We start from the raw sequence: 70,931 nt of genomic DNA, 5'->3' as shown, positions 1-70,931 counted from the left end.
GATAGGCTTGGATTGGGGGAGGGAAATAGCCCAACTTAAGAATTAGAAAAAAAATATTCTGATATTTCTGGTCAAGCCCAATTCAAGTCTGTTATTTCATCCATCCTTACTGATCTCTATCCAGAGACATTGGATCTATAGTTGTGGGGGTGGGGGACTGAGGACAGCCTGTTGCCTGTGAGAGAAAGAAAACAGTATGTGTATTGTTCTGCTTGACCTCTAGCCTTCCCTGCTGCCCTTGCCACCTTTGCTTTCCTCCCAGGTGCTCATTCACGCCTCCCCTAACCTCATGAGCAGCCTGAGGCAACAGTGATCTACAATGTTCACAACTGGCTCCCCATTTAACCTTTACAAAGTATTTGATAAATGTATGTTAAAAGAAGGATAAAGGACTCCTGCTACATTTACTTACTTCTATTTATGTATGTGAGCCTGAGTGAGTTTATGTGCAGGAACTGCTGGAAGACAGAAAAATGAGGCCAAATCTCCTGAGACTGCAATTACAGAAGATTGTGAACCACTGTGTGGGTGCTAAGAATTGAACCTGGAGGGCTGGAGATGGCTCAGTGGTTAAGAGTACTCACTGCTCTTCCAAAGGTCCTGAGTTCAATTCCCAGCAGCCACACCTGTCTGATGTTGTCTTCTAGTGTGCAGATATACATGCAAAGTACCCAAATACATAAATAAATAGATCTTAAAAGATTTAAAAATAAAGGAATTGAATCTGGGTCCCCTGGAAGAGCAGCCAGTGCTCTTAGCCATAAAGCCATCTCACCATATTTTCTTGAGTTCTGATTGTTTGAGGTCTAGATGTAGTATTACATACTTTTTTTTTTCTTCTTTTTTTTGGAGCTGGGGACCGAACCCAGGGCCTTGTGCTTGCTAGGCAAGTGCTCTACCACTGAGCTAAATCCCCAACCCCCAGTATTACATATTTTTAATCCAAGCACTTAGGAGGCAGAGGTAAGCCGAGTTGTAAGTATAAGGCCAGCAGCCTGGTCTATATAACAAGTGCAGTCTACATAAGTGCCAAGCCAACCAGAGCTACATCCAGAGCTACATCCAGAGCTACATCCAGAGCTACATAGAGAGACTCAGTCTCAAATAAGCAAATCATGAAGTTCGGGAGTTAGAAAGATGGCTTCTCAAGTAAAGACACTTAATACTGAAATTGACAGCTTGAGTTTGATAGCCAGGACCTGCATGGTGGAAGAAAAAAGGAGTACTGAAAATTGTCTTCTGATCTACACATATGTTCCATGGCATCTGGACACACACGCACATGCACACATACATGGACATGTGCACATGCACGCACACAAAGATGAATGAAGAAAGGATGTTCAGTGCAATGCTACTCTGCAATGTTGAAAACTAGAAAGTATACCAGAGCAATGAATGAATAGTAAGTGTAAAGTTTTGAAAGGTTAGTCAAGCATTGACATGCTAACTTAGGGGCAGTAAGAGAAAACAAACAATAAATAAATAATAAACAAACAATAAATAAACAAACAGATACATTTTCTTAAGTATGTTTTTCTGATTCTAACAAAGTTTTTGCAGTAGAAATATATTCTACAATTTGAAAAGAAATGTTTGGGGTTTTAAATGTGCCCAACAAACTAAGAAAAAGTGAAAGGATAGAAATCATAAGAACAGAGAATTAGGGTTGGAGCAATGGCTCAGTGGTTAAGAGCACTGACTGCTCTTCCAGAGGTCCTGAGTTCAATTCCCAGCAACCACATGATGGTTCACAACCATCTGTAATGGGATCTGATGTCTTCTTCTGGTGTGTCTGAAGACAGCTACAGTGTACTCATATAACATAAAATAAATAAATCTTTTTAAAAAAAACAGAGAATTGTATCCTGGGTGCCAGAAGTCATAGTTACCATAGCATCTGACCATCTTTTCAGCCTCCTAGGCTCTCTAATCTTATCTTACAGATCAATAAATAAAGGAAGTGAAAGTTCAGACTCAAAGAGGTGAAGCTGTTTGCACCAGGTCACACAGCCAGTGATCCTGGGAGTGTGAACAGCATCTGCCTGGTCTATCTGTGTCTACATTCCAGACTCATTACTTCACATCATATGTATACACATACACTCAAACTGGAACTGGAACTGTATGTGGTGTGTGTGTGTGTGTGTGTGTGTGTGTGTGTGTGTGTGTGTGTGTTGCTAGGGATCAAATCTAAGAGCTTCTTTTTAGTACTAAAAGTAAGGATTCCAGCCTAGCCCACAAGCCCTATATATAGCGAGGAGTGAGGTGGAAGCATTGTTCAGCCTGTTGGTGAGGCACTGGACATCTGTTGTTTCAATATTCGTCCACAGAGATCCCCAGAAGATGGGCAAGGCTGGGGCAACCCCTCTCTTCTAGAGCAAAAACGGCTGTACTTTGGAGAAGGGAAGTGAGACCTGGCCAAGGTTATGTGACAAATGAGACATGGCTTTGCAAGCTGCCCACACTCTCTTCCTTCAGCCCTTTCTCATACTCCCACATCCCTTGTCCCCTGCACCACTGATGTCTCTGAGACCAAAGAGTAACCTCTCAAGCAAATAAATTAACACAGCTTTAAAAAGAGCATATAACTGAACCTGGAGGTGTCCTGATGGGAGATAGTCTACCCCAAGTTGACCTGAGTCCAGCACCAGGGGGAAATTACTGGGAATGGCTGCAGGAAAGAATTGGATCTTCTGCTTGGTATAATATATTGTACATACTCTAATCCTTTTAAGCACAGAGACTGCTCTTTCCACTTTCATTTTGTATCCCCCCCGCCCCCCCCCCCGCCAACTCTTCCCATCTCTGGTCTCCTCTCTAGAATCTACACAATGTTCTCCTTTGCCTTCCTTGACTCCTTTTGTATGCTTTTAAAATGAGAAACGAATGTGAAATCCACTTTCCCCCTTGCTGTGATTTCAAAGGGCGTGAGTGAGGAGTCCAGCAGCCTGGATCTTCAGCTCTGCTTGTCATTCACTGTGTACTTTTGGCCCATCATTCAACCTCTCTAAGCCTTGCTCTCTTCATCTGTAAAATGGGGTGCAAATCTCTCTCCCAGGGGTGTTATGCAGGTGATAGTGGATGCACATCGAGGTGGAGAATTGCAATTTTCTTCTTATTTTTTAAACTTTTATGTGTATGAGTGGTTTGCCTGCATGTGTGTCCGGGCACCATTTGCATGTCTGGTGCCTAAGGAAGCCAGAAGAGGGTGTCGAATTACTTGAATTTGAGTCACAGACTGATGGGGTGTAATGAATCCAACCTGGGCTCTTTGCAGGAGCCACACATGCTCTTAACTGCTGACTTATTTCTCTAGCCTCCCCCCGCCCCCAACTTTATTCTTTTTAAAGACTATTTCATTTTACTTCATCTCATATTTTGTGTGTGAGTATTTTTGCTTCTAAGCTTGTGTATGTATATACACTTTCATGCCTGGTGCCTGTGAGAGTCAAAAGAGGGTGTCAGATCCCCTGGACTGTGAGTTAGAGACAATTGTGGGCTTCCGTGTCAGGGCTGGGAACCAAACCCAGGCCCTCCACAAGCACGAGTGCTCCTAACCACCGAGCCACCCAGCCACCCAATTTTATTCTTTAAGTATTATAAATAAATATAGAAGAGGCCTCAATTGCTATGAAGAAGAAGGGACAACAGGTTCTGTACCATCCAAAGATCCTGAAGGGATTGTAGTTCTTTCAGGGAAAGAGTATTCTGTTCACTGCAGTCGACAGACTCTACACTTCCCCTGAAGGCCACTGCCTTGCCAAGCTGTAGGTGATGTTTCTAGCTTGGGGATCTAGAGCTTCAGTAATGTTAGAATTGCCAGATGTGAGGGTACATGCCTTTAATCCCAACACTTGGGAGGCAGAGACAGGCAGATCTCTGAGTTGAAGTCTAGCCTGGTCCACAGAGCCAGTTCCAGGACAACCAGGGCTACAGAAAGACACTCTGTCTCAAACCAACAACAAACAAGTATTGTCAGAATCTCTATGGTTGCTGATCAACCCCAGTATCCAGAGTATGAGTCTTCTACCCCTACCCTGAGGTAAGATCTGTATTGAGAGCCCCTTTCTGCCCTTGGGTCAAAGAGGGCAACTTTGAGGTCTAGCAAATCACTGAGGTCAGCTCAGCTGACGAGCTATCCATTAATGAAACATCTTTATCTAGGGAAGTGGAAGAGGAAATTGAGAGAGTCAGGCATACAGAGGAGCCAGGTAGGTGAGATGAAAGGTCAGCCAAGAGCAGAAACGAAAACAGCAGCCCCTGGCCAATGTCTGACCAGCAGAGAGATTTTACACATGGTTCATCAGTTCTCTTGGGCATAGGGCCCTGGGTGCAACTATTTGTCTGTCCTTCCATCCACCCATCTGTTAATCTTCCCCAGACTGTCTGCTGAGGCCTATCCAGAAACAGTCTTATCCTTGGCACAAGGCCACATGTTAAGATGAGTCAGATTGGGCCTACTGGAGTCAGTGGGTGGAAGACAGAAGATATACCAAGACGAAGGATACAGCAAGCACCAGGGCTGGTGGATGGGGAAAGGTTGGGCCAAGGCAGGTCTTAAGGTATCTTGACTACAAAGGGAAGGGCCAGCAGGGGCATTGACGTCCAAGAAGAGGCAAAGAGAACACACAAATAGTACGTTTTAGGAAGATAAGCAGAAAGTCCCTGAAGGAGGGAGGGAGGCTCCAGAGCATGAGAGGAGGCTGGGAGGCAAGACTGGATCTGCGATTCCACTAGAATGTCTTCAGTGGGTCTAGCCTCCTGCCAGCACACTGGTTGATGCTGTTACTTTCTACTTTTATTTCAGGGTTCTAATTGCCCTTGGGCCAAGGGTTTAAAGATTGCCAATCCTATGCCTGTTTCCCACATCTACTCCAAGATGCCCAGATCCTCATATCCACAGGATCCCCTTGTCCTCGTAGCTTCTGAAATGAGACAATCTGGGTATGAACGCCTGACGCTCCAGCTAGCCGACCTTGGGCAAGTCATCCGACCTTTTCCTGCCTCAGTCCCCTATTGTGTTCTATAGCAGCAGTATAGGCGCTATGGCTGGAAGAGGTGGCTATATCACAGGAAGGACCCAAAACTTGACCCAGCGCCACCACAGCATCTGGAAAAACAGGCTAAGTAAGCTTCAGTTCTGGACGTTTGCTGGTCAGTGGAGCAGGGAATCTGGGGACCCAACATCCAGGTCTTCAATGATGGATAAGCCTGGGGTGGAGGAAGCAGTGTGAAATCCTGTAGTCCTCAATGTGGATGGTATCTCCTGTCCCAGAGTTCCTATATGTGCTGGCAAAAAGGGAAGGAGGGTGGTGGGGACTCAGGACCGATAAGAGATGAGTAGGCTTATCTCTTCATGACCTCCTATCGCGACCTGGGACTTCACTGGCCAGTGGGCGTGTGGGGGCAGGGCAGGACCAGCCTCTTTTGCACTGTTGGGGGGTGGGGGGCGGGTCCCTGGGGAACCGCTCCTCCCGCCCGCCGCCACTTTAAGAGGCTGCTCCACAGCAGCAAGCGAGGCCGGAGCGGCAGACGGAGCGAGCGGACAGAACGGAGTCGGCAGGTGCAGGGCCGCGGAGACAGCAGCGGCATGACCGGCCACCACTGTTGGGGCTACGGCCAGGACGACGGTAGGCGCAGACCCCTGGTTCTCACCCAGCTGGATTCACTGCGACCCGCGCGTCCGACCAGGTTTTTCAGAACCCGCAAGCCCCACGCTCCAGAACCCACTCGGACCTCTCTCTCTCTCGTGCAGTCCTCAGAACCCAACCCCTGCCCTGCTTCCTCTGATCCGGGCGCAAAGTCCGTGCTGGCCCCAGGCCTGCCCGCGAACCACTGGGTAGCTGAGCGCGTCCGGCCGCCGCCTCCGCGCAGCGCGGGACTGCAGCGCTGGGTCCCACCCGGCCCCGCACTCTCGCTCCCCCGGCGTGCGCAGCGCTTGCAGGTGGCTTAGGGCGACGGAGGCGGGAGGGGGGTGGCCGAGTCGCAGCGCCGTGCGCGGGTGTCATTGCGGGGAGCGCGCACAACGGGTATGCAAGGACTCCTCGGAGCTGGGCTCCGTGTCCCCACGAAAGAGTTTCCCCATTGGAGTGTCCGAGCTGCGGTACAGACTGGTATGCGGGGAAAGAGGGAGAAGGGCACTTCGGGACACAACGGGAACGTCTGGGTTTCTACACCTAGTAGAGTGTTTCAGTGTGTCCTAAGTGAGTGGGGCCATGGGTACCGGGTCTGGCCAAGAGGACCGTTCCCCAATTCTACCTTAGTTTCCTAGGCATGGTGAGCCAGACAGCTTGAGTGTGGGTCTGGGGCAGGTCATCTCCGTTTGGGTGGGTTTCTTGCCAAGAAGAGATAGGGTGCGGGGCAAGGAAGAGCTTCTCTATTTCCCAGAGAAGAAGGATGACCACCCAGGATCCCGATTGTCAGGAGGGGAACCCAGGCAGGAAAGTGAAGAGGGGAGCAAGTGCTGGAGGGGGTACTATTCCTCCAGCCCCACTTTTTCCAGGGATTGTCACTTTGTGAGAGCAATTGAACATCCTGGGCTATTTACTGTCTGTGGTAGGAAATTGCAACTGACCAGAGGGAATCCCATGGTTGCTGCATTTTTCTGCCCTCTTTGGGACCCTCAAAGACTAAGAATCATGTTTTTTGGAAGGACAACCTTAGATTTGGACATACTAGACTGGACAGTGACATTCAGGGTAAAAGGGGGTGACAGAGACCAGCAGAGATGGCAAGAGAGGCAGAGAAATGCCAGGTTAATAAAAGACCATCTTCTGCCTGCAATGCATTGGATCCACTTTTAAGTGCCGCCCTGCCGCCCTACCGCCCCCGTAGTCCCAGTGCCCGTTCCTCACCTTCCTACTAGCCCTGTCCTCTAGCTCTGTGCTTTGAGCATCCTTGAACAGCTTGTTCTCTTCAGGCACCTACCCCTCACGCAGTCAGACCTGAGCGGTCCAGCTCAGGAAAGGGAAGGACAGAGGACAGAGGTGCCCAAATGCTGCAGCGCTCACAGGGCTTCAAAAATAACCCACTAGGGCTGGGCCACCATTCTGAGTCATCCATTGGGGACACAGCTCTGTCGGCACCTGCTGCTGTTTTCTCGGGAAAACTTAAGAAGCCAAAAAGGGGGAGAAGCACCAGCCGGCAGTAGCTCTAAAAATAGGCTGCCTCTCAGGATGTTCCCCAGGGAGATGCTGAGCCTCCCCACTGCAGATGGAGTCTCTGGGAGGCAGGTGGTGGGTGCCTGTGGGTGTGCATGCAGGTGTGTGTGTGTGTGTGTGTGTGTGTGTGTGTGTGTGTGTGTACATACATGCATTCTTGGGTATATGTGTGCATGGGTATGCGGTCCTCTGTGGTCCCTTCATTGGGATTCCAGTAGAAGGTGTTTATGTATGAGGGTGTATATGTGTATGTGTCAGATGTATTCAGCAGGGTTGAGGTGTATGCAGGGAGAGCTTGGACTTTCATGATCTGCTCAGTCCCGGTCACTGCATATTCATGCATATATGTATGTACACAAGAAGATCTATATGGACTTGTCAGCACATGTTTGAAGAAGACAGGTAGAGGCAGTACATACAGATGCTATATGTTTATACCCATGCATGTGACATGCTGTGTGCTTATACTGGTATACATACATACATACATACATACATACATGAGCACACATGGCTGGCATGGCTGACCCCCCATTTCTCATTTATGACATAAACCCCATGCTACTTTCTACCCTATAAAGTTGTGGTTGTGAGGAGAAAACACATCCCCTACCGAAAGCCAGGTTGATGAGAGTTTTTATTATTCCAAATGTCAAGTATGTGCTAAGTTCCTTGGGGTACAGGAAGAGGCCAAATTGCTGATAGGGTTAAGTAAAATAGAGAGGCTTCAGATGCCCAAGGGCATCCCTGAGTGTTTGCTGGGGGTTGGGTGGAGTTACTCTCTGGAACCACCTCTGAGCTTATGGCTGTGTTATATGCCCTGTCCTATAGTACTTCTCTGGGCTCATATCCATGTTGGGGAAGGGAATGGATTTGAAAGCTGTTTCCCTGACAAGGTAATGGCAGGTGAATGAAGAAACGAAAGAGGTGGGATTAGGATTCAGGGTTGTGCTCCCCAGAGCTTGTCTTATCCCCCAAAAGCTTGGCTGGCCTGAGTCCTTGACCCTTCTCTACCTATAGGCCCTTCAAATTGGCACAAGCTGTATCCTATCGCCCAGGGAGACCGCCAGTCACCCATCAATATCATATCCAGCCAGGCAGTGTACTCACCCAGCCTACAGCCACTGGAGCTTTTCTATGAAGCCTGCATGTCCCTCAGCATCACCAACAATGGCCACTCTGTTCAGGTGGACTTCAATGACAGTGATGACAGAACCGGTAAGTGGCCCCTGCCAAGACCTGGCACCAATCAATCCCCTTTGGGCTCACACCACCTCGGGTGGGCAGTCTTAGGAGCGGCAGCTTGCTGTGGTAGGGAAGTTAAGCTCTCCACTCTCACTGGCTGTGGTAAAGCCTGGAGCTCAGCGTCAGCCTCTCACTGCATAAAATGGAGCAATAAAATCTACAGACATAGAGGAAGCAGTGGAAAAAATTTGAAATGATGTTTATAGTCCTGAGTAAAACAGATGTTCAAGAAATGCTAACTCCCTCCCTTCTGCTCCTCTCAGAGCTTCAGATCAGTTTTGTTTTCACTCTTAACCACTCACTGACCTGCCTGTGGCCTGGACCCCAGCCCTCTTCACTGTGATCAGGACAGGCCCCCAAAGGAAGAGGAGGACTGAGGTGTTCTCTGTGTCCAAGTACATGCTAGAATTCAGGCAGCCACACCTAGGTGGTGGTGGTGCATGCCTTTAAGCCCAGCGCTCAGGAGGCAGAGGCAGGCAGATCTTTGAGTTGGAGGCCACCCTGGTCTAGTACTGAGCAAGTTTCCACAAGGGCTACATAGAGAAACCCTATCTCAAATAAAAACACACAAAAAGAATTCTGCTAGCCTCTCATTTAGTCTTCCCAAGAACCCATTACAGTGGCTGAAGCTCAGTTGTAGAACATTACCCAGCATGCACAAGGCCCTGCATCAACCCATCTGGGGCTAGGGATACAGCTTAGTTGGGACAGTGCTTGCTTAAAATGCAAAATTCCCTGGTTTGGAGCCCCAGCATCTCATAAAACCTAGGTTCATTAGTACATACTTGTAATCCCAGAATTCCAGAGGTGGAAGTGAAAGGATACAAGTTCAAGGACAGCCTTGGCTACATAGTGAGTTTTAGGCCAGCCTGGGTTAATGATCCCATCAACAATACCTCTCTGCCACCCCATCAGATGGGTTAGCAAATCCTCAGTAAGGGAAGAAAGCCTAGCAGACCCCTAGGAGCAAAGGACAAAGCACCCCTTCATACTGACTCTAGAAAAAGTTTCACACAGAGCCCCAGACATAGTTTATGGAGAAGCAGTCTATTGGCCGGAACATACCTGCTACAGCTTCATAGGTCCCTCCAACTTATCCCTGACCTTCAAGGTCCTCCCCATAATGGTCTAGAGTGAGGCCTGCAGGAAATTGTGGCAGTACCTTCAGAGGCCTCTTTGCTTTAGGACTAGAGTCCAGGTTTCCAGAATAAATCCTAGACCAAGGCCTTAGGAAAAACTGTATAGTGAAGGAACATTCTTATCACAGAGTCTGAGAGAGAGAGTGAGTGGGATGAGAAGAGAAACTGTTAGAGGTTTTTTTTTTTATATAAGGAAATGTAATTTATTTTATTTTATTATTTTTATTTATTTTTGCTCTTCCCTGACCCCTACTCAATGAAAGCATTCAGGAGAACTTAGCTGTCAAACAGAAAATCAGGAGAAAAGAAAGCCCAGCCTTTCACAAGGAGAATGACTTTAGTTACTTAGCTCTGAGTCCCCTTGTTAGATATTTAAAAAAAAAAAGAAGAAAAGAAAGGAGACTGGGCTGTAGTTTTTCCAGAAGAGGCAAGCCTAACTGAGCTTTGGAAAAAAGAGACTACATATTACCTAATTTTGTATTCTAAGAAGAGTCTCGGGAAGGCAATAAGGGACCCTGGATGACCCTGGGTGGCAGTTATGTTGGAGCAGTTTTCATGGCTGTCCCTTAGAACAGCCTTTCAGAGGTTCAACTCAGCCTCTTTGTCTTAGGACCGGAGTCCAGATTTCCAAGGCAAATGCCCAGGCAGAGGCCTTAGGGAATAGTCTTCAGTGAGTATTTAGATTAACTGGTCTGAGGACTCACACTAGAGGCCTGGCTGGAGCTCTGCTTCCCCAGGGAGCCAGTGGAAAGAGGAAGACAGGTGGATCTCTGCCATCACCCACTGTAGGTTACTGTGGAGGTCAAGTGGGCTGAGACCCACAGAGCTTCAAATCATAGAGAGTTCGCAGTGAGCAGCAGAACGTCTACAATCGTATAAAGTGGCTGTTCTCAGTCTGTGGAAACTGATCCTTTGGAACTGTGGATGGAATGACCCTCTCAAAAGGGTCACTTAAGACCATCAGAAAACACAGATATTTACATTACTATTTATAACAGTAGCAAAATTACAGCTATGAAGTAGCAACAAAAAGAATTTTATGGTAGGGGGCAGTCATCCCAACAAGAGGAACTGTATTAATGGGTCAGAGCATTAGGGAGGTTGCAAACCACTGATACAAAGTAAGAAGTGGGACACCCCTCTGGCACCATCCTGTAAGGTTAGGAGAAGTATGCTCAGACAGTTTGAACCCTGCAGCTGGATCTGCAAGTCTCTGGACCACAGAAGGCTAATGTTCCATGCAGAGCCACCAAGCTCAGGCCCTGATCTCTTTTGTACTATGGCCTTGGATAGCCTACTTCTGACATAAAGTAGCAGAGATGGACCTCTGGACTTTGTCCTGGTCACCAATTGTGAAGTGGCCTAGTGGAACTGAGCTTAGAGATGTCACTTGATCCTAGGAGCTCACATTCAGGCCTAGCAGGGCAGAGCCTTTCCACGCACTGATCTCTTTCAGATGGAAATTCTATCAGTCCCAAGAGGCCTTATGTGTAGCCCTAGATCACCAGCTCTGAAGGTGAGAAAGTTACAAAATCACCATGGCTGGGGTCCTCCAAAGAGGCTATTTATACAGGAGGCTCCAGAACTGACTGGGGATGTAGGGACTCTCATGAACGAGCCTCCTGTTCCAAGGCATGTTCTAGCGAGGCTCCGGTTGGAGGGAAGCAATGAAGCCTGGTTGGTGGGGCACAGAAGCTATGGGTTTGTACAGTGGGTATGTGATCTTGCCTCAGTTTCCTCCTTTCCAGCCAGGCAAGGTGACACACCCCTTTAATTCCCAGCACTGGGAGACAGAAGCAGGCAGATCTCTGTGAGTTCAAGGCCAGCCACAGGCCAGTCTGAGATACATAGTGAGACCTTGTCTCAAATAAATAAATAAATAAATAATAACAAAAGCAAGATAAAATTGGTCCCAAAATAAATTCTGTGCCTCCTGAGCTACTGAGATAACTAAAAAAGTATTTGTTTCCGTTCAGCCGAGGGTCAGGCCCCCAGAAATGGGGTGCCTATTGTTGTAGGAACAAAGGGTCTGAGAAACTGGAGGCCAGCTTCCACAGGAAATCTGACTGGAGTTGGTTGGGAGGGTCCAATACAAAGCCCTACTCTATCAGAACAGGCTCCTTAACTATTCAGTAGGCTATCACACCTTCTGCCTTGACCCAGGCTGGGAGTCACACTGTAGGGACTGGAGGGACAAACCCATGTCCTATCCAGCAAGCTTTCCTCATGGAAGATATAGTCCTTAGCCAGGCTTGGTAGTGCATGCCTATGATCTTAGCTACTCTGGAGGCTGACGCAGGAGAACAGTACGTTTGAAGCGAGTCTAGCAACATAGCAAGACTCTACCTCAAAATAAAAAAGTCCAAAAAGCATTGGCGATTATCTCAGTGGTAGAGTGCTTGCCTACAATATTTGAGGCCCTAAATTCAATCCCCAGGACAGATAAATTATGGAGCAAGCCCTTGGTTGGGATATAGTTCATCAATAGAGTGCTTGTCTAACATGCATAAAGCCCTGGGTTTGATCCCCACCATCACAAACACACAGACACACAGACACACACACAGCCCTAGGTTTGATTCCCAACATCACACACACACACACACACACACACACACACACACACACACACACACACACACAGACACACAGACACACCACACAGTCCCTACCTGGACTGCCTGGGTCCTGGCACTGTCGCTCACCAAGCTGATTTTCTCCTATATAAATGGCTACATCACACTTCTTTCCACAGTGGTTGCCGGGGGCCCTCTGGAAGGGCCCTATCGTCTCAAGCAGCTCCACTTCCACTGGGGCAAGAAGCGAGATGTGGGCTCAGAGCACACAGTGGATGGCAAGTCCTTCCCCAGCGAGGTGAGATCTTTTTCACTGCATCCCTCTGTTGCCTGGGGAAGAAGGGCATGTGAGGTAGTGGGGTTGGCTGGGGCTCAAGAATGCCTGGAGAAGGGCTCTGAAGAGCATGTGGAGGAGCACCTGGGGCCTTTAGGAGAAACACCCCCCCCCACCGCCCCATCTGCATGCTGTCCACACGTACCTGAACTACACATGCTGGAGTTTTAGGACAGACCCAGAATGGGATGGACACTGCCTGTGGTTCTCCAGGGACTCTCTAGGATCCTGAGGTTGTAGCCCCACCTCCTGCAGAGGGAGCAAGGGAAGACTGATTTCATGCCCTTGCTGTTTCTGGAGGCACTCAGCCCTGGCCTGGCCTGGCTTGTTCTTGCCTCTCCAGCTTCATCTGGTTCACTGGAATGCCAAGAAGTACAGCACTTTTGGGGAGGCGGCTGCAGCCCCTGATGGCCTGGCTGTGGTTGGCATCTTCCTGGAGGTGGGTGGTGGATCCCCAGGGCTGGGAAGAGTATGGGAGACTCACATTCCCTTAGTTTTGGAATGAAGGGATGGGGGCTCACACCGTCTTCTTCCGGACAGACAGGAGACGAGCACCCGAGCATGAACCGCCTGACAGATGCACTCTACATGGTTCGGTTTAAGGTGAGACCGGCAGGTTTGCTGTTCCTATCTGGAGCGGCCAGCTGGTGAGAGAGAGTGGTTGAGACTGGCTCATGGAGTGGCCCATTCACTTTTGCATTCTGGCATCACCCCTAGCTAAGACCCAGTGTGAGGGCTGGTCCCTCAGGCCACGGATCTGGCCTTCTTCATCAGGACCCTATGGGTGCCTAGCATAAGACATCTAATCATATGGACGGTGGTCTGCACCTCTTCCCAGAGAGGGCATCCAATGGGAAGGGTATGAACAGGATGACCAGAGAGCCTCCGAAGCCACAGTTTTTACATGTAAGCAAACCAGAGAGACTGGCCCTGGCTGGGAGGAAGCACCCAGGGTCACAGTTATTTGCCTACAGTTTACATCATCATGTCAAGAAGAGGCCCAAATGTTACTGACAGCAATGAGCAAGGAAACCCCTGGGCTGGTCTTGGTAGGAGCTCTGTACTAATTCCTGGGTTCTCATCCTTCTCAGGACACCAAAGCCCAGTTCAGCTGCTTCAACCCCAAGTGCCTGCTGCCCACCAGCCGGCACTACTGGACCTATCCTGGCTCCCTAACCACACCCCCACTCAGCGAAAGTGTCACTTGGATTGTGCTCCGAGAGCCTATCAGAATCTCTGAGAGGCAGGTGAGTCTTCCCAGAGTTCCACGGATACAAACATTCAGATTCCAGCCCTGGCAGGATGACTCCCAACCAGCAAGATGTGGTCTGGGCCTGTCCATTTGGCCATCATTTTGACTACTAAACCATAGGATCTTTGATTGATGTCAGCTTGCTTGCTAGTCCCGAGGACCCAACCACGGCAGGAAGGGAAGTGGCCTGATCCTGGGATCACTGTGCTGCAGTCAGAAAGCTGCAGTTGCCCAAATGCCTCAGTTGGACAAGATCAGAACAAGACTTCTGGTCTCCTGTTCAGGGGCTCATTCAGAAGCAAATAACTAAGGTTGACTCTCAAAGAAAAGAAAGGGCTGGGAGAGTGGAGTCACACAGGAGAAGCAGAGGGTAGAGCTCCCTGAGCAGCATCCGGGATCTAAGAGAAAAAGAGCACCCCGCCCATCCCCACCCTGACCATCCTTTTTGTCTTAAGATGGAGAAATTTCGGAGCCTGCTTTTCACCTCAGAGGACGATGAGAGGATTCACATGGTGAACAACTTCCGGCCACCACAGCCGCTGAAGGGCCGAGTGGTTAAAGCATCCTTCCAGTCCTGAATTTCCCACCCACCCAGCCAGGGCACCATCCTCTCAAGGGCTTCCATGTCAGCAGACACCAAACCATCTGAGGCTCGCTCCCGAGGGGTGGAGGGTGCTACAGGCCCTCCTTCAGCTGGCTTGCTCCTTGACCACATTGAAGGGTTCTGAATAGAACTCTTGAGTAGGGGGTAGCCTCCTGCTGCCCTGGGGGCTAGAAGAACAGGAACTGAGCATAGCCCAAGCCTGGACTGCCTCTGTTCCCCCAGACCCAAAGGCCCTGAGAACTTCCTTTTGTCTTCCCTGTTGGCTGTATCAGCAGCCCCAACTGGAGTTCACACTGTGATGGCCAAGACACAGCTCCCCGGGGGGTAGGCAGCTGTCTCAGCCATAAAGACTCAAGCAATAATTAGAGGTGGGCAGAGCTGCCCACTCTGCATTACCTCTTCTTCAGGCCTCTGCCATACATGCACCTCACTGCCAGGCCATTACTATAGCACCCAGATGCTGGAGGCGATGTGGCCTCCTCCAGCCATCTGCTGCCACGGGCAGGCCCTGGCTTTTGCTTATATACTATCTCCCTTCGTTCCTACCCAGCCACCAAAGCCACCTACATAACAAGCCACTCATGTACTAGCAAATAAATTCATTTATTCATGGAACAGATTCTCCCCGAGTGTCTGTGCTGTGTCCAGTACTGTTCTAGGCTCTGGGGAGCGGGTGCTAGTGAGTCAAGAAGGGACTAGCACTGACTGGGGTAGAAGCTGTGGGAGCAGTGTGAGAAGCTCCCTCTTTGGGAGAAGATATTATTTCTAGCCAGTGTTCTGAGGCCCAGAGGAGTTTGAGGTAGGACAATTGTAAGGCTCCCAAGGGAGAGCTTAAAGTGACAATAGAACTGATCTATAGGGCAAGGGTTTGGGTGGGGGTGGGGCTACTAAGGAGCCATTGGCAGGGCCAGGTGTGCAAATGGGACAGATTCCTGCAGAGTGAGGGGAGGAAGTAGTGGCCTGTGGCTAGGAGACAGAGAAAAGCAGAGACCAGGTGAGAAAGAAGAGACCAGAGAATGTTTCCAGGTAGAAGGTAGGACACTACCCTGAGAGGAATGGATTGCCCATATTTATCAGCTGCTGGAAGGAAAATTTAAGGTGGCGCAAAATCTAATTCTAAATGTATTTACAAAAACCTGAAAACGAGGGGTTGGGGATTTAGCTCAGTGGTAGAGCGGTTGCCTAGGAAGCGCAAGGCCCTGGGTTTGGTCCCCAGCAAAAAAAAAAAAAAAAAAAAAAGCCTGAAAGTTTTTCATCAGAAGCACTTCCCTCTCTTCTGACCAGTCTCAGTTCTAGTCCAGGGAGCTCCTGTGGCTGCTCACATTAGGGTTAAGAGTCTCAGTGAGCATTATGGCCCCAGTAAGGCAGCAGAACAGGCACCAGACAGTGAAAGGAGAGGTGGGGACCTGGGATAATGACCAGTGCAGTGAAGTACAAATTTGGCATGGGTGGGGAGGGACAGCTGAGGGGCACCTTGGGGAGAAAGAGGCTGGCTAAGAGCAGGGCTGGCAATCTGACAGCAGGTCACCTGTTTGCTATATCCCCAGCTCTTGTCACTTTGATTATACAAGAAAGGCCCTTCCAGGTCACAGGGTGCCCCTGGGCTGTGGGCCTCTAACTTTGAGTTCTGGAAGGTTAGAAGGGAGCTTTCGAGGCTTGGTGGTGTGGGCTGGCCTATGGTCCCACAACTTTGGAGGGTGAAGCAGAATAGTGAGTTCAAGATCTGCCTAGACGGCAGACTCAAAGGCAACCTGGTAAGTAAGTCAGTGAGACTAGGTCTCAAAATAGCAAAAAGGAGGGAGGGGCCCCCAGAGTACCTACCATCCCTCTCTGGGGAGCTATGGCAGTTGTTGGTTAATTTTTCTTTGGGGGGGGTGTGGTTACTGATCCAGTGGATGACTCTACATTCCCTCTCACATGGTCAACATTAATGAGACTTAGTGGGCTATTCATAATAATGGCTGAAGTTTGCAGTGAGATGGATTGGTGGGTCCCATAGGGAGTTGGGCAGAGGTAGTAGGAGGTGAAGAAGATCAAAATATATTATATGCCAGCCTGTGTCCACTTCTCCCTGTGGGTAGTCAGGCTTATTGTACATGGCGGGTGCAGGCAGGATCTTGGTGGACAGTGAATGAGAAGAGAGTATGCAGGCAAAGAACACATAGCCTGGAACAGCTTAGGAAAACCGGTCTAGTTTATTGGGAGTAAGAGGAAACAAAGGCTATTTAAACCTTTGGGGGTGAGGAGGGGCTACTGGGGTAAGTGTACATCATTGGCCGGTGCCAGGGTGCTGGGAATGCCTCATTAGCATAAGGAGGTGCTGCTGGACATGAACTCATAAGGGAAAAGGAAGTTTAGCCTGGATACTGGCTCTGTGACTTCCTCTGGTGAAGCAAGGGTTGGGGGCACAGGGTTACGTGCCCAGGGACATGCCAGTCTAGGGCAGTGGGGGTAGCTATCCTACTCCTGCTGATCTCAAGAGAGATTTCCTGGGTTTAGACACACTTCAACCCTACTCTTGCCCCTCCTGGCCCTACAGCTCCCTGGCCCCACAACTGTATACGTGTATGAAGTTTCCAAAGAATAAGTAAAATTTTTAAAAATAAAAAGAAGCCTGGGGATGTGGCTTAGTATAGCACTTGCCTAGCGTGCATGAGGTTCTAGGTTCAATCCACAATACTATGAAAAGAAAGAGAAGGGGGGAGAAGAGGAGGAGGGGGGAGAGGAAGAAGAGGAAGAAGAAAGGCAAGAAGGGAGGGAGGGAGAGAAAAAGAAAGGTAAAGCCTCCTGTTCCCAGGCACAGGACACATCTGCCTCCAGAGTGGGCGAGGCTGGGAGAATAGGAGAGGGGAGGCCCTTGGCAGTGGCTGTGCTAGCCCAGGGCCAGGCATAGCTAGCTGTGCTCTAGTTTCAGGTTGGTTTCTTTCTCTAGTTTTCAGGCACATAGAAATGGTGGTGATGGGGGTGGGGTGGTGGGGAGATGGGGGGCATGTATCTGGAGGCACCTTTCCCCCAGCTGGGGGGCCGAGGCTTTGACAGAGAGGAAGTAAAGCGAGCAGTTCGAGTTGTACGAGCAAGGAAGGGCCTGGGGCAGAGGTCCAGCTCTGTACTGTCTGAGAACTGCTGCTACTCCATTTTACGGGTGAGGTTATGAAGACAAACAGCAGAGCAGGCATTGAAATAGATGTGTCTCACCACCCTCTTGCATCTGGATCTAAGGAGGGAGTGGGGAATGATGGTGTTCTCCTGAAATACCCCATATAGTCCCATTCTGTTGGGTGTGCCAAAGACGTTGTCCAGCCACCTCCTCTGGGGTTGTGGCACCTCAGGCTTGGCACTGCAAAGGACTTAGTAAATTGGAGCTGCTTTTATAATTATCCCAAGGCTGCCAAGAATCCTTACTCCACAAGCCCTTCCTCTTAATTCATTTTTTAAATTTAAAACTATTTAAAAACCCAGTGTGGCCTCCTTATGTTACAATCACAGCCTAAAACCCTTTTTACATCCAAATGGGATGACCCAGCTGGATGCCAAATGCCTCCAGCAAACCTAGCCTCCGGGGACCTAGGACTAGGTCCTGAATCTTCATCCAGAGCAAGCTCTTCCCTACATTTCAAGGATACAAGACAAGATAGGTTCTGCTTGCTCACAAGACCCAGAGAAGCCTTCCCTGGCTAGTCAGGGTGAGTCTCAGAGACACAGGCCCATGTAAGGCATAAATGAATCTGTGTGCTGGCTAGGGCCACAGGCTTCCTTCCCAAATACCTCAGAGAGGAACCAAGTCCAGGACCCTATAGGAGCTCTTTTCTCTGAGAGATGGGGAGGGGAGGTAGCCATGAAGCTAACAGCTCCTGGAGCTCTCATCACAAAGTACCTGCTCCCAATGTCATGGCCACTACTATAGCTGCTCCTGCAGGAACCTGGGAATATCCCCTATGGACTGAGCTGGCTGTGGACACTCACCCTTTAGGGTGCTCCTGTTGAATGAGGTGGAAGGAAACCGGTAAGAGTTGCTGCCTGGAAGCAGCCGGTGTCTGAGTTGATAGGGGCCTAGGTAACAGTGGCTCTTGGGCTGTAACTGGAGTTGTCTGGGAACAGAGGGAAAGGGCAGACAGCAATATCAGTCTAGGTTCAATCCTAAATGACAACGGCTGCTCTTGTGGAGACATTGAAAGATCCCACGCAGAGAGACCCTTACTCAAGTCTTGGGAAATCGCGGACCCCAGACACAGAGAGACCATTTTGGATGTAATAAGCAAAGGCGAGGTTTATTACGGAGACCTATTACAGAGATCTCCGGGCCGACACATATCCCACGCAGGAGACAGAGGTGTCGACCCCGAGAGGCTGGGAAAAAGAGTATTTAAAGGCAGAGGCTGTGAGCACCAGGGGATGGGGGATGTCAAAGGGGAATGCACCACAAGTTACAGGATTGTTTTATGGCTCCAGGAGATAAGGGGACGCCAGAAGGTTTTATGGCCCCCTGGTTCCTGGAACAGAGCTACTAAATCAGGAGAAGGGTAGGGTCTTCAGGTCCTCATTATTTTTAAACGTTTGTCAAAACTGATGGAGCATTTGTATTTGAAACACCTCTGGTTAGGCTTGGGCTGTCCGGTTTCCTGGAATGCTCTCTGTAGGACACAATGGCTGAAAAGCACAAGTAGGGGCTTATCAGGGTCTGGAGGACATCTGGTTAAAGTATGACTCTGAGTAAGCTGGGGGGATGTCTTTGGATGGTTTATGGCTCAGTCCTCGATAGCCTGAGCTGGTTCTTGTATTCCTTTTCTTTATCTTTATGGCCTGCTATTCCTGGCGGCAGGGCTTAGCCCTGAGTTTGTGGCTTTTGGGGCTAACTCTTTTAATTTTATATTTTTAAACCTAGAATTTGTATAATTTTCTTTTCATTCCCGTCTTCTCCTACTAAATAATTCTAATCTTAGAATTTTGATATCAAGTCTTATTTGGTCTCACCAGTTGTCCTAACTGACTGGTACTGTTGTCTCAGGACCATCAACCGCACAGCACCCACTCAATTTTTAACAAAAGCAATTAACCTGTTTGTCACGCAGGAGCCAAAAACTAAAACCAAGAAAATTATTAATAATGGCCCAGCTGTAGCAGAGAGTAGGGTAGTCATCCAGGGAGATCTACTAAACTAGCTCTCGAACTATCTCTGATGTGTTTTTCTGTCTGTCTGTCTTTTGTCTAACCTTTTTTCTAAGTTTATTTATGGAGTCTTTAATTACTCCTGAATGGTCTGTATAGAAGCAACATTTTTCTTTTAGTATAGCACACAGACTCTTTCTTTAAGGAATATCAGGTCTAATCTTTTTTTATTTTGAAGGACTACCTCTGAGAGGGAGGTTAGGTATTCTTGGAGGTCAGCTAAAAAGTCTTTTACTCTTTTTATATCTGAGTCAATGGCAGTTCTGAATTCTCTATAAGCCTTGTATTGTAGGGCAACAGCAGATGTCCTTGTGTTGCCCTTGTAGCACCTAGATAGCCCTAGCCCTAAGTAATTCTCAACTCTTTTTTTTTTGTCTCTTACTAAGTCTTTAGCATCAGGATTTCAATCTGGACACTATCTGAACCTATACACCAAGGTCATGACTGTCTTTCAGAACTTCTAAACTTATATAGGTTGTGATCCCTGAGGCACAGTCCCAAGAAGTGTTAGGAGTACTAACATATGTAATGTTACATCATTTGTAATAGAAATCAAGCCTATCCCCACACCTATCTCGATGGAACCCAGGACAAACATGACTGAATTTCTCTCTAGGTCCCAGCTCTCAGCCCTAACAGCTAGTACACGGCTGGTGAGGGCTGAGAATTGACGGCTGTCAGGGTGGTCAGCAGCACCAGGTATGGTCCTTTCCAGCGAGGATCGAGTGTCTGGGCTCAGTGTAGCTGCTTCCGACCTGGAACTGATGGGATGTCTCAGGGGTCTCCGGGGCATAGGCTGCTGTCAGCTGTGAGCAGATTTTTTTCTGTATCACCTGTAGGTCTTTTAGCCTGGCACACAAATCATTATTACTATGACATGTTGGTTCAGTAACATCATCTAATACAGTCAGGGGAGCTGAGGCCCCATATAAGATCTCAAAGGGGGTAAGGCTGAATCTGGAAGGGGTATTTCTTGCTCTGAAGAGAGCAAGAGGGAAGGAGTGTCACCCAGTCTGTGCCAGTCTCCATGGTCAATTTGTTTAGGGTCTCTTTTAGAGTTCTGTTTATTTACTCTACCTGTCTTGAACTTTGAGGTCTGTAAATATAATGTAATTTCTAATCGACCTCTAAATATTTGGCCACACCCTGGCTTACCTTGGCAACGAAAGTAGGACCGTTGTCTGACCAGATTACCTTGGGCATTCCAGACCTGGGGAAGATTTCTTTCAGTATCTTCTTGATGATTGTAGAGGCCGTCTCTCGTTTGGTGAGGAAAGCTTCTATCTATTCTTGAAAAAGTATCTACAAGCACTAGGAGATACTTGTGATTATATTTTTCTGGTTTTATCTCAGTGAAGTTCATTTCGACTTTTCGTTAAACTCTCTAGGTCTCTTTGTCCTGTTTGTTTGTTAAGCATTTATTTATTGACGTATTTTATACTTTTTTATTGTCTCTCTTGGCTAAAATCTTAAAGTCTATTATATATATTTTAACTATTTGGACAAACTTTTTATCTCTTAAATGAGTCTATTTTTTTTTTTTTTTTGGTTCTTTTTTTCGGAGCTGGGGACCGAACCCAGGGCCTTGTGCTTCCTAGGTAAGCGCTCTACCACTGAGCTAAATCCCCAGCCCAAGTCTATTTTTTTATTTGGCAAAGTGAGTCTTTTCTTTGTTCTCTGGGGAGTATAGCTTCCCCTCAAGTGTGCCATTGTCCTTTATCTTTTAAGCAATTTGGGCCTTTTCTAAGTGAGGCCATCCCTTAGTCTAATCCTAGTTCTCAGTGGCTGTCTCTTGCAGGCCTGTAACCAGGATAGGCTCCTGTATAGCCATTTCCCGAGCCACTTTATCTGTTTTGTCACTGCCCCATGTCACTGAATCTCTTCCCTCCTGTTTTCCTGGGCAATGAATAGTACTCACAGTTGTTGGCTTCATCCGGGCATCTAAGAGATGGCAAAGGCATCTGTGGCGCTGATGTGCTGGGGGGTTGGGGTTCAGCCATTCTAGTTGACATTGTGTTGTCTACCATGGCAGCACCCACTTGTCTCTGACCTTTATTCGTGAAGAGAACTGTTCCCGTCTGTGGACAAGCTCCTCGGCTTTCAGCAGGGGTCAATCAGCCAGTCACAGAGGTCTTTCCTCCACCCATGGGCTTCTGTCAGTGTTTGACACTCGTGCTGTGGTGGCTCCAGGTCCGGATTGGGCAGCAAGGTGACCAGATTGTCCCCAACTGGTGGAGAATCTAGTCCATGGCAGCTGACTAGTGGTCCCATCTTTTGGGACACTCTATCAGCCACTCTATCACAGTTTAAGTCCTGGATTGGGTGATAATTGTCAGTGCCCGGCTGGCAGGAACGGTGTGTTCCAAGCAGAAAAGCACTAACTCATTCATCTCCCAGCATCAGTTACTGGTGTACTGAGACAGGTCTTAAGCTCCACATATACAGTCTATAGATATGTATACACATGGCCTCATCCAGCCATTTCAGCCCACGCAAGCCAATTTGGAGAGCAATTTTCTCATGAGCAAGGGATAGGGGCAGTCAGGGATGACCATGAATTAGTGGGTGGGTTACCCGGCCCACGCCAAGGTCCACTGTTCTTCGGGCAGTCCATAAGTATTGTTCGTTGTCAGTAGCTCCTTGCACTCAAGGTCTTTGGATATTGGCCCACAGGGGGGCATAGGAGCACAGAGCATTGGGTCCCTGTATCCACAAAACAACTGGGCGGGCTTCCCTTCTATCTCTGTGTATAGCCAGCACCAAGAGGCTCTCCAGTGTCCCCTCTTGTTCTTTCTGGGGCAGTCCCTGACCCAATATCCTTTTTCTTCGTATTAGGCACACTGATCTTTAGTCAGGAATTCTCTTCTGTTGCCAGGTACTATCTTCCTAGGTTCCCTAACTACTGTGGCCAGTATATGTTCCTCTCTCGTCTTTTATCTCTCTAACTTCTTTTTCTTTTTGTCTCTTTTTTTTTTTTAGCTTTCTGTTTTTTTTACCTCTTTCTCTGTAACTTGTACTAACTCTCAGCAACTTAACTTAACCCTTTAAATTTTTGTAACTTTTTCTTCATATCCTTTCTTTATCTTAGCCAGATTGGTGGGGCATTTTTTAGCCCCTCAGAGACCCACCCTTGGAGCCTGGCGGCAGACCTGGCACTCCCTACCTTTAGGCGTCTGAAAAGAGCAGGCAGAAGTGAGGGCCTTCCATCCATCTCTGGAACACTTTTTCTGGCCTCTAGTAGGATTTTGTCTTTCCTCGGTGGTAAAGAAGACCTGTAACAGTTACTAACAAGCATCTCAAATGGGATGGTGAGAAAACAAGAGAATCTTGAGAATAGAGGTCCACTGAAGAGGGCAAATAGCATTTAGTCACACAGCTAAGCCAGGAGGCTTTCTTGGGACAAAAAGACCTTGTGTCTGTGAAACAGAAAAGTGAGCAGAGGGGCAGTCTATCTGTTACCGGTTGTCTCTCTGGACTTAGATTTTCTCTTAAGGAGTACCTTCCTTTAGTGCCAGCTCAGTGGCTTTATCACTCAAGAGACCCATCCTCTAAATGGCACTAGGCTTTCAGTAACAACTAATAATAAAAGGATGGAGAGACGATAGAACCTGAGTGTTAGATACTAAGCAGCTGACAAAAGAATTGTAACCAGTTCACCTGGGGCTTCTTGTCTCTTATATCTAATAAAGAGATTGTTAATACTATAGTACCAACCTTTAATAAAAAAACTATAGCTCTCTCCATGTCTCTGAATATCAGGACTGTAGTAGTAGTCCTTTACCAAACTGTCTCAGTGGGCTAAGGGCCCATGGAAACGAAAACATTAATCCTGACCTCGGCCACAGCCAAAGCCTGAATTCTAAATTCAAACTGGCAAAACAAAACAAAGTTCTTTACAGTTTGTTGTAGATTCTTTGAAACTATTTTAGGGGCTTCTCTGCCCCCCAACCTGGGACACTTCGACCACAGGGGCAGGAACTGGCTGCTGTGGGGATAAGATCAAAGGCATTCTCCATGCTAATGATGACCAGTGAGAAAAGTAATTTAATGCTGGAGACTGGCTCCTCTCTTGGAATAGGGCCAGCAGATAAGGCAGGCTCCTTAAAGAACTTCTAATGAGCACTCTCTTTCTGTGAGCAAGAGTTGAAGGTCTGGCCACTAAAAGCAGAAATTCTTTTCTTGTTCTTGTTTTCTTTAGAGTCCTCCCCCACCTCACTCTCAGCCTTTTTAGATCATTCTTCCTGTAGCATTTCTAACACAGCCTGTCCCTTTTTTATATCCTGTTGACAGCATTTCTGATCTTTTAGGCAGCTACGCACTAAGTGTCATACCGGCTGAAACTCCGCCTTTAAGATTCTTTGTTTCTAAGCAAAATTTAAATCCTTTTTTAGCTTATCTCAGCTGTCCACCATGAGATTCCCAGAGATCGCAAACCAAGGTGTAGTAATTCACTAAGAAATCTTTTTATAGTGTTTCTTTTTACCTTAAGCCTTTTTCTTTTAAACAGCTCCTGAAGAGCCAGAAAAATTGGGAGAGACTTGAGAAGTCCCCATGCTCGCTGCAGCAGCTCCGCAGCTAGTTTCGCTCCCCCCTACTGTGTGTTGGGAGCACAAGCACAGATAAAACACTATGTTTTAAAAACTTAACGTTGGCTATCAACCAACACACCGCCACTAGAGTGTGGTCTATAAAATTAAGTTTCTTACTCACTTTATTTGTTTTATACCGGAGGCCTAATCTGGGGAACTTTTTTTTTTACGAGAGGTTTTGTCCTCAAGGTTTTTGTTAATGTCTGTTTACACAACTGTTAACAGCAGCTAGGCTGATCAAGGGGAGTAAAGGGAGGGGCCGCTCTCCTTGGGCAGGAGGCTTAAGAGAGAAAGACAAAACTCCCTGGCAGAAAACAATTTTTCTCAAGCAAATTATTTTTAACTCTTAACTTAAGCACCAAGAGGACCAAGTAAAACTCTTTGACGAACAAAGCAAACAGTTTCATGATTTCAAACACAGTCATCAGTCCAAGATTTTAAACACAGTCGTCAGTCCAAATTCAAACACAGTCGTCAGTCCAAAATTCAAAAACGAAACAAAAGCCAAAAAGACACTCGACAATACCACAGAAAACAAGCCAGACAAACAATATCAAGACAAAGCATCTTATAACCAACTTTCACAGATGCCTGGTATCTTCAGTACGTGGCCCAAACTGCAGCTTAACCTTAGCTGCTTTTGGGATGAGATGGACCATCTGATTCCACCTCCCAACAGGATTCCAGAGTGTCCTCTTGTCCTAACGACTAAGCACACTTGTCCGTGCCTATATTTAAATAGGCAGCCGAACTCGACCTCTGATGGAGTGGGATTCCTCGTCCACTCCCGCCTAGGTAAAAGGAGCATTCCATCTCCTTTGTTCCAGAAAACCAGAGTCAGGTCCTCCTGACTGTCCATAGCCGGGCTCTCCCGACTGTTCTCCGCCCGTGGAACGTCTTCCAGGGGCTGCAGCCTCGCGGGCCCGGGGCGTCCCCCCTTCCGCAGCCAGGGGGTCCTCACGGACCACAAAGGCAGCTGCACTGAGTGGGGATACACATCCACTCTCCTACAGGGCAGGAATACACATCCACCCTCCTAGCACAGGGCAGGAATACACATCCACCCTCTCAGCACAAGGCAGGAATACCCATCTGCCCTCTTACCACAGGGCAGGAATACCCATCTGCCCTCTTAACACTGACCAGTACTAAGACACACATATATACACACACGGCGGAACCAAAACAGAGACAGACACAGACTGACAATTGCGGCGCCGCTCACACAGAAACACTCAGACAAACATCTAACTCACCTCCAAGGGGTCTTCAGAGTCTGGGGTGGTCGCGAAGATCCCGGACGAGCCCCCATAAATATGAAAGATCCCACGCAGAGAGACCCTTACTCAAGTCTTGGGAAATCGCGGACCCCAGACACAGAGAGACCATTTTGGATGTAATAAGCAAAGGCGAGGTTTATTACGGAGACCTATTACAGAGATCTCCGGGCCGACACATATCCCACGCAGGAGACAGAGGTGTCGACCCCGAGAGGCTGGGAAAAAGAGTATTTAAAGGCAGAGGCTGTGAGCACCAGGGGATGGGGGATGTCAAAGGGGAATGCACCACAAGTTACAGGATTGTTTTATGGCTCCAGGAGATAAGGGGACGCCAGAAGGTTTTATGGCCCCCTGGTTCCTGGAACAGAGCTACTAAATCAGGAGAAGGGTAGGGTCTTCAGGTCCTCATTATTTTTAAACGTTTGTCAAAACTGATGGAGCATTTGTATTTGAAACACCTCTGGTTAGGCTTGGGCTGTCCGGTTTCCTGGAATGCTCTCTGTAGGACACAATGGCTGAAAAGCACAAGTAGGGGCTTATCAGGGTCTGGAGGACATCTGGTTAAAGTATGACTCTGAGTAAGCTGGGGGGATGTCTTTGGATGGTTTATGGCTCAGTCCTCGATAGCCTGAGCTGGTTCTTGTATTCCTTTTCTTTATCTTTATGGCCTGCTATTCCTGGCGGCAGGGCTTAGCCCTGAGTTTGTGGCTTTTGGGGCTAACTCTTTTAATTTTATATTTTTAAACCTAGAATTTGTATAATTTTCTTTTCAACATCACAGGGACTTCTAACACCCACGGGTCTCAGCACCAATGCTATGGCTGCCCTCAAAGGTAGAATGTACTGCTGACAGTCACAAGTCAGCGAGAAGAGCAAGGTTGCTTCGAGCATGGGACATTTAGGCATAGTCGTCCCTTTGAGGCACAGACCTGAGGACAGACGTTGTAGAACATGCCATTCACGCTCTGCAAAGCTTGTTTGTTCTCCTCTGTAAAATGGAAATGACGTAATGTGAGCCACATCCGTAGCTTCCAATTTTCCTATAGCTATATAAAAAAAGTAAATGGAAATAGCCTTTTGTTTTAGTACAGGAGATGGAACCTAGTAACTCAAGCATGCTAGGCATATGCCAAACAAGTCATTTTACTAATAAATTTTAGAGTAGGAGGTGTAGCTCAGTCATAGAGCAATTGCCCAGTAACCGAAGGCTCTGGGTTCAACTCTTACCACTGCATCAAGAATAAAAAAATCTGTTTTATTTTAACTTAAAATATATCCTAAACCTCCCAGTTTTTATGCATTATCAACGTAAACTATCATTGAGATATTTTGCGTTATTTTCTGTGCTAACCTTTGGAATCTGGTGTGTCCTTATACTTCTGGCCTTTCTCTATTTGAAGGAGTTCTATTTCAGGTGCTCAAAGACCACATGTGACTCGGGGCAATTGTTTTAGATAGTGCTGTCTTAAATACATCACTCATTACTGGGTTATCTGCAGACATAGCTTCTGGGAAGCCTCTCTGGTCCTACAACCAGGCAAAGTGGTTGTAGAAAGGAATCAGACCTCCTCTTGGGCATTGTCTCCTTCACAAGAGCAGACACTGTCATTTAGTGTCAAGTTGGCTCCCATGCCAGGCCTTCTTCAGCTAGGAAACATGTGCCTCTTCCTCCTTCACTCCCACCCTGCTAGCCCTGCCTTAGCACCTGGCAGAACATTTGTTCCCATATAGAAAGACCTCTGCTAGGCAAGGAGCTGGCTACAGGAGGCTGTTGGGGATTGGTGTGGTGGCCGTGTCCCCAAGAAAGATCCTGCCTGTGTTGAGAACACTTGGTCATCCTGGGAGGATTTCCTGGAAGAGTGGCCAAGAGCAGAGTAGCTGGTATCCTCGTAGAAGGATGGAAACCTCAGAGGTGGGAACATGGAGCAGATAGGGCAAAAGCATGGGGTCACTAAGAGGAGGTCTGGGGGACTCAGAGATCCCCCAGGCTTTAGGGACTACCAATGCCAAGTGGAGGTTTTCTCTTCTGGCTGAGGGTCATGGGAGTCCCAGAAGTCTGAGAATAGCAAAACTGTTGGCTTGAAGGAAGAGAGCCCTTCCCCGGGTTCAGAAAGTACTGGGCACCACTAGGCACATGCTTACCATATAAACAAGAAACTTCAGCACTGTACCATGCTCCTTCTTGACCTGTGGGAGGGGCTCAAGTCTGGGCCTGGAGATCTAAATCGCTCCAGCTTTACCTCAGGTGGTTTTGTCTTGAGGGCTATGTAACAGTGAGCAGGGGACCACCTAAGGCCAGTGAGCCCAAGTTCTCTCAGGTTTTCATGAAGGAGGACTTGGAATTCTCCCCCTTCTTCTCTGTCAGCTTCGACTCCAAACTGTAAGTTCTCTGGAAGGCACCCTACCCTGTCCCTGCTTACCAAGGCTCCCTGATGAAGTGGGAGAGTGAGATCTTGCTACCACTGCTCCTGAATGTTCAGGGGTAGAGTCTGGGGTTATAACACCTTCAGCCAGATGAAGCCATGAGCATCTGAACCAACGCTATTAGACGAATGTAACGACAGAGGCCACGAAGGGAACAAAGCAAGCTGTCAGGGAGAGCTAGGACTTAGGACTCCTAGTCTCCATCAGGAGGGTCTTCTGTATCAGAAAGGCCCATGTTCCCAAACAACTTCCTGCTTGCCTGCCTCGGGTCTCAAATCATTCTATTTGAGTTTCCTGATTCACGGTGAAGACATGGGCTTTGAATGAACCTAAGTTCCCTGAGGAACACACAGTAACATTTCCACAGGGGCAATTTTATCATCACCGGTTCAGTCTGCTGTACTCTGCTATGTGACTTGTCCCCTAGGCCTCAGTTTCCCCACTTTTAATTTTATTTTAGGCAGGATCTTGCTGTGTAGCCTTAGGCTGGTTTGGAATTTGCTGAGACCAGGCCAGCCTCAGCTTACCTCTGCCCACAGAGTGCTGAGATTAAAGACTGGAGCCTGGCTCAGTTTCCCCACTTGTAAAAAAAAAAAAGGGAGTGGGGGTAGAGCTTGAAAAATAAAACTTAGGGGAGGAGCAAAATCAGATTTCCCGGAGATACACATAGATGTAGGGTGGAGATAGGGGGCAAACAGCTATGGATCTTAGCTGTGAGTCCCTAAGGCACCCCCAAATTGAAAAGACGCATAGAACTGGGCAAGCCAGCTCTTGGTAACTAGAAGAGCCACTGTCAAGACCTCCAGACCTTTTCCTATCACTGAAGAGAGTGCCAGGGCTGAGTTTCCCGCCAGCTGCCGGCAACATTGTCCCAGAGGTAAATCTAATTCATTTATGGAAAACAAAGACACTGTTCTGTTTTTCACATAGCCAGGGTTTGTGACCCCTGACCCCTACCACAGTGAGGTCTGTACTTTTGAAGAAGCTGATGCCTGGAAATGATTGCTCCCCTGGAGAGTGGAGCTCTAATGTATTTTTGGGTGGGGACAGGTAAGCATTTTGGGGGTGGCTAAGCCTTTGGAGATCTGGCCCCAGAGCTAAATCCAGAAGCTGTGGTTTCTGGGAATGGTTCAAAGGACCTAGAGGGGGAGCTTCTCACCCCTGTTTTGCTCTGGTTCTGGGGAGCAGAGTTACTCACATGTGACCTTTGCCCCAGAGATAGGGGTGGGCTGGAGACCTCAGCTCCAACCTGACCACTTTAGGTTAGCATTAACTGACAGTTCCAGTAACTCGTGGAGGTCCAGGTCAGGGCATCAACATCCAGTGTTTTAAGCTTTTCAGTCTTCACGGCGCCTATCCGGAGTCTGGCACCCCTGAGGTCTGAGGTCAGAGGTCAGAGGGAGATATGGAGAAGTGCTAGAAAATAAACTTAACCATAGAGAGCCTGGAGCAAAGATTAAAAAAAAAAAATCAGGTGTCAGTTCACTAGCAAGAGCTCTACTAAGCTCTCAGCTTTGCTGAGTCCTTGTGTGAGGGAATCAGCCTAGTGATGGGCCCTCAGCCTCTGCAACTGGTAAGACCAGACCAGGCCAGGCCAGATGATGTGGCTTCTTCCCCTCTTTACACTGATATTCGGAAAAACTGCCATGATAGTTGTGGAAACAGAGAAAGAAATGGCCAGCACTTGCAGCTCTGCAATCAGGCCCAGCGTTCCTTGACAAACCTTTGAAAATATTATGTAAGACCTTTAAATACAATTTTGGACTTATAGTGAGGTTGAAATAATAAAACAAATACTTATAGATCTGAGGACTTGCCATGTAATCCTTTTATCCTTCTCCTCCTCTGTCTTCTCTCTTTCTCTCTTGTACGTGCGTGCGTGCGTGCGTGCGTGCGTGTGCATGAAATGTGTGCTGATGCATTCTGAGTCCAGAAGAAGGCATTGGATCCTCTACAGCTGGAGTTAGAAGCAGTTGTAAGCCATTCATGTGTGCTGGGAATTAGCAGTAACCCTTCTCTTCCCCCTCCTTCTCTTCCCCCTCCTCTCTTCCCTCTCCTTCCTCCTCCTCCTGTTTCTTCTTCCTCTTTGTTTTTTGGTTTGTTTTGTTTTTGAGACAGGGTTTCTCTGTGAAACCCTGCCTGTCCTGGGACTTTAACAGCAAGCAGGCTTAACTGCTGAACCATCCCTCTATCCAGTTCTCTTGTTTATAATATGCCTACATGTACAATACGTAATAGTACCTTGATGGAAACCAAGCTTTCGATCACATAGACTTTTGGAGGAACATCCCAGATCTAAAAGATATTTTCTCTCTCTCTCTCTCTCTCTCTCTCTCTCTCTCTCTCTCTCTCTCTGTGTGTGTGTGTGTGTGTGTGTGTGTGTGTGTGTGTTGTGGTGGTGGTGGTGGCACTCAGGAGGCAAGTGGATCTCTGTGAGTTCGAGGTCAGCCCGTTCTAGATAGTGAGTTACAGGACATCCAGGGCTATACAGTGGACAATCTGTCTCAAGGTCTGATAATTGGTGTTAACTTCAGGGAATTGGACCTCTTGTCACACCTGTGGGAGATCTTGATTATGTAACTGAGCTAGGAAGATCTGCCCACTGTGGGAGGAACCATTTCCTGGTTGGGATACCGGACTGTATGCATGGAGAAATAAGCACCATCCTGCATTCATTGCTCTCTGCTTCCTGACTGTGGTAGTGATTGGAACAGTCACTTCAAGCTCCTGATGTCTTGACATCTCCTACCGTGACGGACAAACCTTGAACCATGAACCGGAACAAACCTAGTTTTTCTTTTGGTTGCTTTGGCTAGGTTTTTTTTTTTTAACTTTTTTTTTTCCCCCGGAGCTGGGGACCGAACTCAGGGCCTTGCGCTTGCTAGGCAAGCGCTCTACCACTGAGCTAAATCCCCAACCCCCTGGCTAGGTTTTTATTATAGCAATAAGGAAAGAACAAAGAGAGCAAAACTATCAGAAAAAAGAGGGTTCCATGTTATTTGAAATGTGATATATCAAATATATCAATGGGTATATAATATTGACTTGTTTTTTGTAACATTATTAATTTCATATTTATCATTTATTCACTTGCTCATTTGTGGTGTGGAGCTTCCTACATCCTTGGCAAATATGTCCTCCCAGGTCCTTCTAAATTTTTTAAATTATGTAAATTAATTACATATAGAAAAGTCCATCCCTTGATGAACAGACTGAAGAGACCTGTGTACCCAACACCCAGATCAACACAGTATTTTTCTCTACTTCAACCCTTCAATAGCCCCACTAAATAACTCTCTCCTCAAAGACTTCCTGTGAGAGGCCCAACCTATTCTATCGCAGGACTGGCCTCCATCTTAAAGGGAAAAGAAGTCTGAGAACTTGACCTCAAACTGAACCTGAGCTGCACCCAAGCATCAGGAAGGACCCCACGGCTTGTCCTTGGCGGTTCCTGAGAGTCACTCCCTAGCTACCTCCTGGCAACAGACAATCAAAACGAGTCTGATTGTTTCTGATGCTCTTTCAGACGGTTAGTGATTGTTCACGGTCTTACTGCAGCGCACTCACCTGTCGGCTTACAATAGACATTCAGTTACACTCACTTACTCCCATCCCTTATAAAACCTGCCCTGCTGGTGGTTGGAGGCTGCTCTGCCTTCTCTTCCTGTCCTGCTGTGTCAGGGTTGGGTTGGAGGAGAGCCCAAGCCTCTTGTAATGAAGAGACCCTGACTCATTACATCAGAGACGGCTCCTGGGTGGTCTTTTGGGGTTCATGGATGCTTCCTGGCACAACACCAGCAGCGTAAAGCACACTGGCCTGACTTTGAACCTGTAATAAGGGAGGACATTCACGTCAGTCCTTCTCAGGTTCTAGCTCTTTCACTTACATTATGCAATGTGAGGAAGAAGCCACATTTTAGGGTTTTCAGGTGTTTGCTTATTTCTTTTTCCTTGACAATTTTGTACATGTATACTGTGCATTTTGATCCTATTCACCTCAGGACCCTGCCTGACCCCTTTCCACTCCTTCTAAACCCCTCCTTACCAAAAAGTTCCCCTCCTTCTATGCCTTTTTATTTATTTATTCATTTATTTATTTTTATGACTTACTGAATTTAATTAGGGTTCTTGTAACAGTAACTTTTATTCTCTTGAAGTAATTGTTGTTTCCCAGAGCTTACTCCCTCCTCCTGCCAACCTATAGACAAGGCCTTGGAAGCTTCTAGCCTCCCAATCTTATCTAGACCTAATGTTTTCAGCCTCTGAGACTTACTGCTGAATAACCTCACCCTTTCTAGTTCTCTCTGAGCTCTGACTGACTGGCTCAGACTCCTCTCCAAGCTGACTGGTTCAATCTGGCTTCTCTCAGTTTTTCTTGAATTGCTCTGCTTGACCTCAAACTAACTGCAGCAATCAATTCTGATCTTCCAGCTCCTTCTCATTTTCTGGCTGCTTCTTTTTCTCTCTCTCTAGACTGTCTCTGTACAATTGTCCTGGCAAAACTGCCTCCTACCTCTCATTCTCCTTCCTTTCTTCTCTCTGCACAGCTCTTAAGTAGCTTCCCTTTCCTCTCTCTTCTGTCAAATCTTTCTCTGATTTGTCACTTTGTCTGCCACTCAATTAGACATCACTGACAAGCATGAGTGATTCCTTCTACAACCTACCTTACCTTCCCTGTTTGGGATTAAAGGTGTCTATTAAGGGTGTGTGTGTATTCCAGCTAGATGGATTAATGTTGTGTCCTAGGGCTGAGTCACACCACAACTAGAAACAGCTTTTTTCCCTAAATAATACAATTTCAGGTTTCACAGTGTGATCAAATATCCTGCAACAGCTCCTTGCATGAGCGTGGTGTGGAATTACTTATTGGAGGATGTACAACTTACCAGTGGCTACCCCACGGAAGAAAAATGACCCCTCTAACGTGTCTTTATATTAATAAATTGTCTCCTAGTAGGAGCCTCAAATGAAAACTTCAAAGTATAAAATTTACCCATACATACAATTTTAAAAAAAAACCAATTTAATGTTTTACTTGTAATAGCAAGAACAGTAATTTATGATATGTAGTAAGATATTGTTGCATTACATTTTCTGGGGAGAGATAAATGAATGTCTAGTCATTCTAGGTATGGTACAACAGACCAGAGAAAAGATTCCACTTAGCTGAGCTTGGTGAACAAATGAGCTTAATCGTATGAGCTAATTACTTGTGGCCACATCACTAAAGAGAGCCTCTGTCTGCCCAGTTAATGGAGGCTTCAGGCAGGCTCCGTATCACACTCTATGATCTCTCCTCCTTTTCACAAGCAAAGGTTAGTAGGTTCATTTTCCCAAGGGTCTCATGTGGTAGTAATGGCTGCTCTGATTTCAAGAAACCAAAGGTCGTGTGATACCTGGAGAACGGTGTTCCATAACATAGATATTCAGTTATGCAGCCATAACCAAAACTGTATTTACATACACAAATGATGTCATTTGTATGTGATGTGCATAGATATGTAAAGGTGATACAATGAAGTCACTCAGTGTATTCATATTCAAGATTTCCATTACATAGCAGCCGACTATTAGAAGAGTATGAGTGTTCCCTTGGATGTTTACCTCAGGTGGTAAATAAGTCAGTAAAATTCTAAACAATTTTCATTGCTATAATAAATTCCCCAAGGCTGAGTAGTTTATAAACAAAAGAAGTTTATCTTGGCTGATGGTTATGACAGCTGAAAAAAATGAAATCTGTAGCTGGTATTTACTCAACCTCCAGTGTGGGCCTTGTGTTGATTCTACTAATAACAAAATTGGAAAGACTGAAAGGTGTTAAAGAAGGAAAAATTGGGGCTAGAGAGATGGTTTGGTAGTTAAGAGCACATATTTCTAGTGCAGAGAACCCAAGTTTAATTCCCAGCACCCATCATGATCACAACTGCCTGTAACTACACCTTTTAATCCTAGCACTCAGGAGATAGTGGCAGATAAATCTCTGTGAGTTTGAGTCCAGCCTGGTCTACATAGTGAGTTCTAAGACTCCTTTGAACATCAGGTAGCACCCGCAGTCTCAGGGGCCAGCAGCCTTGGCTGCTCCAAATTCCGGAAGTCTCTCCAACCTGTACCAATCTCTCTATATTCTCCTAAACACTCTAGGATGAACTCTAGGAACTGAGGGGCAGGCCTGAACCAGAGGGGGAGGTGGAAGCTCTGAGGAGTTCGTCTCACTAGCGAGGTCCAGAGGGAACAGGTTGGTTTTGGAGGCAGATAGCTCAGAAATCCTATATGGGCTTTGCCACCTATCACACGGATACTCCCCAGAACGCCTTCCAGAACCCGTGTTCTTTGGGACCCTGTACATCCAGCTCTTATTCTCCTAGGCCATACAGGAAACATACCCCCGACAGACAGTGGGGTCCCAGTCTCTGTGGCCTCTGTGGGGCATTTCATGCAAGACCCTTACCTAAGTAACACACCAAAAGGATTCAGGAGCCCTAACAAGTGTAATTAAATATAAGATAATAGCCAGTGACAGGTGACAATGTAGAAGATACCTCTCATATCCCTCATGCTACACTTACTTAAAATGTGAAGCACAAATTATTTTGCAGTACCTTTCTCTGGTGCCTCCGAGGACCTGTTCTTTGTGGCACAGGAGTGACACACCAATGATCAGATTCAAATCAGTTTCTTTGTTTATTTAATGTATGTGAGTACACTGCCACTGTCTTCAGACACACCAGAAGAGGGCATCAGATCCCATTCCAGATGGTTGTGAGCCACCATGTGGGAATTGAACTCAGGAACCTTTGGAAGAACAGTTAATGTTCTTAACCACTGAGCCATCTCTCCAGCCTCCAGTTTTTTTGTTTTGTTTTGTTTTTGAGACAGGGCCCTGTGTAGCTGAAGTGGGCCTCACATTTGCTACATAAACAGGACTAGCCTTGAATTCCTTATCCTCCTGCTTCCACTTCCTGGGGGCTTGGATTGCAGGTGCATGCCAGGATTTTTTGAAACAGTTTGTTTTTTTTTGAAACAGTATTTCAATGTGTAGCCCAGGCCAGCCTAGAACTCAAGACTCTCCTGCCTTGCTCCCAAGACTAATGGCATATACAGCACACCTGGAGAGAGAGATGCTATTCTCATTTTGCAGATGACATACTTTGGGTAGATGTTTTAGATGGGGACAGGATTGGCCTACCTCAAAGCTAAGTCTCAGTTGATGTCATTCCTTAGTGTCCTTAAAAGGAGGTATGTGACCTCCCAACACTTGCTATGTGTACCAGGATAAATGATGTCATTTTCTAGTGCTTACCTAGTTTGGGCAGCAGGTAAAGTGCGCGTGCGCGCGCACACACACACACACACACACACACACACACACACACAGACCCTCACATATACAAACACACACACACACCCACACACACCACACAACACAAACACACTCACATCACACATTCACATTCACACACACACACACACACCACACACACACAGACCCTCACATATACAAACACACACACACACACCACACAACACAAACACACTCATATCACACATTCACACACACACACACAGACACACACACACACACCACACACACACACACACACACACACAGACCCTCACATATACAAACACACACACACACACCACACAACACAAACACACTCACATCACACATTCACACACACACACACACACACACACACACACACACACACACACACACACACACACACACACACTCACCGTCCCCCTCCCACACCCCTGCTCTGTGAAGTGAGAAGTGAGACCTTCTGGGGCTTCTTGCCATGTTCGCGCCCCCTGGTGGCCACATATAAAGCTATGTAAAGCTGCTCTTTGGTCTCTGGTTCTTTCTAGTCAGTAATGCACCCACTAGGGGTCTCTGCAGAGCCTGGCTATTGGGGAAAGAACCAGCAGGTTACGGGCTAACAAGCTATTGACATATTTTTGCTGTTGGTGATGCTTTTTCTGGGGCTCTCCACTCTTGCTTTCTCTGCTGGCCCAGGTAGTCACGGTGGATACAGTGGACAGCTAGCCAGTGTCACTGACAGAGGAAAGGGCTTGCATGGAGGACTGATTCGATGTCTGTATCCCCCAAAGGCATGGGGGATAGAGGACATTCTAGGGAGAAGAACAGGAAGGGCAAAGCTCTGGAGGTAGTTTTGTGAAGCTGGAGGTTAATGTTAGAAAAAAAAAGATTAAATTTGACCCAGTCTTCATCATAGCCTGGAGATGGGGGTGCCCTGATTACAGTCACAGGTCCTAATTCTTCAGACAGAAATAACTCTGTAGCCAAGGAAAGGAGGCCAGCTCCACCCCCACACATCACATACATCCCCCATCTTCATTCTGCAATCACCCTACAGCTGGCGGTGAGGTGTCTGCCCAAATGCATTCATGAGAATGGAGAACCGGGGACCCTAAATTCAGCAGAGGTCCCTTGCCCACTTCACACCTCCAGCCAATGGCAATTCTCTCACGTCCACCTGACCTAAGGCCCCACCTAAGTAAGCTTCTCACACCACACAGGATAGCCCATGCCAGAGCTTCCAAACTCTTGGAGAATCAAGTGCAAATTGTGATTAAGGGTCTGTCTGTCCATTCACAAGCCTCAGGGTTAATGGAGACACCCTAGTGCTCCAAAGGGGAGAAAAAGCACCCAGTATGGGCGCTCAGTCTTCTATGAAGGCTTGACCAAGTAGAAGCTTGCAGGCTTTGTTTAATGAAAGAATGTTTGGCTTTCCAACAGTTTGCTTACACACCCCCAGCCATGCGTCTCCCCGTGGGGACCAGGCCCAGAGAAGCGCCCACAAATTCGTTAGTGTTCAGGAGGTGACGGCTGTGCTGTTTGAGTTGAAGCCTTTGCCAAAGGTCGGCAGAGAAACCTCAGCTGGAGCGGAGCTCTCTTCTTTCCCACTGAGGGATGCTTGGTGAAGTCAGTTTGAGTCACTTGATTTTTTTTTTTTTTGAGACACTATTTCTCTGTTAGCCCTAAGGCATGGCATGTCTCTTTCTCCTTCTCTCCTGCTCCCTCCTGGTCCCAAGCCCAGGAACCCTAAATCCCAACTCTCTCCCCAGCTATTGGCTGCAGGCACCTTTATTTACAAAATAAAGGGACAGCACCCAGAAGCTACATACAGATCCTCTCCTATAAACTAATTTGGGGGCACCCAAGTTGACAGTAGAACTCAAGTGGCTACAAGTCTTTTCCTGTTTGCAGTTGGATCAAGATGTAGAACTCTCAGCTCTTTCCCCAGCACTGTGTCTGCCTGGATGCCGCCATGCTCCCAGCCTTAATGATAATGGACTGAACCTCTGAACCTGTAAGCTAACCCCAATTAAATGTTGTCCTTATAAGAGTCGCATTGGTCATGGTGTCTCTTCACCACAATGGAAACCCTGACTAAGACATAGGTGTTATTTTGTATTGCTGAGATCCAATTTACAAGAAAAGCAACTTATAGGAGGGAAGATTTATTTGATCTTATGTTTGATCTTATGGTCTTAGAAGGTCCAGTTATCAAGGCAGAGAGAATATGACAGAGGAGGGCAATTCACACAGGAAGGGTACACAGGAAGTAGATTAAATGGCTCCTAGGAAGGAGCAAGGGCAAGATACAGCACCCAACAGAAGTTCTCAGAGATCTACTCCTTCCAATGGGGTCCCATCTTCTACCTTTCAGCAGCTCTCAATAATGCCAGCCTATTACAAAGCCATTAAGGGTTTAAATCATTCACCTGGTTACCATGTTCTAGGTGTTGCTGGAAAGACCATTATGAACACACTCATAGGTGCAGTCCACCCATCCCCTAGGCTTTTGTTAATCTAGTCAAACTGACAATCATAAACAATCATCATTCCAGGCCCAATGACATGGGCCTATAACCTATATACTTAGAGTGTGGGGGCAGGAGGATGTGAGCTCGAGGCCAGCCTGGACTACAAAGCCAGGCCAAGGTCAGCCTGGACAATGGGACGCATTAATAACAGTGACTAAAATCAACAACAGGCACCTTACCAAGCATAAAGTATGTGCACTCTATAGACATGAGAGCCTTCACCGCAAAGGTATTCCATTATGAAACATTCAGACTTGCTGCACAGTGGGATGGAATTCGTTTGCTGCAGGATTCCACAGAGTCTGAACTAGGCCACTGGGACAAATAAGCAGAAAATCTATCCAACTGCCATTCCTTTTGAGGAGTGAGCCAGGGCCCTTTCTTTATCTTAGAACAGTTTGTGGGATCAAGTCCAACAAGAGCCAAACTCAGGGGAAGCACAGAGAAGTCATGCTCTTGAGACTTATCCAGTCCGGCCCAACAGCTTGGAGACAGAGCAGGCAGGACTAGCCATAGGATCCAAGGCCATTCAAGTTAGGACCTTGCCCCTGCTGTTTGCTCTGTAGGAAATGTTCTTCCTCTCTAACTTCAAATCTCCACCAAAGCCTTACCAGAGAGAGAGCCTGATTTCCCAGAGGACAACAGCTGCACCCAGCCACTAGAGGGCTCAGCTACTAAAGCTTTTCCCCTAGGCCTGAGGACTTGAGTTCCCTCTAGGTGGTGGAAGGAGACAAGTTCTGCAAAGCCTCTGACCTCTTGAGTGAGCTGTGGCACTGGCACACCCAGCCCCTATAAATATAAATAGCTGGGAGAGAGAGAGAGAGAGAGAGAGAGAGAGAGAGAGAGAGAGAGAGAGAGAGAGAGAGAGAGAGGAAGGAAGGAAAGGGGGAAGGATATGCATGAAAGAGAGACAAAGAGAGGGAGGGAGAGAGGGAGAGAGAGAGAGAGAGAGAGAGAGAGAGAGAGAGGAAGGAAGGAAAGGGGGAAGGATATGCATGAAAGAGAGACAAAGAGAGGGAGGGAGAGAGGGAGAGAGAGAGAGAGAGAGAGAGAGAGAGAGAGAGAGAGAGGAAGGAAGGAAAGGGGGAAGGATATGCATGAAAGAGAGACAAAGAGAGGGAGGGAGAGAGGGAGAGAGAGAGAGAGAGAGAGAGAGAGAGAGAGAGAGAGAGGAAGGAAAGGGGGAAGGATATGCATGAAAGAGAGACAAAGAGAGGGAGGGAGAGAGGGAGAGAGAGAGAGAGAGAGAGAGAGAGAGAGAGAGAGAGGAAGGAAAGGGGGAAGGATATGCATGAAAGAGAGACAAAGAGAGGGAGGGAGAGAGGGGGAGAGAGCGAGAGAGCGAGAGAGCGAGAGAGAGAGAGAGAGAGGCTCACTCAGGCAGAGACAGAGAGACAAAATGCCAATCCCAGGGGCCAGGGGTGCTCCCAGTCCACACTTTTGAGCCATTTCTTCTGTGCAAGTGTAGGAAAGTGGGCTGTGTTCTACCCCATCTCCCCCAATGCAAGGTAGTCAAGGAAATGTAAACATAAAGAGTGTGACAGTTCTTACAGTTTCACATCCCAGACCAAGCATCGTTAACTTCCTGTCCCATTAAACATTTCTTTCTAGATAAATAGGCTAGGCTAGCAAAATGAGAGAGAGAGAGAGAAAGAGAGAGAGAGAGAGAGAGAGAGAGAGAGAGAGAGAGAGAGAGAGAGAGAGACGCAGACCATTATCAACATGTCCTTTCTTCTTGGTCACAATCAGCCTTTTCTACTTCACGTTCTGTCCCGGCCAATTTCAGCCCCACACTCTACCTACATCTAGATGCAGGGTGCAGCTGCTCAGGCCAAGGCCGGGTTACTCCAGCCAGGGGAGGCTGGGACGTTGACACCCTGCACGTTCCCATCCTCATGCACATTCCAGGCTGCCAGCTAGTCCCCCTCTCTGCCTGGAGCTGACTACAGGCTAGCTCTAGTCAGGGCCTCCCTAGGAGAGGCGGAGAGGGACTCTTGGCACTCGCAATTTCCTGGAGAGTTACTGTTTCATTAGATAGCACAAACTGGATTCCAGCCTTTGCTTGCTCACCTAAGAGGTACTACGGTTTCCCTGAGCTGGAACCTCTTTACCTTTCCATGCGCGAGCTTGAGGCGCCCTCTGCTGGCAGCCTCTGCTTATAGCGATTGCAAGCGAAAGCGCAGCCAGGACACACACTACTCGGAAGGGCTTCTTCTGCTTCCTCTTCCCACGCCCACAATTTCCAAGACCGTTCTTTCACTCGTCTCCAAACCCACTTTCACGGAAGGATATGAATCATTTGCAATTCGAAGTGCAAATGATAATTGCAAGGCTCACCCAACTATGTCACTTCCAAATAATTAGTTATTTTTTTAGTTTTTAGATTATTAGTTTTCTTTTCTTTTTTTAAATAGGACTGGAGAAATGTCTTGGCAGATAAGAGCACTTGCTGTTCTTTGAGAGGACTCGAGTTCAATCCTCACCACCTTCGTGGTGGCTTATAACCATTTGTAACTCCAGTTCCAGGGGAATCCGATGTTCTCTTCTGACCTCTGAGGGCACCAGGCACACAGGTGGTACACATACATATATGCAGGTAAACACTCATAAACATAAAAGAAGATAAAAATCTTTACAATTTAAAAACTATGTGTATGTGTGAGTGGAGGGGGACAGTCAAATGCACGTGATGTAGGTGCTGAAGAGTCCAGGAGAGTATATTGGGCCCCTGGAGGCATATGAAAAAGGCTGAGTCCTTGTTTCCCTTGGCCCCTCACCCTAACCTATACCCTGGCTCCCCCTCAGAAGACCAAATAGCAATTTGGTTGGTGTTTTAGTTGCTGTGAAGAGACACCATGACCAAAGCAACTCTCATAAAAGAAACATTTAATTAAGTACTTGCTTACATTTTTCAGAGACTTAGTCTATGATCACTATGGATGGCAGACAGGCATGGGCAGTAGCTGGAGGCTTTATCTCCTGATACACAGGAGAGAGAGAGAGAGAGAGAGAGAGAGAGAGAGAGAGAGAGAGAGAGAGAGAGAGGAAGGAGGAGGAGGAGGAGGAGGAGGAAGAGGAGGAGGGAGAGGATAGGGAGGGAGATATTTGGACCTGGCATGGGCTTTTGAAGCTTCAACACACATCCCTACTGACACACTCCCTCCAAGGTCACATCTATTCCGGTGAGGCCACACCTCCTAAACTTTGCCAAACAATTCCATTAACTGGGGATCAAATATTCAGATATATAAGCCTAAAGGGGCCATTCTCATTCAAACCACCACAGTTGGTTCCCTAGACATAAAATGCTTCCCACTGGGTATGGTATTGTGTCTGGGTAGTCTCAGCACAGAGAAAGAAAGCTGAGGCAGAAGAATCATGAACCCAGAGTTAGCTTGGGCTATCCAGCAAGTTCAGGGACAACCTGAGCTATGTAGCAAGACTGATAGAGTGCCTTGGTTGCAAAAACAGAATTCTTGGGAGGGTACAGGTGGCTGTGCTCAAACCATTCTCAGTGAGCCCCAGAAAGGAAGCCTTTTGCTGAAACAGCCTCTCCAGGAAAACGGTCTGTCTCAATTGAGCAGATAACACTGAGAAAGAGAGACTACAGATCCCCAAGTGGCTCTCTGAGACTGCATTTACCTCACTCACCCCAAACCTCTATATAAACTCCAAGTATTCTCTTTCTGCAGACTTCTCCACTCAGAGGGGTTGAAATAAAGTTTCCTCTGCTGAGGTCAGATTATGGTCTCTACACTGTCTAGAAATCTAACAGAGATCTCATCTAAAGGGAGGGAGGAAGGAAAACGGAAGGAAGTGCCTATCAAATAAAATAGCTCCCCCCTCCCCCCAACAGGACAGGATATTGAACAAAAGTTGTGCTTTTTACCATAAGCCCCTAACCTACTCCTCCAACTAAATTACATGGTTGGATTAATCCTCTAGGTGTGAATCCAAGCTTGTGCAGAAGTATGTGACAACTGAGCTTTTCGAGCTATCTCCTTTAACTGGGACCCAGCAGTCCAGACATCTGGTCGTTCTTGCAAAGGACTGGGGTTCAATTCCCAGCACCCACATGGTCACTCACAACTCTCTGTTTCTCTAGTTCCAGACAGTCAATGTCCTCTTCTGGCCTCTGAGGGCATCAGGCACATAACTGGTGCACAGACATAAACATAGGCAAAACTCCCATATGCATAAAATATGAGAAAATACATTTTTTAAAAATTGTTTTCATCTTTATTAACTTGGGTATTTCTTATTTACATTTCAAATGTTATTCCCTTTCCCGGTTTCTGGGCCAACATCCCCCTAACCCCTCCCCCTCCCCTTCTCTATGGGCTTCCCCTCCTCATCCTCCCCCCATTACCACTCTCCCCCCAACAATCCCGTTCACTGGGGGTTCAGTCTTAGCAGGACCCAGGGCTTCCCCTTCCACTGATGCTCTTAAGGCTATTCATTGCTATCTATGAGGTCAGAGTCCAGGGTCAGTCCATGTATAGTCTTTGGGTAGTGACTTAGTCCCCGGAAGCTCTGGTTGGTTGGCGTTGTTGTTCATATGGGATCTCGAGCCCCTTCAAGCTCTTCCAGTTCTTTCTCTGATTCCTTCAACGGGGGTCCCGTTCTCAGTTCAGTGGTTTGCTGCTGGCATTCGCCTCTGTATTTGCTGTATTCTGGCTGTGTCTCTCAGGAGAGATCTACATCCGGTTCCTGTCAGCCTGCACTTCTTTGCAGTTTGACAGCTTGGTGTCTGTATATGTATGAGCCACATGTGGGGCAGGCTCTGAATGGGTGAGAAAATACATTTTTTAAGATGAGGGAGGATGTATAGTAACCAGAATACTGGAGCTCCTGCTGCCTGGTAACACAGTGCCAACGAGCAGTGACAGGACTGAAGCTGTATACTGCACTTTCTTCAGAGTCAGTGGTCAGAGAAAGCAGTGGGTTAACACCTTTAACTCCTACCACAAAGGCAGTCATTCAGGGCACAGCCTTGCCCCTCTGGTCAGGTGCTCAGTCACATTTCTGACCTGTGACATCCATGTCTCTCATCGCCATCCCTGCACTCTTCCCTCAGTCTCCAGACAAGTGGGCTCGGGCACTTCTTGAGAGGCTCTAACTAACAACCCATATTTCTCCGGGGCCATCTGAGCCGGAGAGTTAACTCAGAACAAGCGAGCACTGACAGTGTGTATGCACTAAACTTGATTTACTATGGCTGCATGTAGGTTCCTTTCTATATTATGGGATACAAAAGTGGTGCCATAGTATGAATAAAAACCAGCCATTACCCATCCTCTCTTGAAATCACCCCAAAGAGTCAACTGCAGGGGGATCCCCGTTGCTCCATCCAGCCTGTCTGGTAGGTCCAATGCTGAAGAGTGTTCTGTGATGCCCCATGCTGGCCTCTGTCTTTGTTCCAGTTCTACCTCCTTGCGATTTATAAACGCCACTTCTCCTCGCTCCTTCCCAGGTCCCCTCACACTCACCCTTCAGGCTGAAGGTTTAACATCAGGTAGACATTTTCATGATACACTTTGCTCTTTCTGCTCAGAGTTCTAAGTGACAGGGGACAGGCAGGCGACTCAGGGTAAAAGTGTCTCAAAATCTGAATACCTACATTTGATCCCCAAGACTCACAAAACAACAACAGCAACAACAACAACAACAGCAACAACAACAACAGCAACAATAACAATAACAACAAAGCAAAGCAAAGCAAAGCAAAACAAAACAAAACCAAATCCATAAAAAGCCAGTTGCAGTGCAGGACTCTCCTAAAGAATGACGGGAGGCAGAGTCCAGACCAGAAAACAGCCAGAACCATGGATCACAGCACACCTGCCTAAAAAACTCGACAGCCCCTAAATTAAAAAAAAAATTCTAAGAATAGTTTAAAAATAATTACAAAACTACAGAATTCAGTATGTGTTAAAAGGTTTTTTTTTTTTTTTTTTTTTTTTTTTTTTTTTTTTTTTTTTTTTTTTTTTTACAGATAAAGCAACCTAAATACACTGCAATCCTCCAGTGCAGAGACGGCTTTCCGGTGTTCGGATGAGCTAGCAAACCAGAAAGACTAAAGGTGCTGGGTAGCAAGGATGTCACTGCAAAGCTAAATTCCTCTGCTAATTTTCAAAGAATACAGACACCCAAGGCTTTTTGCAAAGCCTCAGGTTTCTCCCTGATGTTGCTATTTGGGCAGTATCTCAGGTCTTTCTGGTACAAGAGTGACCTCAAATACAGTTTTCCTCACAAAGTAAATCTTGACAGCATGGCTAAGGAAGAAGGGTACTGTACTGGAATTATCCAAGAGACCCATGTTCCTACTGAGCTGACCGTGCTACGTTGTACTGATTTATTTTGTTTTTGAAGCGGAATCTTGGACTGGCCTTCCAACTCACTATGTTAATATTTCTCAACAACACAGGTCTCAATCTCCCAACAAAGAGGCATGGGCTAACAGAACAGATGTGAAAAACAGGATCTATTCTTCTTCTGCATCCAAGAGACACACCTCAACATCAAGGATAGACATCACTTCAGGGTAAAAGGATGGGAAAGGATGTTCCAAACAAATGGACCTGAGAAGCAAGCTGGTGTCGCCATTTTAATATCTGCCAAAATAGATTTCAAACCAAACCAAGTCAAGAGATAGGGAAAAACACTAAATGTTCATCGAAAGAAAAATCCACCAAAAGGACATTGCTCCAAACACGAGGGCACACAATTTTATATATTAAAAAACAAAACAAAACAGCAACAAAAATAAAATCAAAAAACCCTGCTACTACAGCTGAAATCACATATTGACCCTCACACTAGGAGTAGGAGACTTCAATATCCCATTCTCACCAATAGACAGGTCATCTAGACAAAAACTAAACAGAGAAATGCTGGAGCTAACAGATCTTATAAACCAAATGGACCAAACAGATATTCATAGAACATTATACTAAAACACAAAAGAATATATCTTCTTCTCAGCACCTCAGAGGATTTTCTCCAAACTGACCAAATACTTAGACATAAAGCAAGTTTCAACAGTTAAAAGAAAATTGAAACAACACCCCACATCCCTATCAGACCACCTTGAGGTAAAGCTGGATATTAACAACAGAAAGCTTACAAATCCATGGAAACTGAACAACTCACTACTGAAAGAAAACTGATCAAGACAGAAATTAAAGAAAGACTTTCTAGAATTGAGTGAAAATGGATACACAACATAATGGAACTTGTAGAGCACAATGAAGGCAGATCTAAAAGGCTAATGAGAAGCTGAGAGAAGCCAGTTTTAATCAGTCAGCTTGGATAGGAGTTTTGATCCGGAACAGCTGAATTGAACCACCCAGCCAAAGTTCATAAAGAACCAGGAAGAGTGAGCTTATTCAGCAGTAAACCTCTGGGATGACAATTACCTCTGACAAATAAAAGCACTAAATACCATTATAAAGAAGTTGGAGTGATCTCACATTAGTAATTTAGCAGTACTTTTGAAAGTTCTATTACAAAAAGAAGAAATCACACAGAGAAGGAGTAGATGGCAAGATATAATCAAACTCAGGGATGAAATCAATAAAATAGAAACAAACAACACATTAATCAGTGAATATAGAGGAATTTTAGAGCTGGAAAGATGGCTCAGTGGTTAAGAGCACTGACTGCTCTTCCAGAGGTCCTGAGTTCAATTCCTAGCAACCCCATGGTGGCTCACAACCATCTGAAATGAGATCTGATGCCCTCTTCTGGTATGTCTGAAGACAGATACAATGTACTTTTATATAGTAAAGAAATAAATCTTAGAGGGATTTTAATTCAGCAACTTGGCTGCTATGTGCAAGGGACCACACGCAAAGAACTAGGTCTCTGGGATTCAGACTGTACTCCCTCTGACTGGAATTCTGACACCCCTTTAGTAGACATCTTTAATCCCAAACAATGAAGGTGAAAGTTAGTTGTAAAAGGATGTAGCCATGTTTGGAAGTGAGTGGCAAACAAAGTGACAAATCAGAGAAAGATTTGACAGAATGAGTCAGAGAGGATATGCCCAACTCTCAGGAGAACAGACAGGAAAAAAGAGGCTACTTAACAGCAGCATGGAGTGCATCAGGGATGGCGTTCAGTTGCGTTCATATAGTGTGAGGCTCCAAGTGAGTCTTAACTACTGGGAGATCCCCCAAGTGAGACAGGAGAATGAAGTTCGATGCAAATGCAAGAGGTTTATTTTCTGGCACACGGGGGTCGGCCTTCAATCAGTCCCTTGTGACCAGTGACTGGAAGGCAACCCAAATAGCTATAACAAGCAGTTTTTATACTTTTTGGGGTACAGGTTACATCAGCAAGGTTATAATTTAAACTTATTGGCTAAGCATATTGACCTTTGAATCTATTGGCTAGCAAGCATGTGACATGCATTTGAACTCTATCTTGGACCAGAGGGTCAAGTGACTATGTCAGTACATTCTTTGGATTTTCAAGGATGTCCCTGCTCCTCTCGAGAACTGTGGGTGAAGAATGGAACTTGGTCTAGCCTTGACCCGAGGAGGGAAGCTGGTACTTGGCCTAATCTTGACCTGAGGTGGTGGGTATAAAGCTGGTGGGTCCCCATAACCTACCTACTTTCTACCAGGCCAAGCCTCTTAATAGCTCTTATACTTCAGTGAGAATCCTTCAATAGTTCCGTTCAGTTTATGGAATTCAGAGGCAGTTTTTTCAAGCAGAGCAATTCAGTGAGAAGCCAAAAGAAGCCAGTTCTAACCCATCAGCTTGGACAGGAGTTTTGAGTTCAGAACAGCTGAATTCAATCAATCAGCCATCGTTCAGAAAGAACTAGAAAGGGTAAGTTTATTCAGCAGTAAGCCTCTGGGATGACAGTTACATCTGGCAAATAAGTTACTTTTACAAGTGAAATAAAGAGTTGGTTCTTTGAAAAAATCAATAAGATCAACACACCCTAATTATGTAAATTAAATAAAGGTGGAGAGAGAATATCCAAATTAACAAATTAAGAGAGAATATCCAAAGAAATGAAAGGGGAAATTTAACAACAGAGGCTGAGGAAATCCAGATAATCATTAAGTACATACTATAGAAATCTATATTCTACCAAATTGGAAAATCTAAAAGACATGGATAATTTTCTCAATACATTTCACTTACTAAAGTTAGATCAAGATCAGATAAGCAATTTAAACACACACACACATATGTATATGTGTATATGTGTGGAATGATGTCACGGATGAGGAAGCTACAAGATAGAATGAGGCCTGTCATTGGACGAGAAGGAAGGATGGGCAGGAGAAAAGTTTGAAGGAAGAGGAGGAGATGGGAACAGAAGAGGAGGGACAAGAGAGAAGCTGTGGCGGGACAATATGGAAGCTGGCTTTAAGACTCCACGCTCTACCTTTCCAGGTTGTTATTAATGTTCCTAAGGGGTGGATGTGTATTGGGCTTTGTATGTTTAGGTGGGCAATTATATCTTACTAATTGGATCAAAGGTTATTGTGTTGTGTGTTCTTTCATGTGCAGATTTAAGTGTAGGGAAATGTGGGCCGCCATGGAATTGGAATGCGTGCTTCTGGCAAGATATCCAGCAGATATCTTGGGGCACTGTGGTGACAGATCTAGTGGGGGATAAAAGACAGCATTTTATTTTTTATAATTTTACAACAACATATGTGTGTATGTGGGTGTATAGGCCTAGATAAACATTTAAGGCCTAGGTAACAATTACTTGGCTAGCCCGTCAGAAGGAAACTTTCTCATATTTTCTGCTGTTACCAGAAAACTGTCTTTTTTATTGTTTGCATATTTTGTTAATTATTTTATTTATTTACATCCCAAATCTTGCCCCTCCTCCTGGTCCCCACTCCTAGAGTTCCTTTTTGGTTCAAAGCTGAGCCATCTCTCCAGTCCACTAGGAAACTTTCTAATGCTAAGATTGATTATATATCCTGTTATGTTTTGTGCCCTTGGAAACCATGGTAAAAGTCAATAGAACTGTTTTGTATAGTTACCTGCAATTACCAGCCATCATCACTTTCTGTACCTGTGTATAAGCTTTTATGGTATAAGTTACCCCTGGGATAGACCCAACATAAGAGAGAGATTTAAACCACTATAAGAAACTTTTGGAATGGGTTGGGGATTTAGCTCAGTGGTAGAGCACTTGTCTAGCAAGGGCAAGGCCCTGGGTTCGGTCCCCAGCTCTGAAAAAAAAAAAAAGAAAAAAAAAAAGAAACTTTTGGAATAAGACTTTCATTTTGAGGAGTGGTCCAGTAAAGTTTAAGTTTCCAAGACCTCACCTGGAAATAGACATCCTACTTGTCCAAAAGAGACATGTATGTGGGTAACTGACATCATGGTTGACAAGTTAAGTCCATGAATGTTAGACAAGAAAAGTTCCCTATCACAGTTGAATACTCCAACCAATGGTAATAGGATAAATGTACAACAAAGACAAGTTCCTAAAGAACTCCTACCCCTAAATTCTGATTGGTGAAGAAACTTGATACAGTTTCTTGTGGAGTTTGGACTGTAGGATCTTAACTCGGGGTCATGGTTCAGTTTCTGGGAACTGAACCATGACCCCAGTCAACCAGTCCTGGGGTGTGTGCACAATAATAAACTATCCTTGTTTGACTGAGTGGCAGAATCCAACCAGAAGGACAGTGCCAGACAATTTTATTGTAGACTTCTACCAGAATTTCAAAGAAGAGTTAACACCAACACCCCTCAAATTATTGTACTCAATATAGACAGGACACTGATCAATTTATTCTACGAGGCCATAGTTACCCTGATATCAAGACCATATAAAGACCCAACAAAGAAAGAGAATTACAGACGAATTTTCCTTATGAACACAGATGTAAAAATTCTGAATAAAAACACTTGCTGGGGCTGGAGAGATGGCTCAGTGGTTAAGAGTTCTGACTGCTCTTCCAGAGGTCCTGAGTTCAATTCCCACCAACCACATGATGGCTCATGACCATCTGTAATGGGATCTGATGTGTCTGAAGACAGCTACATTGTACTCATAAACATTAAATAAATATTTAAAAAAACACTTGCAAACTGAATCCAAGAACATATCAAAAAGATCATCCAACATGATCGAGTAGATTTCATCCTAGAAATATAGGGATGGTTCAACATATATAATTAGAAAAATGTAATCCAACATAAAAGCTAACTGAAAAAAAAACATGATCATCTCATTAGATGCAGAAAAGGCCTTTGACAAAATCCAACACCCCTTCATGATAAAAGTCTTGGAGAGCTAAGAGATACAAGGCACATACCTAAACATAATAGAAGCAGTTTGCAGCATGCCCACAGCCAATGTCAACTGATGGAGAGAAACTCAAAGCAATTTCATTAAAATTGAGAACAAGACAAGGCTGTTCATTGTTTCATACCTATTCATTATAGTACTTGAAGTTCTAGCCAGAGCAATAAGATGACTAAAGGAGATGAAGGGGATACAAATTGGAAAGGAAGAAGTCAAAGTATTGCTATTTGCAGATGATATGATAGCATACATGAGTGATAGTAAAAATGTTACTGGGAAACTCCTACAGCTGATAGATAGTTTTAGCAAAGTAGCTGGATACAAAATTAACTCACAGAAATCTACTGATTTATATATAAGCCCTCTTATATACAAGTGACAAATGGACTGAGGAAGAAATCAGGGAAACATCACTTACCACAGTAGCCCCAGATAATATAAACTATCTTGAGGTAACACTAACCAAGCAAGGGAAGGACTTATATGATAGAAATTTAAGACATTGGAGAAAGATATCAGAAAATAAGAAGATCTCCCGTGCCCATCGATCAGTAGTATTAAATTAATAGTGAAAATGGCCATCCTACCAAAAAGTAATCTATGGATCTGATGCAATTTCCATTAAAACTCTAACACAATTCTTCACATATCTTGAAAAGATAATTTTTCAGCTTCACATGGAAACATAAAAATCCCAGTTAAAATAATCTTGAACAATAAAAGAACTGCTGGAGATCTCACCTTCTTTGCCCTCAGAATGTACTACAGAGCTATAGTAATAAAAACAGCATGACATTGCACACATATCCACAAAGACATGTTGATTGATGGAATCGAATTGAAGGCTCAGATATAAATCCACACATACATAGACACACATACATTGTCAACACATGGAGCTAGTCAAACTGGATAGCTGCATGTAGAAAAATACAAATAGATCCACACCTATCACCCTGCACAAAATTCAACTCCAGGTGGATCCAAGTCCTTAACATAAAACCTGATAGAAGAGACACACTGAACCTGATAGAAGAGAAAGTGGGAAATAACCTTGAGCTCATTGGCACAGGAGACAACTTCCTGAACAGAACTCCAATGGCTCAGGTGCAAAGGTCAACAATTAGTAAATGGGACCTCATGAAACTGAAAAGCTTCTGTTAGGCAAAGGACACCAGCAATCAGATAAAGAGGCAGCCTACAGACTGGGACCCAACAGAGGGCTAATAAGCAAAGTATATAAGACGACTAAAACAACAACAACAAAACAAAAACAAACAAACAAAAAAAAAACCCTGACATCAAGAGAACAACTAAACCAATTTAAAATAGGAGTACAGATCTAAGCAGAGAACTGAAATGAGAATTTCTGATTTCCTTAGAAACTCAATTGTGTCATCTGATGTTTTTCTGGAAGCTGTCTTTTTTCCTTTTTCAAAAAAAGATTAATTTATTTATTATATATAAGTACATTGTAGCTGTCTTCAGACACACCAGAAGAGGGCATGGGATCCCATTACAGATGGTTGTGAGCTACCATGTAGTTGCTGGGATTTGAACTCAGGACCTCTGGAAGAAGAGTCAGTGCTCTTAACCACTGCGCCATCTCTCTAGCCCTAGAAGCTGTCTTATAAGAGGATGTTTTGCTGAGAACAAACATGTGGTGTTTTTCTGGAAGCTGTCTGGTGAAAGAGCATGTGATGTTTTGCTGGAGTGTACACTTGAGAGGAGACATGATGCTTGGAAAGAGTATAACTATAACCCAATAGACAGTGGATGACGCCCTGGTATTGGTTCACCTTGCTTGTCTTCAATGGGCTTTGCTGACACTGGTCTGCACTGAATGCACTATTGCACTGGTTCTCCTTACTGGTCTTGCTTACTGAAGACCTTACTGGTCTTCAGTAACACCACATCTTTAGCAAAGACCAGCATCAATGAAGACCAGTAAGCACCTTGCTTTTAAATCATAATAAATTGCTATCAAAAAAGGGGGAAAGAAACATTGCAATGTTCACTTCCGTCTCTTTACTACAAAATTGAAAGCACAGCAAAGTCCCAGGATACAGAAGGCCCCACTCTCAGGATTCCAATTTGTCAGGTCTGACCACTCATTCAAAAGAAAGCAAAGCAACCTGGTGGTAAAGGGTAGAAAGGAGTTTAATGGATGTGGCCATGGTGCAAAGATGGAAACCGGAAATCTAGTCCATCTGTGAGTATTGATGTAAACTAGAAATAGATGAAGATTTGGGGCAGGAGGCAAGAGGTTTGTATGCATCAGCAATCCTGGTCCTGCTGTAGTCTGCTTGATTGTCTCTGTTCTGGTTCTGTAAGGTGGACAGAAGTCCTCAGTGTTCAAGGGGACAGTCTGTGAGGTCACTGCTTCTGGTTGGGGTTGACCTGTCTGAGGCTGTGCTAGTTCTAGGGGTGAAGATGACTGAAAAACTTGTGGGCACTTTGGAAGTCTGGGACAGAATGTGGTAAAAACTGAGAGTGAGGAGCTAATGGGTTATAATCAGTTTTTTGTGGTTTGTTGGTTGGTTTGCTTGTTTTTGAAATGGGGTCTCACTCTGTAGTCCTGACTGTCCTGGAATTCACTATGTACACGTGGCTGGACTTGAACTCAGGACACCTTGGAGTGCTGGGATCAAAGGCACCACCCTGGCTGCTTTTGTTTTTGACACAAAAACAAAGTCTTGGTATGTAGCTCAGACTGGCCTCTAAGTCATGATCAGTGTGCTTCACCACGCACAGCTATCTCCACTATGATTTATTATTTGTTTGGCTGATTGGCTTAAACCAATAGCTCATTTTAATTCTTATTTGATTTTGAGTGAGGTTGAGAATGTTGCTGGGTTTTTTTTTCTCCCTTCTATAAGTTCAAGTTGATCTCTACTTACCCTTTCTCACAGGAAGACATGTCCTTTCCTCCCCCACCTTCTTCCCTTCTTCCTCTTCTTCTTCTTCTTCTTCTTCTTCTTCTTCTTCTTCTTCTTCTTCTTCTTCTTCTTCTTCTTCTTCTTCTTCTTCTTCTTCTTCTTCTTCTTCTTCTTCTTCTTCTTCTTCTTCTTTCTGCCATCAATGATGTGCACCATGTGTATACCTGTGGAGGTCAGAAGAGGGTATTGGATCCCCAGAAACTCTAATTACAGGTGGTTGTGAGCCACCATGTGGGTTCTGGGAACTGAACCCGGATCCTCTGGAAGAGAAGCCGGTGCTCTTTTTTCTTTTTTTTTTTTTTTTTCAGTTACTACTGTACTTTATTGTGTTCAACCAAATCACCATGTTACAAAAATAGCAAGCTGCCATAATAAAAAATAAGGCTCCTCTATCCAGCACCAGATAGCATCATTTTACTTTCAAGCCTAGAAATTGCACACTTGTATATAAACCAACCGAAGATGAGGATTGAGAGTTCATCTTGGTGGATTTTTCCTTTGATGAATATGAAGTGTCCTTTCTTATCTTTTTTGATGACTTTTAATTGAAAATTGATTTTATTTGATATTAGAATGGCTACTCCAGCTTGCTTCTTCTGACCATTTGCTTGGAAAGTTGTTTTCCAGCCTTTCACTCTGAGGTAGTGTCTGTCTTTCTCTCTGAGGTGTGTTTCCTGTAGGCAGCAGAATGCAGGGTCCTCATTGCGTATCCAGTTTGTTAATCTATGTCTTTTTATTGGGGAGTTGAGGCCATTGATGTTGAGAGATATTAAGGAATAGTGATTATTGCTTCCTGTTATATTCATATTTGGATGTGAGGTTATGTTTGTGTGCTTTTCTTCTCTTTGTTTTGTTGCCAAGATGATTAGTTTCTTGCTTCTTCTAGGGTATAGCTTGCCTCCTTATGTTGGGCTTTACCCTTTATTATCCTTTGTAGTGCTGGATTTGTAGAAAGATATTGTGTAAATTTGGTTTTGTCATGGAATATCTTGGTTTCTCCATCTATGTTAATTGAGAGTTTTGCAGGATACAGTAACCTGGGCTGGCATTTGTGTTCTCTTAGGGTCTGTATGACATCTGTCCAGGATCTTCTGGCCTTCATAGTTTCTGGCGAGAAGTCTGGTGTGATTCTGATAGGTCTGCCTTTATATGTTACTTGACCTTTTTCCCTTACTGCTTTTAATATTCTTTCTTTATTTTGTGCGTTTGGTGTTTTGACAATTATGTGACGGGAGGTGTTTCTTTTCTGGTCCAATCTATTTGGAGTTCTGTAGGCTTCTTGTATGCCTATGGGTATCTCTTTTTTTAGGTTAGGGAAGTTTTCTTCTATGATTTTGTTGAAGATATTTACTGGTCCTTTGAGCTGGGAGTCTTCACTCTCTTCTATACCTATTATCCTTAGGTTTGATCTTCTCATTGAGTCCTGGATTTCCTGTATGTTTTGGACCAGTAGCTTTTTCTGCTTTACATTATCTTTGACAGTTGAGTCAATGATTTCTATGGAATCTTCTGCTCCTGAGATTCTCTCTTCCATCTCTTGTATTCTGTTGGTGAAGCTTGTATCTACAGCTCCTTGTCTTTTCTTTTGATTTTCTATGTCCAGGGTTGTTTCCATGTGTTCTTTCTTGATTGCTTCTATTTCCATTTTTAATTCCTTCAACTGTTTGTGTTTTCCTGGAATTCTTTCAGGGATTTTTGTGATTCCTCTCTGTAGGCTTCTACTTGTTCTCTAAGGGAGTTCTTTATGTCTTTCTTGAAGTCCTCCAGCATCATGATCAAATATGATTTTGAAACTAGATCTTGCTTTTCTGGTGTGTTTGGATATTCCGTGTTTGCTTTGGTGGGAGAATTGGGCTCCGATGATGCCATGTAGTCTTGGTTTCTGTTGCTTGGGTTCCTGCGCTTGCCTCTCGCCATCAGATTATCTCTAGTGTTACTTTGTTCTGCTATTTCTGACAGTGGCTAGACTGTCCTATAAGCCTGTGTGTCAGGAGTGCTGTAGACCTGTTTTCCTGTTTTCTTTCAGCCAGTTATGGGGACAGTGTTCTGCTTTCGGGCGTGTAGTTTTTCCTCTCTACAAGTCTTCAGCTGTTCCTGTGGGCCTGTGTCTTGAGTTCACCAGGCAGGTTTCTTGCAGGGGAAAAGTTGGTCCTACCTGTGGTTCCAAGGCTCAAGTTTGCTCGTGGGGTACTGCCTAAGTCCTTTCCGCGGCGGCAGCAACTGGGAAGATCTGCGCCGCTCTTTCCGGGAGCCTCTGTGCACCAGGGTTCCAGATGACGTTTGGTGTTTTCCTCTGGCGTCTGGATGTGCACAGAGTGCAGTCTCTTCTGGTTTCCCAGGCGTGTCTGCCTCTCTGAAGGTTTAGCTCTCCCTCCCACGGGAATTGGGTGCAGAGAACTGTTTATCTGGTCTGTTTCCTTCAGGTTCTGGCGGTGTCTCAGGCGCAGGGGTCCTGCCGCTCCCGGGCCCTCCCCTACGGGAATCCAGAGGCCTTATACAGTTGCCTCTTGGGCCAGGGATGTGGGCAGGGGTGGGCAGTGTTGGTGGTCTCTTCCGCTCTGCAGCCTCAGGAGTGCCCACCTGATCAGGCGGTGAAGCCGGTGCTCTTAACCACTGAACTATCTCTTCAGCCCCAACAAGTCCTTTTCTTTCGTTTGTCTTTTACAACAGCTTTGGACACAGAGATCATATAGACTTCTTGAACTGCTGATCATATATATGTGTGTGTGTGTGTGTGTGTGTGTGTGTGTGTGTGTGTGTGTGTGTATAATGAAGGCTGTACTTATAGCTTCTTTTAAACTTTTAGTTATTTGGGAGAAGGGGGGGTTATGCATAACATAGTTTGCTTGTGGAGATAAGAGAACAACTTAAGGGGACTGGCTCTCCTTCCCTCATGTGGATTCCAGGGATCAAATTCAGGTTGGTAGAGTTGGTGGCAAGTAATTTTAACCACTGAGTCATCTCCCTGGCCTTTATTTGTAGTTCTGTAAGTGAAAGTTGCATTATATGTCATATCCTCATAGATGCAGTTTTACTTTGGTAGTAAGGGTTTCTGGTCACTGCTGGACCTATAATGCAGCCTCTCTCTCTCTCTCTCTCTCTCTCTCTCTCTCTCTCACACACACACACACACACACACACAGTGTAGTTGGAAGCTTGAGAGATGCTCAACAGTTAAGAGTTCTTGCTGTTTTTTTTTTTTTTTAAAGAGCTCTGTCTGTAAAATCACAAGGACTAGGGTTTGAACCCCACCCGTCACACAACAAGCAAGCTCAGCATCCCTCACACAGGTTCGAATTCCTAGGGGTCCCATGCCCTTTTCTGGCCTTGCTTTGCACTACACATTATATACCACCCTCCCCTACCTCAAATAATTTTTTTTTCAAGACAGAGTTTTTCTGTGTAAAAGAGTCCTGGCTGTCCTGGACTTTCTTTGTAGACCTGAGTTTGTAGGCTGGCTTCAAACTCAGAGACCTGCCTGCCTCTCCCTCCTGAATGCTGTTATTAAAGGTGTGTACTATTATGCCTGGCCTTCAAATAAATATTTTATAAAAAAATGAAAACTCTATGGTTTCAGACTTAGCAGAATGACATAATTTTTCTCTAGAAAGTTCTGGGGTGCATCTGTGTATCTCTAAGAGTCAGCTCAAGGTCAATCATATTGTGGGCTGAACAACTAAAACTTGTTGCCTCAGTCAACTAAGGAAAGCTGGGAGTGACAAAGGTGGCTTTTCCCAGTGAAGAGCACACTAACTTGCTGTCTAGTGTCAAATGGTCAGCCCTGAAAACATACATACAAGTAACATTATACAGACTGAGTAGATTATATTCAGGAACTGTATGTATATAAATACACATATGCATGCAGCAACACTTAGTGGAAAAAAAAAAGAGGCCATGCATTTGAAGAAGAGGGGCATATGAGAGTTTGGAGGGAGGAAAAGGCAGGGAGAAATGTTGATGATATTAATTTCAAACTGCGGCAGCAACTTCCCACATCTGTTCTAAAGAACAGCCTTCTATACTCCCAGATGAAGCATTTGTAAAACAAACGAAAAGCCTGCCTCTTTGTTCTCTCCTGCCCATTTTAACTGGTTTTTAGTATGTGCCTGAAAGAGACCCCAGTGTCCAGAAGAAACTTAATACATGTTCTGATTTAGAATTTCCAGTTAGGGCCACCTCTTGGTGCAGGCCTATATAACCATCCCAGGGCTGCTCCTGAGGCCCAGGCTGGAGGGACATAGGTTCAAGGTTGACTTTGGTAACTTGCCTCAAGGTGTAAAAAGAAGAAGGGGTAGTGTGGTGTGGGGATGGGGACAGGGTAAAAGAACGAAGACCTATCTGTGATAGTGTTTGCTAGTACGCGGGAGGCTCTAGGTTCAATACTCATTATCACAAAACCAAAATGAAGCCCAAAAGATAAACATGGCTTTAGCACATATTTTTTTTTTCTTTTTTTTCGGAGCTTGGTACCGAACCCAGGGCATTGCACGCTCTACCACTGAGCTAAATCCCCAACCTAGCACATATTTTTAATCCCAGAATTTGGGAGGCAGAAGTGAGTGGATCTTTGTAAGTTGGAGACCAGACTGCCATACATAGCTAGTTCTAGACCAGCTAGGGTTACATAGTGAGATCCTACTTCAAAATCACAAACCAAATAAAACACTCCCAAGCAACCACTTTCTTGAGAGGGAGGCCTGAGGCTGAGTGAGGGGACACAGCATTCACAGAAGTACAGCAGGGACACTTTTACCTCAGATGTGGCTTCAGGTCTGCCAGCATGCCTTTCTTTCCGGAGACAGCATTCTCAGGCTTTTCTTCTATCTTTTATCTCTCTTTGACTTCAGGTGCCAGCTAACATCACTTATCACTAAGAGGCCAATGTAATTGTAAATTTAAAGTGGTGGTTAGTAAGGAGCTAATGAACCCTTCAGATCAGAAATTTGAGTATTAGAAGGCTCATTCTAACTGTCTGTAAAGGAAGAATAATTGGTTGGGACTAAGTGTAATTTGGCAATAGGGAGCTGGAGAGGCTTGGAGTTTGGCATTGGCAAATGGATGGGTGGGAAGATATTTAGGGGTCAGGAATGATAGGATTAAGGTGTGAGAGTAAGGGAGGCATCAAATTGGCCCTAGTGTTTGAACTTGGGTCTCCTAGGGCCCGCGGAGCCATTGCTAGTTTAGGAGTAGCTTTGGCTGGAAAGTAAGGTCAGGGCAAGTAGAACCCGGAGTCATCCATAAGGCTTTCAAGGTAGGTGTCCAAAAGATTGATAATTAGGGTGTGGCACTTTGGAGAGGGGCCTGGAGGGAATAGAACAAAACCTGGGAGGAATCAATGTGAGAACCGGCTGTAAGAAACTGGAGAGGTCTCTTGGCTCTGGGCTTGTAGGGTGTGGTAATAAGGCAAGCTTGGAGAAGAGTCTCACGTGACGACCTAGTGGCTCAGCAGCAGTACAAAAGCTATGCTAACCCCAGGGGGTAGAGTGCCTGGCGGCCCCTCCCGGCCCCGCCCCTCTGCCTTCCTTTCGCCTTCTTCATCCATTGGGTAATATCAAAGTCCGTCAAAGGCCCGCCTCCGCAGATAAGCCAATCAGGAATGGCGGGAGGGAGCTTTCTTTTGGTGCTGGTTCCTTAACTAGGGGCCTCTCCAGGGAAGTAAGATCCAGTCGCAGCAATCGCGGAACTGTGCTCAGGACCTGAGCTGAGAGGATTCGCCCAGTGTCAGCGGCGCGAGCTGGTGAGGAGAGGACGAGGATACTAGGTAAGGAAGGGGACGACTGGGGGTGCGGACGGACCGTCTTCCTTAGCCTGGTTTACGAGTCCCTCAGGTGATGGGGCGGAGAAGGAGAGGGGATGAGGTGAGAGGGCGGGACGAGCTGGTCCCCGGTCATGGTCACCCCACTCGCGCGCACGCGCCACGTGGGCCCGCGCACTGGTGGAGGAGTCCGCTGCTTAAGCCGGCTCCCTGCACCAGCTTCCTAGTACTGGAGCACCCGTGTGCTGGACTTCCCAACTGGATTCCTTTCTTATACCTTGGAAAGCAAAGGTTCAGCCACTAAACCGGATCTGGGAGTTGTTAGAGCCTTGCGGTCCAGATAAGAAATCAAGAGACTTGGTTTCTTAAGGGGTCCTAAATTCTGTCCCATTGGAGGCGAACGGGTTTCATTGTGCACGGCTGCCTGTCCTTTCTGCAGGGTCAAGAGGCGTCTGAGGCCATCTGCCCCTGACCGACCTCATCTGTCCCAAGTTCAGCGGGATGGCTCTGGGAAATCAGTTTGACAGTGCGTTTATACCCTTTGACCTACTGATTTTGGAACTAAGTAAGGGAAAGGTGGCTGCAAATGCCATGTAATTTGGTACCAGATTAGTTAGTGGAAACAAACTCCAAATTCCCAGTAATTGTGAATGTTTTTTATGCCAAAATCCATAAATAGTACTATCACTGAAAACTTTGTCTTTAATACAGAGTCATATTCAAAGTAGTTGGCCCAAAGATATAAAAATCTGTACAGAATATACCCCAAGGGCAAAAATAGTGACTCCTTCCTTTTGTTGTTGGTTTTTTTTTTTTTTTTTTTTCTTTGAAGACAGGGTTTCTCTGTGTACCTGGCCTCCAATTCTGCCCCTTTCCCTTCCAAATGCTGGGGTTAAAGCATATACCCACAGTCCCAGTTCCTAGCCCCCTTCCCCATTCCCATGGCCTCACTTTGTTACGTTGGCTGGCCCAGAATAACGCACAAAATAAGTCTGCTGTGTAGATCATGCTGGCCTTGAACTTAAGAGATCAATTTGTCTCTTTATCTTTGCCTCCCAAATTCTGGAATTAAAGGCATGTTAGCACCATGACCAGCCTGGAAGTGTCATATTTCATTACATCTTTACAAAACGTTGTAAAAACTTGGCATGGTGGCACACACCAGGACTGAGGGAGTCGGAGCAGGGAGATCTCTAAGTTTGAGGACAGGTTGATCTACATAGTGAATTCCTTGTCAGCTAGGGTGATAGAATAAGACCCTGTCTCAAAAAATAAAACAATGACTAATAAAAATCACACAGGGACTCTGAGACCAGCATCTGGTGACTATAATTCTAGTTTCCCTGGAATCTGAGGCAGGAGGATCTAAAGTTCAAGGCTGAGTGTGAAAAGGAGGGCTGGGAATGTAGCTCAGTGGTAGATCAGATAGAAGAGACCAAGTGTTCAGTCCTTAGTGATGCACAAAATGACAATAATGTTTTAGCCAATCATATAGTGCCCATGAGACAGTGAAGCGGTACGTCCGCTAAGTAGCTAGTGTCAGTGGGGCTCCAAAAAAATGCCATGTTGAGCTAATATTTATGTACTATATTTATATAATATATAGTAATGTGTACCAGGTACAGGGATGGACTCAGGACAGCCACTAGTAAACAGCTGTATGTCTGGAATTCATGGAGTAGATAGATTACGTGGGGGAGCAGATACCAAAGGGAAAAGTTAAATATTGCAAGGGAGACTGAACAAAGGAGCTAGTTGTAGGCTCTGGCTTTAGGAAAGAGAGGAAAAGAAGACACAAATTGGCTTGGAGGAAGGCTGGAACCCCTTATTGGCTCTATAAATTCAGAGAGCATATTAGCAAAAGGAATGTTGTAGCAGTCAGTGTGTTTTTAGTAATTTGAACTTTGAAGCTTTTATAAACTCTTTAACTTTCAGGCTGAAAAACACTCCACCTCCACTTGCCAATATTGTTTCAGAATGTCAAGTACTGCGTCCTACCGGATCTTCAATTTTGCAAGGAATCGTATTGCTGTGTTACGAGGGGGTAGACGCTTGTACTCCAGGGCAGCCACGAGTAGGAATCAAGTGAAATGGAGGCTCTTTTCTCCCGCATCATTGGCCGTGAACGACAGTTCTCCACATGGTGGCTTTGCTCTGCGGAAAGCTTACAGACACACATCAACCGAGGAAGAGGATTTCCACTTGCAGCTCAGCCCCGAACAGGTCAGTGACCTGCTCCGAGCTGGCGAGTCATCCCACAAGGTTCTGGATTTCAACAGCGGAGTTCCAAATTCAGTGTTAAGGTTTGAGAGCAACCAGTTGGCGGCCAATTCCCCAGTGGAAGACCGACAAGGTGTGGCTTCCTGCGTGCAGACGAGGGGGACGATGTTTGGTATTTTTGATGGGCATGGTGGCCATGCGTGTGCACAGGCGGTGAGCGAGAGGCTTTTCTATTACATGGCGGTGTCCCTCATGTCCCATAAGACCTTGGAGCAGATGGAGGAAGCCATGGAGAACATGAAGCCTTTGCTGCCCATCCTGCAGTGGCTCAAGCACCCCGGAGACAGTATTTATAAAGATATCACATCGGTTCATCTGGACCACCTCCGAGTCTATTGGCAGGAACTCCTTGACCTACATATGGAAACGGGACTAAGCACTGAAGAGGCATTGATGTACTCCTTCCAGAGACTGGACTCCGACATCTCGCTAGAAATTCAGGCTCCTCTGGAAGATGAGGTAACGAAGAACTTATCCCTCCAGGTTGCTTTTTCTGGGGCGACAGCCTGCATGGCCCACGTCGACGGAGTTCACCTGCACATAGCAAATGCTGGCGACTGCCGAGCTATCCTGGGTGTCCAGGGAGACAATGGAGCGTGGTCATGTTTACCTCTTACCTGTGACCACAATGCCTGGAATGAGGCAGAGCTGTCCCGGCTTAAGAGAGAACACCCCGAGTCTGAGGACAGGACACTCATCATAGATGACAGGCTGCTGGGTGTCCTCCTACCCTGCAGGGCCTTCGGGGACGTCCAGCTAAAATGGAGTAAAGAGTTGCAGCGGAACGTCCTAGAGAGGGGATTTGATACCGAGGCCCTCAACATCTACCAGTTTACCCCGCCCCACTACCACACTCCACCCTACCTGACTGCTAAGCCTGAGGTCACATACCACAGGCTTAGGCCCCAAGATAAGTTCCTCGTGCTGGCCTCAGATGGCCTCTGGGACATGCTGGACAATGAGGATGTGGTAAGGCTGGTGGTGGGGCACCTGTCCAAGGTCGGTCACCAGAAGCCAGCCCTGGATCAAAGACCAGCCAACCTGGGCCACATGCAGAGTCTGCTGCTGCAGAGGAAAGCCAGCGGACTCCATGCAGCTGACCAGAATGCAGCCACACATCTGATCAGACATGCCATCGGGAGCAACGAGTATGGGGAAATGGAGCCAGAGCGTCTGGCTGCCATGTTGACGCTGCCAGAGGATGTGGCCAGGATGTACCGGGATGACATCACTGTCATGGTGGTGTTTTTTAACTCAGAATCAATTGATACCTATTTTAAGGAGGGTTAAGAGTCTCACCCTGTTGCCAAGGCTAACTCGAATGCCCTTTATTTAGAACATTTCCACTCATTCCTTAGTGAGCAATCCAAACCTTAGTAAAGAACAGGCAGACATAGGTTGCTGAGTAATTAACGAAAGGTAGGGAAAACCATCCTTAGTGCAAAAAAACAAAAAACAAAAAGCAAAAAACAAAAAAACAAACAAACAAAAAAAGACATTAGGAGCGAATTTTGTCCTGTGTGTTGGTCAGCTCTTCTATGCAGCAGACAAAATAAAGACTAAAATTGGCTTAGGCTCATGTAGCCCATGTCCTTTATAAAGACTGTTAAATTGTGTCATCCTGTGCTTTTAAAGGATAAATTTAATCATGAGTCTAAGAATAAAGAACTTCAGGATCTTCTGAGACCCAGTTGCAAATTTTATAGAGGTGATCCTTCTGAACTCTCGTTATGAGCAACTTCTTGGCTCTAGTTTTTTGTTTGTTTTTTTTTTTAAACTAGGGAAGCCTAGGTTTACAAAGCAATCTTCAGGGCACTTTTCTATGTTGTGTTCTAACTTCCCTCTGTGTGTGTGTGTGTGTGTGTGTGTGTGTGTGTGTGTGTGTGTGTGTGTGTGTGTTTATATGAAACGACTGTGATAATACTCTGGATAGTCTGTGCTGTTTGTGTTTTAATGCTGGTTAAATTTATTTTAAAACTGAATCTCAAGCTTGTAAGCAGGACTGCCAGAAGCATGTTTGGGACCTCAGCTGAGGATGAGAGGAACTAGGCCTCTGGATCAGCTGAATTTAATTGTGCAGCTATCGTTCCCCTCCGTTGAGCCTCACTTCTGAACCTTTGAGCCGCCTGGGGAGGTGATTTCTGTCTAATCCCTAACTCCTGGCATTTTTGCTTAGTCAACGGTTCCCCCTAGGCTTAGCCACGGGTTATTCATAATTTTAGGTTCCTTTTGATTATAGCCTCCAAACATTCTGATTCCCTGTGACACAATCCTACCTCTGCTATTCTGCCTGGCCTCATCCTGATGTTACTGGAAAACCTTACCTGTTCTTTCTATCATCCAAAGGTTGGAAGAAAGATGACGTGGTAATTGAGGACATTTAGGCAGGACGGACTTTTTCAGTGGTTTGTGGACTTGAGAGTTCAGCCTGGATCTAGAGAAGTGAAAATAAGGTCTTATGAAGAGCCAGGAGCCGAGGCTTTCTCTCTGCATCTTGGAAGGGAGGAGGGAGACTTATCAGATGGGCCACCTGCCCCTGCCTGTTGAGTTGCCGTGGCTACGCCCCGAAGACTAGACCATATTTAGTGTGATAGTTGGGTGAAAGTTAAAATGCATCTGGCTATAGTCCTCATGGGTCGTTGGTGTCTGCTTAAAAACTAATCCATACAAATCGGTTTCAGGGGATACGTTTCCTCTTCTCTTGGTTGGCTGTGGCATTGAACTGCAGGAAATGTGTCCCTAAATGGAAACACACTTTATTTTTGGCCATTTTAATTTCCTGTCCCTTGTCAGTGCCGTAGGCAAAGCTCTTTAGTTGATCCTTTCTGTTGCTTATCCACTGTGCCATCCACACACTAGGTTTGGCCCCCTTGGCTTTGCAGGTTAGACGTTCTGCCAAGTTCAGACTGGGTTAGCAAAACTGGTTAGCTCAGTGGGTAAAGGCTGCCAGTCTCAAAATCCCGAGTTCCATCCGTGGGACTTGCGTGATGAAAGGAGTTGAAAGATGTCACTGACCTCCACATGTGCACTGAGGCACATGAACTCACACACACAAAAAAGAAATCAGAGCCAGGCAGTGATGGTGCATGCCTTTAATGCCAGCACTCAGGAGGCTGAGGCAGGTGAATCTCTTGAGTTTGAGGTCAGCCTGGTCTACAGAGTTCCAGGACAGCCAGGACAATACAGAGAAACCCTGCCTTGACCTCCAGTCCCCACCAGAAAAAACAAACAAACAAACAAACAAACAAACAAAAAAACCAAAATGAGAATCGTTTTTTGTACATTTCCCAGTGTACCTGTTTAGTGATAATGGTTTTATGTTTAAAAAAAAAAAAAGAAAGAAAAGAAAAAAGAAAAAGAACTCTTTTGGGTCCTTTTGTTCTGAATCTGATCTCTTAGATTTTTTTTTTTTTTTTTTTTTTTTTTTACTCAAAAGTAAAATGTAGGCAGCTCACCTTGAGCCTGTACCCACACTTGGGTGTGTTTACTTTCTGTGGCTCTTTTCTGAGAGGCCCACACTTATGCTCTCAGGTGTGGCTTACCTTCTGAGTGCCTCTATCTCTTAATCCTCGTGCTTACGTCTACCTAAAATAACAACCCTGACTCTGCTGCCTCAAAATAAAAATCGAGAAGCCTGGGTGTGGTGGTGAATGCCTTAATTCTAGCACTTGAGTGGAGGAAGGAAGATCAGAAAGTTCGAGAGAGATACATGAGACCCTTCTACAAAAAATAGTGTGTGCCAGCTAGGCACTAAGGCCATCCTAGGCCACACAGTGAGACCTTGCCTCAGAAAATAAAACATAACCCCAAACATGAGTCACTACTAGGTTTATGGGTTTGTTATTTGAATGGAAGGCACTATTTGACATTTTTTTTTTCTCTTTGCCCTTTGCTTTCTGTGCCAGCTAAACCCAGGATCATCCTTGGAGCCTTATCCTGGAGTAACTTATCCTGGAGTTGATTGAACACAGATCTCCCATCTGTATCTCCAAGCGAGTCTGTGTTTTCTCAGTGTCTAATAGCTGTCCCTGCTTTTCAACTGAAATATTGAGAGAGAAGAAAGGCTAATTTATAGCCTACCTTTTTCTCTGCCTCTGTACCCGGCTTTTCTGCCTGTTCCAGTGAGTATTGTCTTCTGGTTACTCACCAGTGGCTGTCTATCCCCCTGGCTATGGGTCTTGGCAGTGACTCCCTTGAGGCAAACGAGCTTTTGCTTTGGGACACTGAAATGAGGAAGGAGACTCATGGTCCTCGTCCGTTCTTCCGAAGCTTATCATTCCTTTCATACAGAGATTTCAATTTTTAGACTTTTAAAATTTAAATAATGAGATTGACCATTTAGTATTGCAGATGTATGTCTTGGTACTTAAAGTGACGTTTATGATTTGCAGTAAGAAACGTATGGAAATGGTATAATTTAGATGTTTATGTGTAAACAGTGCAGTGCTATTGATTTCCAAAGTTAATAAAGCTGTAGAAAAGATGATAGTTTTGAATGTATATTAGATCGTGTTAATAAGATTCAGTTTTTGGAGATGTTATTTGTAACGCTAAAGTTAATTTATTGTAATGTAAACTTTGAGATGTTGTAATATATGCACATTTTCCCCAGAAGTACATTTGATTTAATAAAAGCTAAAAAGCTTTTAGGCACAAAACTTGATTGGGACACAATCCAGTCGACACCTTTTAAAGATAAAATGCCGCCGGCTTGACCTTCAGATAAAGAAGGGTATAATTATGTGGAATGGCAACATTCAAAAGGAGGCTGTTCTGTCCTTTTGACCATCAGTTTCTGTTCTTTCATTGGACAGCTGTAACCTTCCAGGTTAAACCAGAATATTCTGGAATGGAGCCATTGCAGTGCTGAGTCTTTGAAGTGCCGCAGCTGCTGTAGAAGCAGGCCACTAGCTTTGGATTTGAGGATCAAAGCTAGTAATGCAGTTCAAGCGTAAACGGTCAAGTGTGTAGCCTGGTGGGGGAGGCATGTTTAGGTTACCATGTAACAGTTTCCTGAGCCATCTGAGGTCCTGTGCTTTCTTCCTTTGGTTCCTGGTGTCTAACTTGCCTCCTGGAAAGTGTTTCTTACTAAGCATTTCCTTGCAAGCAATCATTAACCATGTACTTTAATAATTACTGGCATTTGTATTTTAAACTGTACCGATGTCCTATCTGACACCGATTTTCTAACCTTTGAGGATATTTAAGTAGAACTTTTAAATAAAAGAGGCAAAATGAGATTTGGCTTCCTTTAGTTTGAACATTAATTTTTCTAGCCCATAGGCTGTCAGGCCAACTTTTGGGTTCAACATATTTATCAGACCAAGGAAGAGTTTGGACTATTTACGAGTCTACTCCAAAGAGAAGCTTGGTGCACTAAAACTTATCATTGCTGCTAAGCACATGGGGAGTTCTTGTTTATGTTTAATATTTTATTTTTAACTAAGTGTGGGTATGTCACGTGACTGCAGATGTTCAGGGGAGCAAGAAGAGGGCAGAGGCTCTCTTGGAGTTGGAGTTACAGGTAATTGTGAGCTGCATAGTAGGTATTAGGAATCAAATTCAGGTCCTCTTTTTTTTTTTTTTTTTTGACTTTTTTTTTTTCTTTCTTTCGGATCTGGGGACTGAACCCAGGGCCTTGTGCTTGCTAGGCAAGCGCCCTACCACTGAGCTAAATCCTCAACCCCTCAGGTCCTCTTTAGTAGTACACCTTAGGAGTATTCATTTATGTTAGCCATGTGAGCAGAGAACTGAGAAGAAAAAAGACTGAGGCTCACAATGCATGCTGGGCCAAGGTCTGCTAGGATTTCATTGTTACTGAGAATCTACTTGTAAAAAACAGGTTTTGTGTTAGTATAAAGCCAGTCCCCAGGGGAAAGTCTAGGCTGCTGTCTCCATGGAATTGAAGATCCCAGTCCAAGATGACACCATGCTTCAATGGACCCAAAATGATATTGTTCAGTGGGTCCTTATTAAAAACTGTAGGTGGAGTGGCTGGAGAAATGGCTTTGCAGTCAAGGGTGTAAACACACCATCATGCCTGGCAGCACTGGGGATCTGAACTCAGGTTTAATTCCTAGCACCCCATGGTGGTTCACAGTCAGCCATAACGATGGTTCAAGGGGATCCTAGGCCCCCTTGTGACATCCAGCACTGTGCATGCACCATGCACATAGGTGCATCCAGTCAAAACACTCATACATAAAATAAACCTAATTTTTTTAATGCTTACAACAAGTCTTAGACTTTCCCCCTTCACTATCTCTGATAGTAAAAGAAAAGGCTGTGCTAACTCTCGATACTGCTTTGGTTATTATGAATCAGCCTGCATACCCTCAATTTACACATTCCAGCTCTTTTTTTTTTTTTTTTTTTTGGTTCTTTTTTTCGGAGCTGGGGACCGAACCCAGGGCCTTGCGCTTCCTAGGTAAGCGCTCTAACCACTGAGCTAAATCCCCAGCCCCCCCAGCTCTTTTTTTTTTAGAGTATAAAACTAGGACACAGGCTGGAGAGAGCTCAGTCTGCACAGGCATGAAGACCTGGGCTAGATCTCCAGGACTCAGGTGAAACCTAGGCCTGACAGCAAGGCACTTTTAATCCCAGTGCTGGGGAGACAGGCTGGCAAATCCTTGGGGCTCACTGGCCACCTAGCCTAGTGAGTCAAATTGTCAAGCTCCAGGTCAACTAAGAGATAATCTGTCTTAGAAAACAAGGTGAGGAATGACATCTGAGATTATCTCCTGGTCTCCACACAGAAGATGCCTGCATTCACATCCATATAAACATGCACCTGCATGGGGACACCTATATGGGGACACCTGCATGGGGGCATCTGCATGGGTGCATCTGCATGCGGGCACCTGCACACACTAGAAGACAGAAAATGTAAAAACTATAAAAAAGAGCAGAAAGGGAAAAAGACATAAAGATAACAAACAAAAATCCTTGGTTGTCGCTTTTGAGACAGGAGCTCACTATACAGCCCTGTCTGGCCTGAAACTTGCTATATAAACCAGGGTAGCCTCAGCTCATAGAGATCCACTTGCCTTTGCATCCCGAATGCTGGGATTAAAAGCCATTACACTCAGTCCCCTCAACACCCCCCTCCCACCCCACTGTGCTCACAGTTTCTCTTTGAGACAGGAGTTTTGCCAACAGGCCTGGACTCTAGATCCTCATGCTCCAATCTCCAAACCATTAGGACCACAGGTATGGATACCATCACCCAGTTGGGAATATTAAATGTATAGATTTAACCTTTCATCTCTAGAATTTTTATTCTATTACTTGATGTTACTAAATTCCCCTAAGTAGTGCTGAGCCTTGTTGGCCCTCTGAGTTGTCAGTGGCCAGGTTCCCGGGTCACTGACTCCATCTGGGACTGGTGAATTTTTATTGACTGTGGGAGTGTCTTGGTCTCATTGGCCTCTGACCTTTTCTGCTCTCTGCGTACATGACTTAGTCTGAGCAATGGCTGGATGGGGCATCGGAGCCTAGTGAGGACGTCAGGATTCCTCTTCTGACCTTCACTGCAAAGGGAATAATCAGGCTGGGATTCCGGGAGAGCAGTCTGTGGAGGGGCACCCTGGAGCCCACTGTGTCTTTGTCCACAACTCTGCCTGCCTTTCTCAGACTCTGTAAAGCATCTCATCTACCCCCAGCTCCCTGCGGAAGAAACACCGGATGTTTTCCCAGGGCTGTGGTTCTGTCCACAATGCACAAGCCTTGGGTGTCCTAGAGCTGGTCATTTAGGCTAGATGGGGCTAAGAAGCTCATGATCTTGGCAACATGGGACAGGGAAGAGACATCCAGGGAAAGGAGCACAAAAATTGAAGCCTGAGATCTGATCCAGTCAAATCTGGAGACCAGGCTTCTGAGGCAGTGGCAGTGGGAAACTCCTAGGAATGTGGAAACAAAGTTTTCTAAACGTGGACCTGTGAGCAAAGAGGGGCCCTCAAGTGACTTGTCAGGACAGAAAAGGATTGTAAAGGATAATCTGGGCATGGTGTTGTGGAGACTCAAGGATTAAGAGGTAAAGGTCATGATCAGATGCGGGTTAAGTACCTCCTGCCCCTCCCATATACTCACTCCTGTTCCACCCCAGGGATACAAAAACTGGTTGTGAAATGAGTTAGGAAAGATGGATAGATAGACACCAAGGAAAAGAGAAGGACCAGCAAAAAGAGGAGGTTGGAGAATGAGGAAAACAGTGAGCTTTGGCATGAAAGCAAAGAGAAGAGAGGAGTTTGGCCGTGAGGATCTGGTACCAGAACACAGATATGGACAGATGGACAGAAATGGCCAATTAGCTACAAGAAGCTCCACCGCAGGAGATGCAAGCAAAGGCTGAATCATAATCTCACTTGGGTCCGGGGACATCTCATGAGTCTAGTCGGTGAGTCAGAGGAGTGGACTGTGGCCCCGAGAGAAGAGTGCTTTCTGAAACCACAAAACAGCATGGTGGGCGGGTGAGGTGGTGGGACTACCATCCTCAGCCAGCATGTCGCTGGCTTTGTGAAAGAGAAGAGGATCCAAAGTTTACTTTGGGATTTCGCCACCCCCAAATAGGGCCATAACATGGAAGAATAGGAGAATGGGGTGTTTTGAGCGTCACCTGGTGGCTGGATCAGTGATTGACGCGGGTACTGCGATAGGAAGGTTACTAGGGTAGGGAGCGGTCGGCTTTGTGTATGAGGCAATAGCAGACAAGGAAGCTGCCTCTAGATGTCGCCATCCAGCTGTGCTGGTGCCTGCAGAAGCTGGCTTGAGGAGGGTTGTCCAAGCTGATGAGATTCTGAGTGCTAAAATTCCAATTAGAGCGGAGTCTCCCTGGGGTGTAGCTTGATATACCTTCAGGAAGACTCAGGGGACCCTGGGCACCTTTGGGGCTGAGATTAAGTGGGGACTGTCTTGTGCCGCGGCCATCCAGTCCTGCTTTATGGAGAAGGGGCTGTTGTAGCCCAGGTTTGCCAGAGCAGGAGGTCGTAGGTCTCAGGTATGTACAGTGGCTGCCACTTGGACGAGTTGTCTTCAAGTACTTGTTTTCCTTTGTGAACTACGTAGTAAATCTAACAAACTGCTCTTTATGGCCAGTGCCACAGCCTGCCAGTCTCTGCAATTTTTGCACTCTTCTTGTCCCAGATTTAAGAATAGTCCAAATCACTTCTGTGTCTCAAATGGAAGCTGCCCCTGCAGTCAGATGCAGCTACCATACAATCAAATTGACTGTTCTTCCTCTTCTCCCTTCCATGACCCTTTGGTTGAGAACTCAGATTCCTCTTCTGTAGGCTGGCCTCCCTCCCTGCCAGAGTCATGTAGAGTGTTTTTAGAATGTTATCAAGGCTTTGGACTTGCTGTTCTCCCTGGCACTTTCTACCTCCTCTTGGTTTACCCAGATCTCTCAGCCCAATTCTGCTAGATCACAGCTTATCAGGAAGACCCCTTGACTTTCTAGGTCTCTCTCCCAAGCAACCCCTTCTATTTTTAGCCCTATTTCATCTCTCCAAATGTCTCCCATCTCATCTGTCTGCCTATTTTCTTTGCAGCACCAGGATTCTGGTCTGGCTTTCCCCTGGATAACCATGGATCAGCCCAGCATATGACATGATGTGTACATTCAATATAAATTCATTTAAAATGTTATGGAGGAGGCTGGGGATGTAGCTCAGTGGTAGGGCACTTACCTAACCCTTATGAGGCCATGGGTCCAATCCCAGAATTACAAAAGTAGATGATAGATAGGTAAATAGATAGATAGATAGATAAATGGTAGATAGATAGCTGATAGGTGATAAATAGATAATAGATAGGTAGATAGATGAGCAAAACGTTAGGATGAAAGAATGAAAAAGAAAAAGAGGAAGATTTTGACCTTTCTCCGTAAGATAAAGTCACATTTTCCCAGGAATTGGGCTATTCTTCTGGCTGCTCCTGGGCTAGAGACTAGAATCTTCTTCCTTTTGCTTTTGATTGTGATTTGTATGATGTTTCAATACATTCTGCTTGTCCATCGCTGGGGTGTAATTACCCTTTCCCTCTTTGTTTGAGATAGGTTTTGCTATATATCTCACGCTGGCTCTAAATGCTCCATCCTCTTTCTTCAGCCCTCCCAGCTCCTGGGATTAGAGGCTGGCCTGATCTCTCAAATTCCCCTTCCCTTGAATCTTGGGGACCTTAGGGACTTACTTGTAAACAAGAGAGTATAGTAAAGGATTCACTGGGAACTGCGGAGGTAAAGTGGCCATCTCAACCATTGATGATTACACTTTATTAAACTATATTATATTATACTATATGTATATGTGTATATATAGTATAAACATATATGCTATGCACACTATATTATACAGCTCTAGTTTTGTTTATGTTGGAAATTTAACTTTGTCTTTTCCATTTTCTTTCCTAGTCTTCCTCCCCTCCTCCTCTTCTTCCTCTTTTATTTTCTTCTCCTCCTTCTTATCTGTATGTTATCTATCTATCTATCTACCTATCATCTATCTACCTATCATCTATCTATCATCTATCTACCTATCATCTATCTATCATCTATCTATCTATCATCTATCTATTATCTATCTATCATCTATTTATCTATCTATCTATTATCTATCTATTTATCATCTATCTATCTATTATCTATCTATCTATCATCTATCTATCTATCTTCTATCTATCTATCTATCATCTATCTATCATCTGTCTATCATCTATCTATCACCTATCTATCTATCTATCTATCTATCTATCATCTATCTATCTATCTTCTATCTATCTATCTATCATCTATCTATCATCTGTCTATCATCTATCTATCACCTATCTATCTATCTATCTATCTATCTATCTATCTATCTATCTATCATCTATCTGTACTAGGAATTTAATTTAGGGGCCTATGCATGCTAGGCAAGCAATCTCCCGTGGAGCTACACTCATCAGCCCCTTTATTTTGATGATGTTTTCTTTGAAATAGAATCTTATATAGCCCAGGCTGGCCCTCGAACTTCCGATCCTCCTTTCTCTCCATCCCAA

The 70,931-nt window shown here is 45.6% G+C and overlaps 2 protein-coding genes and 2 long non-coding RNA genes across 9 annotated transcripts in view; 3 read left to right on the top strand and 1 right to left on the bottom strand.

The window, feature by feature from the left end:
• LOC147998764 (uncharacterized) overlaps positions 1–5,130 on the top strand; it is a 7,473-nt gene extending 2,343 nt beyond the window's left edge. The window contains exon 4 of one of the 2 annotated variants that reach the window (XR_015643712.1): positions 4,811–5,130. This is a non-coding gene — a long non-coding RNA (uncharacterized LOC147998764). Of the gene's footprint in view, positions 376–4,810 lie in introns of those variants that run through there. The other variant, XR_015643709.1, reaches the window with a different exon arrangement.
• Positions 5,131–5,497: 367 nt separating this feature from the next.
• On the top strand, positions 5,498–14,930 carry Ca7 (carbonic anhydrase 7). Of its 4 annotated transcripts, none has more exon segments than NM_001106165.1 (7): positions 5,498–5,633; positions 8,184–8,381; positions 12,303–12,421; positions 12,801–12,896; positions 12,998–13,060; positions 13,549–13,704; positions 14,165–14,930. In NM_001106165.1, coding segments are annotated over 7 exon segments (795 nt in total). In that variant the 5' UTR covers positions 5,498–5,593; the 3' UTR covers positions 14,288–14,930.
• Positions 14,931–41,845: 26,915 nt separating this feature from the next.
• On the bottom strand, positions 41,846–57,357 carry LOC134483518 (uncharacterized). Its single transcript, XR_015643708.1, has 3 exons — positions 56,619–57,357; positions 51,824–52,026; positions 41,846–42,410 (listed from the first exon to the last, which is right to left on the bottom strand). It is a non-coding gene; the product is annotated as an uncharacterized LOC134483518 (long non-coding RNA).
• A 167-nt stretch (positions 57,358–57,524) lies between these two features.
• Positions 57,525–65,140, top strand: Pdp2 (pyruvate dehydrogenase phosphatase catalytic subunit 2). Of its 2 annotated transcripts, none has more exons than XM_087593868.1 (2): positions 57,525–57,626; positions 59,597–65,140. In XM_087593868.1, exon 2 carries the CDS (start codon positions 59,598–59,600, stop codon positions 61,188–61,190), a length of 1,593 nt encoding a protein of 530 aa, XP_087449994.1. In that variant the 5' UTR covers positions 57,525–57,626; position 59,597; the 3' UTR covers positions 61,191–65,140.
• Positions 65,141–70,931: the final 5,791 nt, after the last annotated feature.

Source organism: Rattus norvegicus, chromosome 19 (assembly GCF_021556685.1).
Source record: "Rattus norvegicus strain SHRSP/BbbUtx chromosome 19, alternate assembly SHRSP_T2T, whole genome shotgun sequence".
Classification (NCBI taxonomy): Eukaryota; Metazoa; Chordata; class Mammalia; order Rodentia; family Muridae; genus Rattus; species Rattus norvegicus.
The sequence above is the reverse complement of the archived record's forward strand: the minus strand, read 5'-3'. Positions and strand labels throughout refer to the sequence as shown.

Coding starts and splice junctions, on each gene's coding strand:
- Ca7 (XM_087593991.1), top strand. CDS start 6,035: ATGCAAGGACTCCTCGGAGCTGGGCTCCGTGTCCCCACGAAAGAGTTT. Junction 12,897..12,997: donor TGGTTGGCATCTTCCTGGAG/GTGGGTGGTGGA, acceptor TCTTCCGGACAG/ACAGGAGACGAGCACCCGAG. Junction 13,705..14,164: donor TCAGAATCTCTGAGAGGCAG/GTGAGTCTTCCC, acceptor TTTTGTCTTAAG/ATGGAGAAATTTCGGAGCCT.
- Pdp2 (XM_087593868.1), top strand. CDS start 59,598: ATGTCAAGTACTGCGTCCTACCGGATCTTCAATTTTGCAAGGAATCGT.